Raw genomic sequence first — 54,545 nt, 5'->3', positions numbered from 1 at the left:
GGGGTGAACGAGGAACTTGATGGTTTCATTTGTTAATTTTCGAGATGTTACGGAGGTGAAGTCTACAAACTTTTGACAACGATTGGATTTGGGGCTGAAAGGAGAGTTGTAGATGTTGTGGATGGCCTTGTATGTTGTAGTTAGTATTTTGAATTTTATACGGCGAGGTAGGGGAAGCCAGTGAAAAGATTGGTAGAGAGGGGTGGAGGACACTGAATGGAGGTCAGTGGAGGGATTGGTAGAGAGGGGTGGAGGACACTGAATGGAGGCCAGTGGAGGGATTGGCAGAGAGGGGTTTGATTGGAGGACAGACTTTTACATGGTGATAATAATGTGATAACATCCTCCAACTTTGGAGCCTTAAACATAAAGCTATAATGAGGGAGGAGTCAATAAGCCAATGATGGGGGTCTTCAGAATCAGTCCAGTCTTCATCTTGATTGGTTAGGGGAACCAATCAGCTGATGTCTAGTAATAATCTTTGTATTTCTATTTTAGTAGATGGACGGGAGATGAGGAAAACCTCAGAGGATTGTCTCACTTTGTCTCCAGACTGTAAAGTAGAAGATGAGGACATCACACAGTATAGTCCAGGAGAAAACCCGACTACCTCAAATGTCCATCCGGCACCACACAGTGTAGATGGACCATCGTATTCCTCTTATCCCGAGGAACCTCAGACTGTGCGGGACGGTGCCGGACCATCGTATTCCTCTTATCCCGAGGAACCTCAGACTGTGCGGGACGGTGCCGGACCATCGTATTCCTCTTATCCTGAGGAACCTCAGACTGTGCGGGACGGTGCCGGACCATCGTATTCCTCTTATCCCGAGGAACCTCAGACTGTGCGGGACGGTGCCGGACCATCGTATTCCTCTTATCCCGAGGAACCTCAGACTGTGCGGGACGGTGCCGGACCATCGTATTCCTCTTATCCCGAGGAACCTCAGACTGTGCGGGACGGTGCCGGACCATCGTATTCCTCTTATCCTGAGGAACCTCAGACTGTGCGGGACGGTGCCAGACCATCGTATTCCTCTTATCCCGAGGAACCTCAGACTGTGCGGGACAGTGCCGTCCTTTCAAAACATAAGAGGTTTCCCTGTCTTCAGTGCGGGAAGCATTTCCGTTCTAATTCCCATGTTATTGTGCATCAGAGATTGCACACGGGGGAGAAGCCGTATTCCTGCCCTGAGTGTGGGAAATGTTTTTCAGATAAGTCCAATCTTCATACTCATCAGCAACTGCACACGGGGGAGAAGCCGTATTCCTGTTCAACATGCGGGAAATGTTTTATAAAAAAAGCAGAGCTTGTCATACATCAGTGGTCTCACACGGGGGAAAAGCCTTATCCTTGTTCTGAGTGCGGGAAATGTTTTACAAGCAAATCCATTCTCATCAGACACCAACGGACTCACACAGGGGAGAGGCCACATTCCTGTCCTGAGTGCGGGAAATGTTTTTCAGTCAAGGCCCATATTACCATACATCTGAGGTCTCACACAGGGGAGAAGCCACATTCATGTCCTGAGTGCGAGAAAAGTTTTTCAGTGAAGTCCAGTCTTTACAGACATCAGAGAACTCACACGGGGGAGAAGCCGTATTCCTGCCCTGAATGCACTAAATGTTTTTCATTGAAGGCCCATCTTTACTCGCATCTGAAGTCTCACACGGGGGAGAAGCCGCTTTCCTGTCCTGAGTGCGGGAAATGCTTTTCAAGTAAGTCCAATCTTTACAGACATCAGAGATCTCACACGGGGGAGAAGCCGTATTCCTGTCCTGAGTGAGGGAAATGTTCCTCACTGAAGTCCTGTCTTCCTGTACATCAGGGGGTCCCACACAACCCTGGAGGTGTATTAGTGAGTGCGGGAAATGTCTTGTATATGAATGTTGCTGGACATGTGGGGAAGAAGCACCCCCTGATATACACCTCAGATATACTCCATGGCTGATCTTCATCATGGAAGAAACAGTTGATAAGGAGATCAGAGATCACCAAAGACATGGATGAAGTGTTGTACCGTGTCGGCCATTGATAGCAGGAGAAAAATAAAAATGGAGTCATTACCTCTCATTGGCTGAGTACTTTTTGTGGTGAAAACTTTTGCAAGAGGTCTGTTTTCTCAAGTCGTCTTCCAGGACGAAACGCGTTAACCCCACCACTTAAAAGGCCCTCTACACCAGGGATATGCAATTAGCGGACCTCCAGCTGTTGCAAAACTACAAGTCCCATAAGGCATAGCAAGACTCTGACAGCCACAAGCACACCAAACTGCTGGTTGTAAGCTGAACAGTGGAGCCTTGAGTGGAGTGTGAATAAGTATTGCTTTTTGACTGCTGGGTTGCATTTTTTTAGGTTCTTTTGGGGCTTTTCCTTTGTAGCTTTTTAGTACCCTTTTCTGACACTTTTTAAATATCTATTTTTTTTCCTTTCCTTCCTTCAGCCTACTAATTAAGGGGAGGGTTTAATTGGGCACAGGTGCTTGAGGTCTATATAAGTTTGGGTAGAACTCATTGTGAGCTGCTCATCTTGAGTCTGTGAGAACTCTGTCCAAGTGGTGAGTTAAAAACCAGAGTTTAAAACAGGAGGTTATAACAGGGGTAGTGTGAGTACCTGAGTGTTGTCTGAGTAGTGTGTGTGTGTGTGTGTGTGTGTGTGTGTGTGTGTGTGTGTGTGTGTATCGTTAGTACTTGTGTATTGTGGGTGCACACTGGTCTGTGAGTACCTGTTGTTGAGTATTAGTGTCAGGAAGCTAGTTATGTAATTTGGACTGGGTATAATCTATAATCCTCATTAAATTTATAGGTACGATTCCCGGCGGGTGTGGAGAGGCGACTCGGTGTACTTCTTGCGGCATTTATGCGTTCCTTGATCATCTGATTGAGGGTGAATACTGCTGTGCAAAATGTAAGCGTATTGTTTCCCTGGAAGCCCAGGTTCTGAATCTGGGGAAGCAACTGTGAGCACTGAGAGGACCCTCCATACTAAATGAGAGCCAGGAACGTACACGGCAGGGGCCAGCACAGAGGTGGGTGGAGGCAAAGAGGTGACGGCACTAGCAGAGAGTAGATGGGTGACAGGAAGGGTAGAGGGAGAAGTGCCAGGGAGGCCGATCCAGGGCTGGAGCCTCCCAATAAGTACGCTCCATTGAGTGGCATTGGTGATCCCAGTCAGGGACCAGCACTGCTGGAGCTGAGGGATTCTCCTAGCTGCCAGGGGAAGAACTCCTCCAGTGAGAGTGGGGGGGGGGAGCGAAGGGAAAGGAAAGACAGATTCTGGTGGTAGGGGACTCAGTTCTTAGGAGGACAGAGAGGCCAATCTGTAACAACAACTTGAAGTGCCGAACTGTATGTTGTCTGCCGGGCGCTCGTGTTCGGCACATCACGGATCTGGTGGACAGATTACTGGGAGGGGCTGGGGAAGACCCAGCTGTCATGGTGCACGTTGGCACCAATGACAAAGTCAGAGGCAGATGGAGTGTCCTAAAGAATGATTTTAGGGACTTGGGAGCTAAATTGAGGAGAAGGACCTCCAAGGTTGTATTCTCAGGAATACTACCAGTACATCGAGCCACACCAGAAAGCAAGAGGGAGATTAGGAAAGTAAACAAGTGGCTCAAAAGCTGGTGTAGTAAGGAGGGGTTTGGGTTCCTGGAGGACTGGGACGACTTCTCAGTCGATAACCGGTACTATAGAAGGGACGGACTGCACCTAAATGAGGAGGGTGCAGATCAGCTGGGATTAAGGATGGCCAAAAAGTTAGAGGGGTTTTTAAACTAGGCGATGGGGGGGGAGGGGGTTCAGAGATGGTCAGCGTGGAGCATATTCCAGAGGGTAATATTAGGGGCATTAGTGGTAATCAAAGCACATAAACCCAAGGTAAACATAGTAGCAAGTCCTAGTTGTAATCTTGGAACACCCAAGGGGATAGTATGTGACCGATAGTATGTGATCAAAATATATTAATGCATTCAAATGTTTGTTCACCAATGCCAGAAGTCTGCCAAGCAAAATAGGTGAGTTGGAAGCTGTGGTGCATCAGGAGAGCTATGATGTAATCGGTATTGCTGAAACTTGGCTTCATTCCTCACATGACTGGGCTATTAATATTCCTGGCTATGCACTCTTTCGGAAAGACAGAGTAAAAAGGAAAGGTGGAGGGGTCTGTCTGTATGTGAGAAGTGATCTCAAAGCGAGTGAGAAAGAGGAACTGGTGGGCGGAGAGTGTGATGAGTCTGAGGCATTATGGGTGGAACTGCATACAGATGTGCGTAGTTTAAAGTTAATCATTGGAGTTTGTTATAGACCACCCAATGTTAATGAGGAGGTGGAGACTCAGCTCCTTGCACAGATAGAAAGGGCTGCAAGGGCTGGGACAGTGATAATAATGGGGGATTTTAACTACCCAGAAATGGACTGGAGTAATAGCACTGCTGGGACAGTTAAAGGGCAAAAATGTATAAACCTATTACAGGACAATTTTATGGTACAGTTTATTGAGGCCCCAACTAGGAATGATGCTCTGTTGGACCTGGTAATCTCAAACCATGCAGAGCGTATTACTAATGTTAAGATAAAGGAACACCTGGGTAGCAGTGACCATAACATGATTTCCTTTGATGTTAGCTGTAAGCAAAAATCACATATGTGAAATATAAAAACGCTTAATTTCAAGAGAGCAAATTTTCCGCGGATGAGGGCTGCTCTCCAGGACCTAGACTGGGAGAGAATATTGGCACCAATGGGCACAGAACAGAAATGTGAATTCTTCAAAAAGCTTGTTTGTGATCTCACTGCAAAGTATATTCCCATGGGCAATAAGTTTAAAAGGCTAAAAATAAAACCTATGTGGCTCACGGCCAAAGTTAAAAAAGCTATAAACTATAAAAAAAGAGCTTTGAAAAAATATAAAAATGAAGGAACGCTAGTGTCATTTAAATGTTACAAGGAATATAACAGAATATGTAAAAAGGAAATCAAGGATGCAAAAATTCAAAATGAAAGACAGATTGCAAAAGATAGTAGGACAAACCCCCAAAAATTCTTCAAATATATTAAAAGTAAAAAGGTTACGTCTGAGCATGTAGGCCCTTTACAAAATAATCTGGAGTGGGTGACTGGGGACAAAGAGAAGGCTAACTTATTAAATACTTTCTTCAGCTCTGTGTATACAAAGGAGCATGGGGGAGCTCATGTCCATAATGGGGGTGGTAGTGACACAGCCCCAAATCCACAATGGCTCATAAGTGATATGGTCCAGAAATATTTGGACAAAATAAAGGTAAAGATAAAACACCTGGACCCGATTGCATCCACCCACGGATCCTAAAAGAATTGAGCTCTGTAATTTCAAAGCCATTGTATCTAATATTTAGGGACTCATTAATGACGGGAATAGTACCACTGGATTGGCGCAGGGCCAATGTGGTGCCTATATTTAAAAAAGGAACAAAGTCTTTACCAAGTAACTATAGACCCGTTAGTTTAACTTCTATAGTTGGGAAGATACTGGAGGGATTAATAAAAGACCACATAGACGAGTTCTTGCAGGAAAAAAATATTTTAAGCAACAGACAGCATGGATTCATGAAAGACAGAAGTTGTCAGACAAACCTGATTTCTTTTTATGAGGTGGTAAGTAAAACCTTTAACAGAGGGGTGGTGGTGGATGTGATATAATTGGACAGAGGGGTGGTGGTGGACGTGGTATACTTGGACAGAGGGGTGGCGGTGGACGTGGTATACTTGGACAGAGGGATGGCGGTGGACGTGGTATACTTGGACAGAGGGATGGCGGTGGACGTTGTATACTTGGACAGAGGGGTGGCGGGGGACGTGGTACACCTGGACAGAGGGGTGGCAGTGGACGTGGTACACTTGGACAGAGGGGTGGCAGTGGACGTGGTATACTTGGACTTTACAAAAGCGTTGGATACAGTTCCGCACACACGGCTCATGTGTAAGGTAAAGTCTACAGGTTTGGAAATATCAGTTTGTAAATGGATAGAAAACTGTCTAGAAGACAGAATTTAGAGAGTCGTGGTTAATGATTCTTACTCTGAATGGTCTAAGGTTATCAGTGGTGTACCCCAAGGTTCAGTGCTGGGACCTTTTAATTTTTTAATATCTTTATAAATGATATTGGGTCTGGGATCAAAAGTAACATTTCAGTCTTTGCAGATGACACCGAGCTATGCAGTGGAATAACCTCCTTACAGGAAGTCTCCAATTTACAAACCGACCTCAATGCTCTGTCTGATTGGGCGACTATGTGGAAGATGAGGTTTAATGTTTAGAAATGTAAAGTTCTGCACTTGGGGGCTAAGAATATGCATCATACATACTAGGGGGAGTACAACTGGAGGGATCCATAGTGGAGAAGGATCTGGGGGGATCCATGATGGAGAAGGATCTGGGGGGATCCATGGTGGAGAAGGATCTGGGGGGATCCATGGTGGAGAAGGATCTGGGGGGATCCATGATGGAGAAGGATCTGGGGGGATCCATGGTGGAGAAGGATCTGGGGGGGTCCGTAGTGGAGAAGGATCTGGGGGGATCCATAGTGGAGAAGGATCTGGGGGTTTTGGGAGATCATAAGCTCAATAATAACATGTAAGGCGAAGCTGCGGTTTCCAAAGTCCTTTCCTGTATAAGAGAGGTATGGACTCCAGAGAGAGAGAGATATCATTTTTCCCCGGTTCAAATCATTAGTAAGACCTCATCTGGAATATGCAGTTCAGTTTTGGGCACCAGTTCTCAAAAAGGATATCGGGGAACTGGAGAAAGTGCAGAGAAGAGAAACCAAACTGATAAGAGGCATGGAGGAGCTCAGCTATGAGGAGAGATTAGAGGAACTGAATGTATTCACTCTTGATAAGAGGAGTTTAAGGGGGGATATGATCTCCGTGTATAAATATATAAAGGGTCCATATAGTGAACTTGATGCCGAGTTATTCACTTTACGGTCAACAAAGAGGACAAGGGGGCACTCTTTACGTCTAGAGGAAAAGAGATTTCATCTCCGAAAATGGAAAATTCCTATCAAAATACTTACCGTAATTTTCCTTTCCTGATGGACTCCATGGCATGTGGGTTAAGTCCCACCTCCACTACCCTATAGGACACTAGTCCCATAAATCTTTGCTCTCTGCCCCTGGCCGTGTTCGGTAACCATCCTACTCCAGCCATTTGGGAGGGAACTCCTGCTGCCATGGAGTCCATCAGGAAAGGAAAATTACGGTAAGTATTTTGATAGGAATTTTCCGTTTTCCTGACAGACTCCATGGCAGCAACGTGTGGGAAATAACTTGCCAAACGCACCCGGTGGGCAAAATGCTGAACAAAAGATTTATTTAACACTGTCGGCCGACAGGACTTTCAAACCAAAATCAACAGAGGATAAAGATGCTGGCTCAACACAATAGTGAGACATGAAGGTATGAATTGAAGACCAGGAGGCCGCTCTGCAGATTACATCAGGCGCAACGTGACGCGAAGCTGCCCATGAGGTTGAGAGACTTCTAGTAGAGTGAGCTGTAACCGCCTCAGGAGGAGCCAAGCCCTTCTCTCTATAAGCCCATTGGATTGCCTGGACCACCCAAGCAGCGATGGATCTAACGGAGGCCTTAGCGCCTCTATTTTTCCTGTTATGCCGCGTACACACGAGCGGACTTTTCGAGGGATTAAGTCTGACAGACTTTCGACGTAGTTCTGACGGACTTTTCGAATGAGTGGACTTGGCCACACACAATCACACCAAACTCCGACGGATTTGAACATGATGACATACGACTGGACTCGAATAAGGAAGTTCATAGCCAATAGCTGCCCTAGCGTCGGTTTTAGTCCGTCGGAATAGCATACACACGAGCGAATTTTTCGGTAGGAACTGGGTCCGGCAGAGTTCTGGCGGAAAAATTTGAAGCATGTTCCATTTCTAAAGTCTGTCAGACTTTTGCGAATCAAAAGTCCATTGCAGCCCACACACGATCGAATAGTCTGCCGAAATCATTCCGTCAGACTTTGGATGTTGAAAAGTCCGCTCGTGTGTACGGGGCTTTAAATAGCACGAAGAGGAATTCAGATTGACGAAAAGAAGCTGTAACATCCAGATATTGTTTTAGAGTAACTCCCAAATCGAGTGGATGTGGATCCTGACTTCCAGCAGAATTGAAGGTAGGAAGAGTGATTTCCTGGTTTTCATGGAAAACAGAGGTAACCTTGGGATTTGTCCCCAACATCGGAATTAGGACTACCCTATCTGGAAAGAAGGTGAGAAAAGGTTCCTTTGCGCCTAGAGACTAAATTTCGGAGATTCTCTTCGCCGAAGTTATGGCTACCAGAAAAGAGGTTTTAAAGTGGTTGTATACCCTTTTTTGTAACTTTTACCTACAGGAAAGCCTATAATAAGGCTTACCTGTAGGTAAAAAAAAATATCTCCTAAACCTGTACGGTTTAGGAGATATTCCCCTCGGTATGCGCCGCTGACTGCAGCGGCGCATGCGCACGAGGGGATTCTCGGCCTGAAAATCCGGCAGTGGCCGGCGGCCGGAAAGAAATCTCCCGCGCGCATGCGCGGGAGTGACGATATCGCGGATCCGGCCACTCACAGCGCCGGAGCCGCGATACCCGGAAGAAACGCAGAGGGAGCATGTCAGCTCCCTCGGCGTGGATCGTGCCAGATGTCGGGGCCTCGTTCTAAGGTAAGTATTTCATAATGAGCTAGTATGCGGTGCATACTAGCTCATTATGCCTTTTGCTTTGCAGGTGTTAAAAAAAAAAAATTGCGGGTTTACTACCGCTTTAAGGGTTAATTCTCTGAGAGCGTTTTGTCAAGTTGAGAGAAGAAATCTAGAACAAATGGAAGGTCCCATTTGGGGAATCTAGGCTTCCTTTGTGGCCTAAGCCTGACTGCTCCTTTGAAGAATTGTTGGACCAAGGGATGATTGGTCCATGCGACTCCAGAAAAAGCTGAAATTGCTGAAACCTGGACCCGGAGAGAACTAACCGAAAGGGAGATATCCAATCCTGATTGTAAAAAGCTTAAAACGTCTCGGATTTACAGGAACTGGACCTTGAAGACAAGTGATCTGCAAACTTCGCCCAAATTCTCTCATATACCCGGTTAGTACTACTTCTTCGTGCACTAAGAAGAGTGGGAATGACTTCTTCAGGACAGCCTAAAGCCTTCAACCGTTCCCTTTCAAAAACCAAGCCTTTAGGCGCAGGTGATCCGGGCAAGGATGTAATCTCGACCCTTGAGACAGAAGGTCTGGTCTGAATGGTAAAGGAATTGGATCCCTGACACTGAGGAGCATCAGAAGCGGAAACCAGGGTCTGTTGGGCCAATAAGGGATTATGGCTATCACTTCTGCTGTCTCTGACCTGAGTCTCCTCAGGAACTGATGAATGATAGGAGTTGGAGGAAAGGCATAGGCCCTGTGGAACCACCATTTCTCCATCAAGGCATCCACCCCGTAGGCTTGAGGATCCCTGTACCTTGAATAATACTTCTCCAGTTTTTTTGTTGCAGGGAGAGGCAAACGGGTCGACTTCTGGGGAGAGCCCCATTGTCAGGATCCAGTTGAACACTTCCTCGTGAAGAGACCACTCGTTGTTGTCCAGAAGTATCCGGGAAAGAAAGTCTGCCTGAACGTTCTGAATCCCCGGGACATAGGTTGCTGTCAGATCCTTCAGGTTCCTCTGAGCCCAGGTCATGATCGGTTCCACCTCCTGGAGGAGGGATAGACTTCGGGTACCCCCTTGCCTTCTTATGTACGTTACTGCTGTGGTATTGTCTAGCCTGAGTAAGACCGAGGCTCCTAAAATCAGATGCCGAAAGGCTAGCAGAGCTTGAAAGGCTGCCCTTAACTCCAGGATGTTTGACACCGTCCTTCTGGAGGGGAGAATCCAGGTGCCCTGAGCCACTTCCGCCAGACAGTGGGCGCCCCAGCCTCTGTTGCTGGCATCCGTTGTTATGGTGACCCATGAGATGGGGAGAATGGAATAGCAGTTGCAGAGATTTTCCGGTTGGAGTCACCACAGAAGGGAATTCCTCATGGATAGGGTGATCCGAATCAGCTGGGTTTTGCTGCCTTACCATTGATGAAGGAAACCCTTCTGAAAGGGCATCATCCTCCACTGTGCCCACCTCACCATCGGAATTGTCGCTACCATAGTGCCTATAATTTTCAGGCACTGGAGAGCCATGGCGATGAGAGGCAGAGAGGGCTGGACGGATTCTGTCCCTGACCACTGACAATTTCTCTTCTGGTAATGAGATGGTGCCTCTGACAGTGTTGAATAGGGCCCCTAAGAACACCAGCCGCTGAGATGGGACCAGCTGGCTCTTCTCCAAGTTCAAGATCCACCCGAACTCCTGTAGGGTGGAGATGACCTGCTTTCTGTGTACCAGAAGTTGATCCTTGTCTTGAGCCAACAACAGAAGGTCGTCTAGGTAGTGATGTAGACGAATCCCTTTGGTTCTCAGAAGAGCTACCACTGCCAACAGTACTTTTGAAAATACACAAGGAGAAGTTGATAGCCCGAAGGGAAGGCATGTAAATTGAAAATGGCTTTCGCCCACGGAGAAGCGGAGATACTGCTGGTAATTTTCTGCAACTGGGACATGAAAATAGGTGTCCTTGAGGACTATGGAGACCATCCAGTCCCCTGCTTGAACAGATTGTTGAATTGTGGATAATGACTCCATCTTGAATTTTTCTTTTTTGATAAAACTGTTCAAGTGAGTTAGATCTATGACCGGCCTCCAGGCCCCGCTCTTTTTCTGGACCATAAACAAAGGAGAGTAGATTCCCATGCCTCGCTGAATGACTGGAACATGGATAACGGCGCCTTGAGCCAACAAAGATTCCACGTAGGCTAGAAGAATTAGCCTTTTTTCGTCTGAAGCCGGAAGAGAGGTGGGGACCCATCTGAGCCTGGGAGATTCCTTGAAGGTCCAAACATGACCTGAGGAGACAGTCTTGACGGTCCAGAAGTCTTGGATCGAGGCCGCCCAGACATGGCGAAAGTGGAAAAGACGAGCCCCCACCTGCCTTGTCTGAGCGGGCCCAACCTCAAAAGGATTTAGTCGGTTCCCTCTCTCCCTTTAAATCACTTTTTGTAGATTTTTTAAAAGAGGATTGTCTTGATTTACAGGACCTGGAAAATTCACGGCCCGGTCTGTAACTGCGAGCTTCCCTGGCTCGTTCCTGGTACTGTCTCTTTGGAAAAGACCTTCTCTGGGCTTGCAAACGCCGGTCCTGGGGAAGGAACCCCGACTTCCCACCAGTGGCTCGGGTAATAGCCTCATCTAACTTATTCCCGAAAAGGGAGGACCCTTCAAAGGGGATGCGGCACCATACTTGTTTTGAGGCTGGGTCCTCCAGCCAAGGGTGGAGCCACAGAGCCCGTTTGGCCGTAACAGAAGACAGCATCACCCGAGCCACCAGACATATGATGTCGATAGAGGCCTCCATAAGAAAGGCGGAGGCCAGCCTAAGTTCTTGGATAGGCGAGCTCTTAGCCGTATCTTCAGAGATATTTCTAAGCGTCTCATCCACACTATCCGTTCATATCTCCATTGCTTTGGACATAGCGGCCAGAGCTAGCGCTGGCTTACAGGCCATTCCTGCTGTGAGATACACTCTCTTCAAATCAGCATCAATCTGTCTGTCCAGAACATCCTTAAAAGACACGGTATCCTCTAAGGCAGGGGTGGCCAACCAGACGAAGACCAAGAGCCACATTTTTTACCGAGTTACCGCAAAGAGCCACATCATACGCATGGGCACACATGAACATCACCCCATCCCTTCCTCATACACACATACTTTTGCTCAGCTGGATTTATTGTAAATGTCACACACTGTTTTAACACTACAAAGACCCCAGGTCAGTAATCTTCCTTTGAAAGTACATCCATGTGACAGAAGACAGCAGCTCATCTAATTTCCAAAATACAAATTGTCTTACAAACAGTGAACTGGTCAGGATAACAATAAACAGTTAATGGGTCTTCTAGCCTGAACTAGCAGTAAATTCTTCCAAAAAACATCACAGAAAGCATGCAGCACACACAGAGCTCTGGATAAATAACGGAAAAGAAGCTGAAATGGTTAACAGCCAGCAGTGTGTCACACTATCAACAGACCGAGAATGTGCAGAGCAGATCTTATCAGTGTTCAGGTGAAACCATTATTAAAAAAAAAAATACCTTTTTGTATCTCATCGGCTTCAGATACAGCGTGTTTCTCCTTCCTCTGCCCCCCTTCAGCCTCACTCCAGCGCCTATGTATTCAAATGTGGCGGGCTGGCCCAGGGTACTGATAGCAGCGGGGGACAAATTGATTCAGCTTAAATTTCTCCACAGAGTTTACTTTACCCCAGCCCGATTGGCGAGAATGTATGCTGTTAGGGATCCGCAGTGCCCCCGATGTAGAGTACATCGTGGCACTTTTATTCATATGTTCTGGGAGTGCCCGACTTTGGCGACTTTTTGGGATGGGGTATTTGAACATATGAATGTTCGTATGGAATTATCAGTCGTCAGGTCGCCAGAGCTTGCTCTCTTGGGGGTGCAGGAGGAGGCCCAGAGGCCGCATCACAGTAGGATACTTGTCTATATGCTTTGTTTTTACGCTCGAAAGGAGATTCTGGTGAGATGGACATCCCCGACTCCACCTGGGGTGTCTGCATGGGAGAGTAAAATAAATGCTATGTTGCCCATGTACAAGCTGACATATATGAGCAGGGGCTGTCCTTGGATGTTCGACAAGGTCTGGTCTCCATGGTTTGGGTCCGCCCCTGGATAGGTGATTAGTGGTGACGGTTAGCTTTGTGCACTTATCCCTCTGCACCTCCTGCCCCTTCTGCTGTTTCTCCTCTGTTTTCCTCCTTGTCCTTCCCCCCCCCCCCCTGGTCCATTTTCTCCTCTTTCTCTCCCCCCCTGTTTCTTTTTTTTCCCTGTTTCCGGTGTCCTCCTTGTTCCCCTGTCCTCCTTTGTCCTCCCATATCCTCTTTTCTCCCCGCTGGGTTGTGGCACTGTATTAGGCATTTTCTGGTCCACACTGTTTTATTGGTCTTGTGATTGATAAGTCGATTTATGTACGTTGTTAATTGTATACCTTGTGTATGTGGATTTTGTATTATGATGATGTTCAATAAAGCACTCCTGATTGTTAAAAAAAATGTGGCGGGCTGGGGACACTACACGCTGATTGGCTGTTGATGTGTGGGAGCAGCGGAGGAGTGCAGAGACTCGGGCTGCCTGTCACCGCAATGAAACAGCCCGAAGAGCCGCAGGAAACCGATCAAAGAGCCGCATGTGGCTCGAGAGCCGCGGGTTGGCCACCCCTGCTCTAAGGGAAGTGTGACATGTTTCACCAGCCTCATGACTGCTGCGTCTACCAACGGCGCTGACTCCAAATGCTTCACCTCTTCTTCATTGAAAGGATAGAGTTTCGAAAACCTTTGATAGCATGGAATTTTTCTTCTCCACCTTGCCCCATTCTTCTGTGATAATCTCACCTAGCTCAGAGATAAAAGGAAAATGAATCCGTTCCTTCTTTAATTGCTTAAAGAATTTTCTCTGTTTGGAAGGAGCAGCCACAGAATCTTCCCAGTTCAGTGTCTCTCTAACAGCTCTGACCAGAGGAGGAAGTAGAGCGAAATCAAAGCCCACACAGGGATCACTTTCATCAGAGTCACTGTCAGATATGGCAGCTGAGGGGTGGCTATGCGCAGAGGATTCCCAAGTATCCTGCAGCTGAGTCTCCCTTCCTGGAGAAAGTGGCGGCTCTGCCGGGGGGAACATAGGACTGGCCCTCAATATTTCTGAGGGACTCCCTAACAACTTTTTCCACCAGGGTTTTAAGTTGTTGATCCGCGTCACCCCTTTCATTGGAAGCCTTGGCGTAGCAAGGATCGCACAAAGATTTTCCTGCCGGTACAAGAGCTCTGCACCCCCAACAGGCACTAGCTGAGTGACTGGATTGAGTCCTCGAGGAGTGCGACCGTTCCTCACTACGGTGTCCTGATCTTGAGGAGGAACCATAATGTTTTGATTTGGAAGAGGAGTGCCGGTGATGCCACTTGGAGGAGTCGCTCCCTCTACGAGAGCTGCGATGCTGTTCTGACCTGGAAGGGCTGAAACAGGAACAAGACAAGAAACCACAGAGACAAGACATCAGGACAGAGCTAACAGATAATACCCCTCCCCCACCAGACCTTCAGGTGATCATTAAAAATACCTTTTATGAGAGGGCTGGCCACAAGCAGGCGGTAGAGAATCCATGTCCTCAGCGATATCCATACGCGCTAAAAAGATGACAAGGGATCAGTGCAAGGGACAGGGAAGGGATAGCCACCCTGTCCCAGAATGTCACTTACTAGTAGATGCAACACAGAGGCAGGGGGAAGTCACCGCAACAGCCCGCAAGCATTCCCAAAGATTGCAGACTAATTCCCCGTTTAAATGGCCCGCCCCTGTGATGTCACGCCGTGCCTGTGCGCATGCGCGAAATAGCAGCAATTTGCCGCTATCGCGCATGCGCGAAACAGCGGCAATTTGCCGCTATCGCGCATGCGCGAAACCAGGCCTCGATCTCAACCCGCATTCGCGCATGCGCAGTACGACCGAGAACGCAAACCCGGAAGTAGAATGACGGCTGGAACGCGGAAGAACCAGCCGCCATGCCTGCACATACAAACAAACAGAAAAAACGAAGACAGATAAAAGATACAAAAACTGCTGCCATAATAAACTTATAGAACCTCTCACCACTCCCACCACGATCGATCACTCGGCCCGAAGGTAAGGTAAGATGACACCGGACTTTCCAGGGGGGCAAAAACAGGTCACCTGCTAATAGCTGGCTATCCGACCAATGCGCAGCCTGCCTGCCAGTGGCCAGGACATGGGCTTCTTCACAGCGCCTCTTCCACTGCCCACTCCATACCCTGCTAATAGCTAGGGCTTAGCGGAGTAATGCGACTTTCCAGACCCAGAGTCGCAGACCGGCCGACCTCGATCGTGGGGATGATAAATCTTCAGGTAGAAAGACCACCTCTGGGTCCTTCGGAGGAGGACAAAAAAAGAACACGGCCAGGGGCAGGGAGCAAAGATTTATGGGAGTAGTGTCCTATAGGGTAGTGGAGGCGGGACTTAACCCACACGTTGCTGCCATGGAGTCTGTCAGGAAAGTTATCTATAAAAGGTACATGTTTATTGTTAAAATGTTGCAACTAGTGTCAGTCTATTCATGAAATGTGTTGGGCACATATTAAGCCAATGCCCACTCCATAGTAAATTGGGAACATTAAAAGGGGAATGTGACACGTCACTGGTAAAATTATAAGTATGCGCTGGTACCAAATGTTTTTTTTTTTTTTTAAAGGAATCTGATCAGATACAAATTTTTAGAGTCTGAACTTTAACCACTTTCAGCCCCCCCCCCCCCCCCGGACCATTTTGCTGGCCAAAGACCAGACCACTTTTTTGCGATTCTGCGCTGCGTCGCTTTAACTGACAATTGCGCGGTCGTGGCGACGTGGCTCCCAAACAAAATTTACGTCCTTTTTTTCTCCCCCCCACAAATAGAGCTTTCTTCCGGTGGTATTTGATTGCCTCTGCGGTTTTTATTTTTTAAACAAAAATAGAGCGACAATTTTGAAAAAAAAAAACGTTATTTTTTACTTTTTGTTATAATAAATATCCCCCGAAAGTATACAAAAAAAAAATTTCCCTCAGTTTAGGCCGATGCGTATTCTTCTACATATTTTTGGTTAAAAAAAAAACACAATAAGCGATTATTGATTGGTTTGCGCAAAAGTGATAGCGTTTACAAAATAGGGGATAGTTTTATGGCATTTTTATTAATAATTTTTTTTTTCTAGTAATGGTGGCGATCAGCGTTTTTTTTTTTTTTTTTTATTGTGACTGCGACATTATGGCGGACACATCGGATATTTTTGACACATTTTTGGGACCATTGTCATTTATACAGCAATCAGTGCTATACAAATTCAGTGATTCCTGTGTAAACGAAGTGAAGGGGTTAACCAGTGGAGGGGCAGTGTAGGGGTTAAGTGTTCCTAGGGGCGTGTTACTAACTGTGGGGGGCTGGGCTTTGTTTTAGTGAACACTGATCTCTGCTCCAATCACATGGAGCAGAGATCAGCGTCACTTGTTGCTAGGCAGAACGGGGAGATGCTGTTTACAACGGCATTTCCTCGTTCAGCCGCCCCGTGAGATGATCGCGGGTATCCCCACGGCAATCGAGTCCACGGGGCCCCGCGACCGGACTCACGGGGGGTACCGACCGGCACGAGAGCGCACCACCGCCGGCACGCGAGCGATGGCAGGGCGGCAAATTTTAAAGGGACATACAGGTACGCCCGTTTGCCTGCCCGTGCCATTCTGCCGACGTACATCGGCGTGTGCAGGTCGGGAAGTGGTTAAAGGAATCTGATCAGATACAGATTTTTAGAGTCTGACTTTAAGGACTGTTTTGGGTGTGGGGTGCCTCCAGTGGTGAGGATGGACTTGGCTGCAGTCTGGCTCCAGGTCGCGGCCTCTAGGGTCTCACAGCTCACGCTCACAGTAGACTACAGGAGAAGGAAGCAGCAGGCTGGAACAACAAGGATAGTAAGGGGATAAGGCAGGGGTCATGGCACCTAGCAGACAGGAACAACAGAGGACACGCCAAAGGTTCAGGGTCACATTCAGACAGGGATAGTCGGGGACATGCCAAAGGGTCAAGGTCACAAGCAGACAGGAATCGTTGAGAACACGCCAAGGTCGGTAACAGAGTCAAACATAGAGCACACGGCAAGCAGGAAACAGGAAGCCAAACACACAATGGATACACAATGGTTGATCAGCACCGCTGGCTTGCAGTGCACAGGTTAATATAAGGTTCCCTGATAGGGCCTGGGGTGGAGCCATGCTTAGAGGAGAGGTTATAAAACCACCAGGTGGAAGTGGCTGGCCTCTTAGTCTGAACGCATGAGGAGAGGTAAGCAAACAGAGGAAGATCACTGCATAACCATGACAGTATGTATATAAGTCCAAAGCTGTGATCCTCTACAAAAACGCTACTAGCACACTGCCTGAAGCATTACACTGTCCTTCTTGAGCATCCCCTCTCTCTGCGCTCACGCTACTGCCTTCCTCTAGCTGAGTATCATCATCAGAGCCTACAAAACGCTGGGCATCCTCATGGAGCATGTACCCAACACTGTGCTCAAACAGTTGGGGGGACTCCTCAGAAGGACGTGGTGGGTCTAGGGAAGGAGTCACTGATGATGACATTGAGAGGAAGGAAGAGGACATGTTGGCAACTGCTTTGGTAGTACCCTGAGCCTGGGTGAGAGAGGATGAGGAGGATGAAGAGGGCTTGGTCATCCACTCTACCAAGTCTTCGGCATGTTGCGGCTCAACACGTCCAGCTGCCGAAAATGAGGACAGGCGTGTCCCATGGCCACGTGCTGATGACAATGCACCACGTCCACGACCAGCACTGTTGTCTCTAGACACAGAGCCTGTTTGCCCTCTTTTATCGGCTTGCGCCTGTCTGCCTCTCCTTGTTGGCCTTCCAGACATGGTAATGGCCTGAAGGGAGAGGGGAAAACCAGCAATAGGGTAGCTTTAGGTGCACACTGAGCAGATAACACAGTACACCGACTGTAATTACTGCAACTGCCTGCCTGTGTTACAGAAACAGAATAACACCAGCAATAAGGGGTATCTTCAGGTGTATACTGTGCTGGAGGCACACAACACCCACTTCAACAGCGCTAGGCTCCCAAGCAGTAAAGACACTGTCCCTGCCTAACCTGCTCTTTCCCTGACCGCCGCAACACACTACACAAGGCCGCTGCGCTGGCGACCTTATAAAGTGTGGGGCGTGTCCTTGAACCCCCTGAGCTATAATTGGCCACAGGCATCCTGCCTGTGGCCAATTATGGCTCTCCTCGCTGCCGGCGCTGTGATTGGCCAAGCATGTGGGGTCACAGTGCATGCTTGGCCAATCATGAGCCAGCAATCATGTACAGCCGGTGTTTGAGTCGAACATGCGTTCGACCCGAACACAAAGCTCATCCCTAACCCTGTCACCATAAAAACCATGGTGTCTGGATGATTGAAGTGCTAACACCAGGTGTTTGGAGTATCTTTAACTGCTGATTGGTAAACTTTCTGGAATACACATATTTCTGTTGTGGTGTAGGATCTGGGCCTACTATCCCTCCATCCCTCTCTCCCTTTCTCCCTCCATCCGTCCTTCATCTCAGACGCTAACCACACCCCCTTACAGACACACCCCTTTACGTCACACCCAGTAGTTTGCTGAAACCATGCCCATTTCACCTCTATGCCACGCCTACAAACAAATGCCACGGCCCCTAATTATAAGAGTCCACCTACAGGCAAAAAAGTGTCTCTATAATTTTTTTTTTCCAATGTTGGCAACTGTGCTAATAGACTGTGCACTTAAAGCGGAATTCTTAAAGCGGAAATGGAACTTCCACTGATCAGATTCCTCAACCCTCCGGTTCCACATTTGGCACCCCTCAGGGGGAGGTGGAGCAGACACCTGTTGAATCCAGGTATCTGCTTCCACTTTTGTGCAAAGATTGCTGCACTTTGTGCAGCAAACTACGCTATGTCCGCCGCCCCCCCCCCCCCCCCCCCCCCGCTGCCTTCTGGGTGGCACACAGGTCCCAGAAGACAGCAGGGACCATTCAGAACGCACAGTGCGACTCATGCATGTGCAGTAGGAAACAGAATGTGAAGAGGCACGGCTTTACTTCCTGTTTCCCTTAGTGAAGATGGCGGCCCCTCCACCCAGAGCCGAGGGACGGGTTGGCTTCGGGTGCCGACATTGCGGGCTCCCTGGATAGGTAAGTGTCCTTATATTAAACGTCCCCAGCTACAGTATTTGTAGCTGGTGACTTTTCTTTTTTTCCCAGGCTGAATTCCATAAATGAGGGGAAGCTCGACTGATTTCCATCATCCAATCACGGGCAAGCAATATGCTGTGTTTTTTTTTTTTCTTGAATGTGATTGAGTATTCTTTGCAAAGTCAAGCTTCATCTCATTTGCTAAGCTGCACTTGCAAGCAAGGTACACAGTATACAGTATTTGCCTTTAGTAAATCAACCCCTATGAGGTTTCTCGTTACTGCAGTTCCTCTGAAGGCCACAAGGTGGTGATCTCACTTCTACCCAGACAGGAAGTCTCTATGGAAGACAGGAAGTGATGTCAGGAACAGCCAGGAAGTTTCAGGTGAGAGGTGAGTCGGGAGGAAGTAGAGAGGAGACGTCGCTTGAAGTTTCAGCAGAGGAGGTAATAAGATCTTATTCTCTATTTACACCCAGTAACCCCCCCATCATGTCCGTCCTCTTCCTCCATAGTCACTGTGATGTCTTTTATCTCCAGCAGATGATGATACACACATATATAGTGTGGTGACCTAGATTAACCCCTTCAGGGGCAGAACATTCCCCCACTTGCAGGGCCGGAACATTCTCTTCATTTTGGAGATGTGTCTCCTTTCCCACCAATCAGCTCATCAGTCTATACTAACGGATTATAAGATATTTGGGGATGGGTGTTTTTTTTTTTTTTTTTTTACTGTTAGATTTATAATGCATACTTTTGTATTTTATAAGCTGTATGTAGATATTTTGAGGGATAACAACTATTGCCGATGTCTGTGAAGGTCCCACACAAGGGATGTGTCTGGATGGTGACTGTATCATTGTGTGTGTCAGGTTCCTATAAGGTGTCAGGATGTCACTGTCTATTTCTCCATGGAGGAGTGGGAGTATTTAGAAGGACACAAGGATCTCTACAAGGACGTCATGATGGACAATCAGCCGCCCCTCACATCACCGGGTAAGAGGAGACTTTATTGTAAAGGAGAGAGCAGTACGGAGGCTCCACCTAGATCCCCCATCATCTGATAAACACATAGAAACAATGTATTCAGTCAGTGTGTGTGTTTCCTACAGATGGATCCAGTAATGGGAACCCACCAGAGAGATATCCCCGTCCTCTGTATTCCCGGGATTCCACACAGGAAGGTCACACCATCCCCCACCATCATCAGGTAGGTGAGGAACGATCACTGGTGGTTAACATTTCTACACAAGCTTGTTTGTTACAATGTTTTTCTTTTTTTAATTTAATATTTAGAGTGGAAACCTTGAAGATTATAATATTGTTGTTGTTAAAGAAGAGTATAAAGAGGAGGATGAGGAGTATGGAGTGATGGAGGAGTTTTCAGAAGGACACAAGGATATGATGGAGCCACCAAATACCAGGAACCCACCAGAGAGATGTCCCCGTCCTCTGTATTCCCGGGATTCCACACAGGAAGGTCACACCATCCCCCACCATCATCAGGTAGATGAGGAACAATCACTGATAGTATCATTAGGATCTGTACATTATCTGCATTGTTACCATTGATGTCATTTTTATTATATATTCAGAGTGGAAACCTGAGAGATCCTAAAGTTGAGGTGAAAGAAGAGATAAAAGAGGAGGATGATGAGGATGGGGTGATGGAGGAAGAACACAAAGATCTGTACCAGGACACCATGGAGGAGTCATCCAGATACAGGAACCCACCAGAGAGATGTCCCAGTGAAAACCTTGGGGATGATAATATTGATATTAAAGAAGAGTATAAAGAGGAGGATGAGGAGTATGGAGTGATGGAGAAGTTTTCAGAAGGACACAAGAATATGATGGAGCCACCAAATACCAGGAACCCACCAGAGAGATGTCCCCGTCCTCTGTATTCCCGGGATTCCACACAGGAAGATCACACCATCCCCCACTGTTACAAGGTTGGTGGGATGGAACATCTAGAACATGGACTGGTGGAGATGATGTGTGGATTTTTTTATGTGATGTCATAATATTACAGCTTCTAAGTTGCAGATGATATTCTCTCTCATTCTCTTGGTTTAGGGTGAAGATCTGATAGACATAAAAGTTGAGGTGAAATCAGAAGAAGAAGAGAGGTATGTGAGGGATGATCAGCAGTCTATGGAGGAGGATGGAATAACGGGGACATTTATAGAGGAGGACACTCCTACAGAGATCAGCACAGGTGGGTCATTAACACTAAATCCATTCCTCCACCCATACTGCTCACTGATTGGTCCAGAGTAGGGCGGGGGCTGGGTGATATCAGCCTGTAATCCCCTGGTCACTTTCCTGAGCTGTGTTCCCCGTCCTGTATTCCTGGATTTCTCTCCGATAATCTTCCTTCTCTGTGCTGCCGACACAATTTATGGATCTAGACTGGATTTAGGCAGCAAAATACTGATTTTCACCATAGGGTTTGCTTGACCCAGACACCTGGGGTATGTGATTTGGGTCTTCTGCCCCATGTCCGGGTCTACAAGATCTCTGACAGAACAATCCCCCCGGGGTTACTTGTTGTGTTGTCTGCTGGCTGTGCCGGGTGGAGGGATATGTCTGTATAGTCTCAGACCCAAGTCACTGAGTGCAGTCTCAGGAGATGGGAGGAGCGGTGTGGGACCTCTGCAACTTGTCTCCAGTATAACATATAAGTGTCCGCTGATTGCTGAATACAAATATTATGAGTCCTGACCCTTACACTATATCCTCTATTTTGTACATTACATACTCCTGACAAGAGGCATAACTAGAGCCTTTAAGGCCCTGGTGCAAGAAACCAAGTATCCCCCCCTCCCGTTGATACTGAGGCCCTTTATTACAGACTAGCAGCGGAACCCTTTGCCATGTTTTGCAGCAGGCCCCCTTCCTGCCATTTTGGATAGTGTTGACTTTTCTTCAAGCCAAACACCAACACTTTAGCGTTGCATGGCAATTTTTTTGTAGTATACACTATATATAGATTTTGAGATTACATTTCTAATCATATAGATTTATTCACAAGTTTCCCCCCCTTACATCAGAGTCCGCAGAGTTCCCCTTTACATCTGAACCCACAGAATTTGCACTAACACTGGAAGGGAGATCTTTGCAGACTCTGATGTAAGGGAGTCTCTGCGGACTCTGATGCAAGGGTCGACTCTTTGTGATTAAATCCATATGGTTATAAATGTAATCACAAAATCTATATATAGTGTATGCTACAGTCAAAAAAAAATTGCCATGCGCCACTATAGTTTTGGTGTTTGGTTGAAGAAAAGGCAACACTACCAAAGTTGGCAGGAAGGGGGTTACTTCAGAACATAGGAAAGGGTCCCACTGTGAGTCTGTGATAAAGGGCCCCACAATAGGCGTAAAAGGCCCAAGGATCAATGGGGGGTTAGGGGGGCCCTTTGTGATTTTTGTTGGACCAGGGGCTTAAAGGCTCTAGTTATGCCTCTGGTCAGGCCTGTGTAATGTACAACATAGAGTATATAGTGTAGGGGTCAGGAGTATGTAATGTACAATGTGGAATAAAAAAAGGGGAACTCTGCTGTAAAGGAGTAACTGAACACCCCACACTCCGCTTGAGTCCTTCAGTCATATACCACTTCCTCCAGTCTGAATATAGATATTAGATATTATATATTACAACAAAGAACTAGGCAAGACTCGTTTTGGCTGCAAAGCTGGAACTGTTTATTTGAACAAGAATATAGGCTTTTATACACTTGAGAAGGACACCCCCCCCCCCATATCTGTTGTTGTAATTATTCCTCTGTGCAGCTTCTATTTTTAGGGTAATATGATCAGGAGGAGGGGGGGGTGTCCTTCTCAAGTGTATAAAAGCCTATATTCTTGTTCAAGTAAACAGTTCCAGCCTTTGCAGCTTTCTTAGGGTATGATAATGTGTGTTGTACTTTGCAGGACTCATTTGGCTACAAAGCTGGAACTGTTTATTTGAGCAAGTATACAGGCTTTTATACACTTGAGAAGGACATCCCCACCCCCCTCCTTATCATATTACCCTAACAATACAAACGGCACACAGGAATATAATTACAACAACAGACATATTCTATAAACATGACGTTAATTAACCCCCTGGATGACTCAGAGGTCTGACCTTCCAGGTCAGACTTGTCGTCTCCTAGCTCACAAACTACAATACACATTATCATAAGTATAAACACAGAACACCTTCACACAACAGCGCGAGACCACCAGTAGCAGACTGTCCGTCTCCTACATTGTACAGAGCCCAATGTGATCAGCTCTTTCTATTAACATGTATAGTTCAAAATCAAATAAACCAGGAATAGTCTTTGTCTATTTCCTGGGAGATATTGTGGATACATATTACTGTCCCATTTTCTTGGTCACCCTGTGCATAAGAGGGACATGGGGAGCTGAAACAAAGGTTTCCCTTAACAAACCAGGGCCCATAGTCGGTAGGCTAGCATCCAGTCCCCTCCAAAAGCCTCTGTCCCGGGTGAGTCTATCACAGGGTGCTCTGGGAAACCTGATTTAAGGGGGGTGATGTAACTTCCATCAGAGTTACAGCTACCTTAGTGCACTCTCTCAGAGGCAGGAAAGAGAAGGGAGGGAGACTTCACTCACAGTGGATGGATGGTGAGTAAGCTCACCCCTGGATGGAGGCTCAGGCACTGGCTGTCGGCACCTTTCTTCATCCGGCTGCTGGGCTTCAAACGTCCTCAAACATCCCCTTTTCTGAGGCATGGCAATGCTGGGGACTGGAGTGTGGGCAGGGCAGACACAGGAGGAGAGGGACGGGAGCAGGAAGAGCATATCTAGGTCTCTCTCCATTCTGTGCGCGGGGCGGTGGTTCCGTCAGTGTTGGCTCTGAGCTGTGTGTGAGAGATACTCTCAGCTCAGAGCACTGCTGCCAGCAATCCTGCTGGGTAGCCACAGTCCGTGCTCTTGGGCCCCCACAGGGGCGGAATGCCAGGGCCCAGTCGCAAGTGCAACCTTTACGACCCTGGTAGTTCCGGCATTGGTCCTGACGCCTGCACTATATACTCTGTTGTACATTACATACTGCTGACCCCTGCACTATATATTCTATATTGTACATTACATACTCCTGACCCCTGCACTATATTCTCTGTTGTATGCTTCATAGTCCTGATTTTATACAGTCCTAACTGCTGTACCCTATATAATATAAACTGATCAGCCATAGCTTTATGACCACTGACAGATGTGACATTGCACGGCCCTGCCACGGTGTGACTTTACTTGGAATATTAGGAAAGAAGGAGCGGCCGATGTCTGAAAAAATACAATTTTGGTGGTAGATTAAGAGACGTTTATTGGGAGTAGGGACAAGTACATCAAGCCAACACATTTCGGTAGAGGCTTTCCCTTCTTCAGGGCTGTTACTTCACACTATTCGATGGAAAAGATTCCCATGGCGGTTCTATCTATGTCTCAGCATAGGCAGTCTTTAAGGTATCCCAGATTCATAGCAAATTCAATCAGTTACATCAGCATCAGGTGCTTGATAGCTGCTGATCCAAGACTGATTAATTTTTATGATTGTGAGCCTATCAACGGAGTCTGTGGACAGGCGCACTCTTTTATCCGTTACAAACCCACCAGCAGCACTAAATGTGTGTTCAGAGAGCACGCTGGATGCACAACAAGCCAGTAGCTTGATTGCTTATTGAGCAAGTTCTGGCCAGTGGTCCATCCTCAAGACCCAGTAACCCAGTGGATGCTCTGTTGGAAAGGTCTCCAAGTCTGCTCTTGCCACTTGATATTCCTGCACCAAATAATTGCAGACGATCATGATGTTTGCTTGAACCTTGCTGCTGAGGACTGAAAAATAGTTTAAAGGCATCGGTCAGCCGGCCACCTTCTCCACCGCTCTTCCTCTGACTGAACAAAGCCTCAGCAACATGTTGTCCAGCACCAGGAAATTGTAACCTCCCAGAGTCTGGAAATGCATTACACAAACCTTTCTTCAAGGCCTCCTGAAGACGTTTCATCCTCTGCTCCCTCTGCGAAGGCAGGATGAGTTCTGTAACCTTACCCTTGTAACGTGGATCAAGAAGGATTGCCAGCCAGTAATGATCCCTCTCCTTGATGCCACGAATCCTAGGGTCCTTTCGCAGGCTTTGCAGAATCAGGGAGGCCATGCAGCATAAGTTTGCAGAGGCGTGAGATTCTGAGTCCCCTGGGTAACTAAGGATGACATTGTCAGGAACTACCTCCTCTCAGCCACGTACAACTCCATGGGTTTCTGAGGACTGAAAACCATCCCTTGAAGTCTGCTGCTGAGTGTTATCCTCTACATCCATGCTGACACAATACTCCTCCTCCTCTTCTTCCCGTGGGTTTGACGGAGGAATACTATCTGGATAAAGGGGGACTTGAGAGGTAAGGAAGTCCTCCTTTTCTTGTTCTGCCTCAGTGCCCTGTCCATGATTCCACGAAGCGTGTGCTCCAGCAGGAAGACTAGAGGGAAGGTATCACTAATGCATGCATTATCGCTGCTCACCATCCTTGTGGCCTCCTCAAATGTTGACAGGACAGTGCATGCATCCTTTATCAGCAACCACTTTTGTGGCGAAAAGAAGCCAAGCTCCCCTGACCCTGTCCTGGTGCCATACTCACACAGTTACTCATTGATGGCCCTCTGCTGTGTGTGCAGCTGCTGCAGAATTGTCAACATTAAGTTCCACCTGGGGGGCATCTCACAAATGAGGCGGTTGGTGGGCAGGTTGCATTCCCTTTAAATGTCAGCCAGCCGGGCACTGGCATTGTATGACCGTTGGAAATGACCACAGACTTTTCTGGCCGGCCTCAGGAGATCCTGTAAGCCTGGGTACTTGCTCAAGAACCGCTGCACCACCAAATTCAGGACGTGTGCCAACATGGGACATGGGTCAAGTTTCCCGATTGGAGGGCGAAGAGAAGGTTGGTGCCATTGTTGCATGCAACCATTCCTGGCTGAAGTTGGTGTGGCGTCAACCACCTCTGAGCCTGCCCCTGCAGAGCTGCCAGAATCTCTTCCCCAGTGTGGCTCCTGTCCCCTAAGCAGACCAACTCAAGCACCGCATGGCATCTTTTAGCCTGACTGCTTATGTAGCTCCTTGAACGCTTAAGGAGCACCTCTGTTTCGGAGGACAAATCTGCAGAAGAGGCCATAGAGGAAAAAGAGGAGGGGGTGGAGGAGAGAGCTGTGGCAGAATCGCCACTAGCGTTTTGGAGGCGTGGTGGGGGAACAAACCCCAACAACACTGAACCCTGTCCTGCATCCTTCCCAGCTGGCAGCAGAGTTACCCAGTGCACCGTGAAGGAAAGGTAACGTACCTGCCCATGCCTGCTGGACCATGAGTCAGTGGTAATATGAACCTTACTGCTGACCGCCCTGTCTAACAAGGCCAAAACATTGCCTTCCACATGCCGGTAGAGAGCCGGAATGGCCTTCTGTGAAAAGAAATGGCTTTTTGGAACCTGCCACTGTGGTACAGCACCTTCCACAAATTCATGAAAGGGGCAGAGTCTACCAGCTGAAAAAGCAGCAGTTGTAGTGCTAGCAATTTGGCCAAGCTAGCATTCAGACGCTGAGCATGTGGATGGCTGGGACCGAATTTTCATTTTCATGGTTCAATAACTGGGGTCGAAAATTTGCCCACTAAAATCAATTGGTGTGCTGCTAGCAGATTCACTGCAAGTACTTGGGACACCTATTGCTATACCTTCATTCCTCTCAGTGCAGATTTTTGAGAGGACTGGAGGTATAGTGGGGGTTGGAGATCCCAGATGAGGAGCAAGGAGAAGTCCGCCTTTTTCTTTGATGTGGGTCTTTCAATTGCTGTTGCCAATGGACTGCATGGGAGGTCATCATATGTCTGGTCAAGCATGTGGTGCCCAAGTGGCTGCTGTTTTGGCCACGCTTGATACGCTTCAGACATAGGTTGCAAACAGCAAAGGTGGGATCTGCTGCACACGTGTTGAAAAAGGCCCACACCAAGGAACTTTTAAAAGTCAGCGGGGAGTCAGCAGCACCCTGCACCTGAGGAGCTCTGTGGTGTGATGCAGTAGGATGGCTGCCCTTAAGCTGCCCCCTAGAGGACATCCTGCCTCTTTGGAGTTGTGCCGCCTCCTCCTCACTTTCCTACTCTCTTCTCTCAGGCACCCAAGTAGAGTCAGTGACCTCATCATCCCCTCCCTCCTGGTCACTGGAGCAAACTTGGCAGTATGCTGTAGTTGGAGAAACATGACTGCCAGTTTCCTGTCCTTCTGTGGCACCCCCTCTCTCTAGGCTCACGTTACTCCCTTCCTCAACCTGGGAACCAACATTGGAGCCTTCTAATCGCTGCGCATCCTCCAGCAGCATGTACCCGACACTGTGGTCGAATAGTTCGGGGGACTCCTCCGTGCATGGTGGGGCTACGGAAGGCGTGACTGTGGACAAGGAGACGGTGGAAAAGGCTGCTTTGGCAGCTGCATTGGCAGGCAAACTACTCTGAGCCTGGGTGACAGAGGATGAGGAGGGCTTTGTTATCCACTCCACCAACTCTTCTGCATGTTGTGGCTCAATAACACGGCCAGCTACAGAAAAAATAACACGGCCACCTGCAGAGGATGCACCATGTCCATGACCAGCACTGCTGACTATAGACACAGAGGCTGCTTGCCCTCTTTTAGTGGCCTGTGAGCATCTGCCTCTCCTTGGTGGCCTCCCGGACATGATGTATTTTTGGTTTTGCAACACCGCACTGCACTGTATTGTATATTGTGTACTGTGTACACTACCAGAAGTCTATTAGAAACAGTACACCACCGAATGCACTGTATATATAGGCTACACTGGATGCAGAGTGTATGCGTGTGTGTATATCTATATCTATCTCTCTCTCTCTCTCTCTCTATATATATATATAGATAGATAGATAGATAGATAGATAGATAGATATTGATAGATATAGACGACATATATATATAACAAATACACTGCCACTAACTGAATAACCTGCCTTCTTAATCTAACTCAAGCTACCAACAACACTACACCGTGCCACTATGTGTGGGGCTTGGACATAGTCCCCCTGAGCCATAATTGGCCAAATGCACCCTGCCTTTGGCTAATTATGGCTCTCCCAGCAGAGTGCGCTGTGATTGGCCAAAGCATGCAGGTCAGGTGCATGTTTTGGCTAATCAGCAGCCATCAATGCACTGCAATCTCGCAGTACATTATGGGGCGCTCCGCGGCACTCAAATTTTGCCACGAACGCCCCATAATGGTTGCTGTTTGGCGAACGGGCGAGCACCCGATGTTCGGGCTCATCCCTACCTACAAATGGGCACATGAGAATCAGAACTGGACTATGAAACAATGAAAGAAGGTGGCCTGTTCTGAGGAATTAAAAAATAGTTTTGAGGAACACAACAATAAGCTCGAGATGTTGGTTGACGTGGCCTCCAAAATTCTCCAGATCTCAATCCAATCAAGCGATGGGATTTGCTGAAAAAACAAGTCCGATCCATGGGAGGCCCCCAACTCACACTTTACACGAGTTAAGGGATCTGCTATTGAGAGCTTGGTGCCGGATACCACAGCATACCTTCAGAGGTCTAGAGGAGTCCATGCCTTGACGTATCAGGGCTGTTTTGGTGGCAAAAGGGGGCCTACTCAATATTAGGTGGGTGGTTCTAAAGTTATGGCTGATCCAGGGGCGTAACTACAGGGGACACAGTTGTGACGCAGCCTCATGTTCCAGGGGGCCCGTGCGGCTCCTCTGTACACCTGCATAGGAGGGGTGGTGGGGGCAGCAAAATGGGCGGAAACCAATCCCCTCCATTTTCCACCTGCAGGCGCTGAAAGTCGGCTTTTCCTCCTCTACCCCCCACAGGCATTAATTGGCTGTAAGAGGAAAAGGAGGGGGGCAAGGACCGTCTCCTGAATATGCCCCCCCCGCCACCCCTCTTATCTAGGTCCTTCTGCCCACGGGCCCCTGTGTATTTTCCAGGATGTTTTTTGGATGGAGAGCAGGGAATGGACAGTCAGTGTTCAGTACCAATCACTGGTTTAGGGGAACCAATCAGCTGATGTCTAGTAATAATCTTTGTATTTCTATTTTAGTAGATGGACGGGAGATGAGGAAAACCTCAGAGGATTGTCTCACTTTGTCTCCAGACTGTAAAGTAGAAGATGAGGACATCACACAGTATAGTCCAGGAGAAAACCCGACTACCTCAAATGTCCATCCGGCACCACACAGTGTAGATGGACCATCGTATTCCTCTTATCCTGAGGAACCTCAGACTGTGCGGGACGGTCCCGGACCATCGTATTCCTCTTATCCCGAGGAACCTCAGACTGTGCGGGACGGTGCCGGACCATCGTATTCCTCTTATCCTGAGGAACCTCAGACTGTGCGGGACGGTGCCGGACCATCGTATTCCTCTTATCCCGAGGAACCTCAGACTGTGCGGGACGGTGCCGGATCATCGTATTCCTCTTATCCCGAGGAACCTCAGACTGTGTGGGACGGTGCCGGACCATCGTATTCCTCTTATCCTGAGGAACCTCAGACTGTGTGGGACGGTGCCGGACCATCGTATTCCTCTTATCCTGAGGAACCTCAGACTGTGCGGGACGGTGCCGGACCATCGTATTCCTCTTATCCTGAGGAACCTCAGGCTGTGCGGGACGGTGCCGGACCATCGTATTCCTCTTATCCCGAGGAACCTCAGACTGTGCGGGACGGTGCCGGACCATCGTATTCCTCTTATCCCGAGGAACCTCAGACTGTGCGGGACGGTGCCGGACCATCGTATTCCTCTTATCCTGAGGAACCTCAGACTGTGCGGGATGGTGCCGTCCTTCCAACAGATAAGAGGTTTACCTTTACTGAATGCGGGAAGCCTTTTTGTTTAAAATCCCATCTAATTGAGCATAAAAGATCTCAAACAGATGACAACCCATATTCCTGTCCTGAGTGCGGGAAATGTTTTTCACTGAAGTCCAGTCTTTACACACATCAGAGATCTCACACGGGGGAGAAGCCGTATTCCTGTCCAGAGTGCGGGAAATGTTTTTCACGGACGTCCTATCTTTACACACATCAGCGATCTCACACGGGGGAGAAGCCACATTCCTGTCCTGAGTGCGGGAAATGTTTTTCACACAAGTCTAGCCTTAACTCCCATCAGAGATCTCACAAAGGAGAGAAGCCGTATTCCTGTCCTGAGTGCGGGAAATGTTTTTCACAGAAGTCTGGTCTTAACTACCATCAGAAATCTCACACGGGGGAGAAGCCGTATTCCTGTCCTGAGTGCCGGAAATGTTATTTAAAAGAGGCCCATCTTTACAAACATCTGAGGTCTCACACGGGGGAGAAGCCGTATTCCTGTCCTGAGTGCGGGAAATGTTTTTCACTTAAGTCCAGTCTTTCCGCACATCAGAAATTGCACACAGGGGAGAAGCCGTTTTCCTGTCCCGAGTGTGGAAAATGTTTTATAGATAAATCAAAACTTGACAGACATCGGAGGTCTCACACGGGTGAGAAGCCGCATTCCTGTTCTGAATGCGGGAAATGTTTTTCAGAGCTGTCCCACCTTTCCAGACATCAGAGCTTGCACACGGGAGAGAAGCCACATTCCTGTCCTGAGTGCGGGAAATGTTTTTCACAGAAGTCCAGTCTTTACAAACACCAGAGATCTCACACGGGGGAGAAGCCATATTCCTGTCCTGAGTGCGGGAAATGTTTTTCACTGAAGTTTAATCTTTCCGTGCATCAGAGATCTCACACGGGGGAGAAGCCACTTTCCTGTCCTGAGTGCGGGAAATGTTTTTCAAGTAAGTCCAGTCTTTCCAGGCATCAGAGATCTCACACGGGGGAGAAGCCATATTCCTGTCCTGAGTGAGGGAAATGTTCCTCACTGAAGTCCTGTCTTCCTGTACATCAGGGGTCCCACACAACCCTCGAGGTGTATTAGTGAGTGCGGGAAATGTCTTGTATATGAATGTTGCTGGACATGTGGGGAAGAAGCACCCCCTGATATACACCTCAGATATACTCCATGGCTGATCTTCATCATGGAAGAAACAGTTGATAAGGAGATCAGAGATCACCAAAGACATGGATGAAGTGTTGTACCGTGTCGGCCATTGATAGCAGGAGAAAAATAAAAATGGAGTCCTTACCTCTCATTGGCTGAGTACATTTTGTGGTGAAAACTCTTGCAAGAGGTCTGTTTTCTTAAGTCGTCTTCCAGGACGAAACACGTTAACCCCACCACTTAAAAGGTGGTCTTTTATGCTTTTTAAAATAAAAATGGAGTCATTACCTCTCATTTGCTGAGTAAATTTTTTTCGTGGAAGATTTCACAAACACTTACAGGTCTGTTTCCAAAAAAAAAAATGAATTGGACAAATGTGACACGCATTCCCCCAACGGTTCTGAATTTTGGCAGTGTTATTTTAATTAACACAGTGATTTCCTATTATTGTCAGCTCCATCTAGTGGCCTAAATGTGTTTTTTTTTTTTTGGCACAATTTTTTCTGATTGAGGTATTTCAGGAAAAATATCCCATTCTGACCACTAGATGGAGCTGGTGATCATAGGAAATCACTGTGTTAATTTATAGCCAATGTTTATCACGGCTGGATGAACGCTTGTCACACTCGACCAAGACATTTTCTATGTGTAGCACGGCCCCCTTGAGGACTGCTTGGATTTACCTGCACATCTGCATCGCCGTTGCCCTGTGAACCTTCCAACCTACCTGACACTCTGGGTTCAGACATCTTTCCACAAACACCTTTTAAATGGCACGTTTACAGAAGTCAATAGGTTTGTATTATTTCAGCTTTTACTGGAGAAGGCAATGTAGTATTAATTTACTACTAAGGAGTAAACTATTACTACTATTGTTAAGGAATCTAATGTACATAATGATAATCAGAAAATGTCTATTTGCTTATGTGTATACATGTTCCCATGCTCCTTACTTATTATGTACCATACAGATTGACTCTGTTCTGCGGTAAGATGGCGTCTACACCCTACATCCCCCGCGTTAGAAGAATGCATTCGAGATAAGGAAACCAGCTTCAACCAAACTTCAAGCATCAAGTTTCTTAATTTCTCTTGTATTGTAACCAATAAGATGTACCAATTAGACTGACATAGTAATGACGTATCTTTCTGTATAAAATATTAACACCGCCCACGAATAAATCAGTATTTAGAAGTAGCCTGAGCTGAACGTGTCTCAGAGAGTGTTTACTTCTAATGTGCTGCACATTTATACTTTTTAATTAGAAATAGCAGCAGATAACCAAGAACTATTTGTACTTCTTATCTATTACAATTGGCGCCCAACGTGGGGGCGGCTTTCAGGCCACAATCGAAGGGAGACCGCATTCCAGGACTGAACAGCTGGCCAGATCAGAGAAGGGGGTTAAGCGCGCAGCCCTAACAGTACGGTAAGCATATTTATCCTTACCATTTGTACGACTTCTCTGGTTGGGCCGTTTGATTTTGTCTTGTTGGCTCCTTTTGATTGTTCAAAGAGGCAGGTAACTTATTTCTCGCCTGAAGCCGTTTTAACGAACCTGCTAATGGTTTTCTGCTGACTATTATCTGTTCAGTGTCTGTCATTCTGAAGGGCTGCAAATTTAGCCGACTGAAAGTGCAGCTGCAGGCGTGTGTCCATCCTCACCCCTAGATTGTATCTCTGGTGGTGGGGTGGAATTCTGCAGGCGTTTATAGACGGGGTTACTCGAGGTTGGCTGTGTAGGACCTCTGAGGGTTAATCTCAAACTGTGAATTAGGACAGTTTGAAAGAAGACTTGCGGAAGTGGCAGTCTTGCAACCGTCTATACACGTTCTTATCGGGTGAGATTTTCCTGAGGGTTTATCTCAAACTGTGAATTAGGGCAGTTTGAAAGAAGGCTAGCTGGAATTTGGCAGTCTTGTGACTCAGGTGAGCTTCTCCTGAGAGCTATCTTTGCAGTTCAAAGAGTGTCAGGGGTAATGTCCTGTACTGAGTGTATTTGTGGCTTACTGTTTGCTATACACGAGAGGGGTTGGGGATTGGTGAAGGTGATAGAAGGTGGCTACCTGAAGGATCAGTTGGGCCATAAGCCGCTGCTCCCCACCACCCCTGACCTCCTAGTTTTGAGATTAAATGTACATTATCCGGTGAAAGGGGGGTTTGGGCAGACCCTCGAAGAGATAGAACAGAGAGCCACGCAGGAGGGTTATCAAGCTATCAGTTGTCCTCACTCCCCCCTCAAACCGTCGGCCGAGACTGCTGTAGAAGAGCAGAACAGAGTAAAAGACAGTGGTTACGTGTTGGGAGGCCCAAAGAGGGGAGGGGGAGATGGGTCAGAAGAACACTAAGCCGGAGAAAGGAATGCTAGCTTGTGATATTGTGAAGGGGAGGGAGGGCAATGAAGCAGTTAAAAGGTTGTCCAAGATAGCGAAGGTTTGTGATTTAAAAAAAAACTGTGCTGCTAGACTACAAGCAGAGGAATGGCGTGTGCTGATAAGAGAACAAAAGGGCACTCTGTGTGATAACGGCTTATTGGATGTGGCAGAAGCATGGTACAGGACGGCAAGGGCATTGCACAAAGAAGGTTGGATAGAAGAGGAAATCAAGAAAGATGCAAATTGTGCTATGTATGTGTATCACAGAGTTGATAATGTGGCTGTACCGCCCCATATACAAAAAACTGTAACGAAGGAGGAGAGGGACAACCCTGCTATCCGCCTAACGCCCACTCCCTTCTCACCACCCCAACCCGAGCACGACCCACTGTGACCACTCCCAGTGGCGGCCATCTTGGTACACCCAAGCCCTCACTTCAGGCACAGCCCAGTGCACTTCCTGCCGGCGGCCATCTTGGTACACCCGGGCCCTCACTTCAGGCACAGCCCAGTGCACTTCCTGCCGGCGGCCATCTTGGTACACCCAATAGGCCCAGCCATGGCCTAGACCCAGTTCTTCCCATTTTAAACCAGGATGGTTCCTACCACACACCTGTCTTCCCTAATATGGAAGCACTACCTTCACTAGCCGGATATGTTAATGATGAAGAAGCATCCGAGTGGGAAGACCAACAACAGGCAGCAAGGCCACCTGCTGATTTAACCCCTAATCCGGCTCCAGCCTCACAGTTCCCGGAGGATCTCAAACGTATGCTGACAACCATAAGGAACAGTGCCCCTTCCCTGCCCCAACACCAGTCTCGGTTACCAGAAGGGGCACCGGTGATGTATGTCGCTTTTACCCCATCACAAGCAGCAACCTTAGTGACAAGTCTGCCTGACCCAGAGAAACAGCCAATGCCCTTCTACCGCAGGATAGTGCAGATACAGGAAACTTACTCAGCTGCCTGGAGAGACTTGATCAGCCTATGCCAAATTAAAGCAGGACATGTCTTTTGGCCGGTCATGCAGACAGCCTTCAATGATGCCTGCCTGGCAAGTGCCACTTCTTATACCTCAGGCTTGGAGTTCTGTGCACAACTCCGCAACTGGGCAAAGGAGAAATTGGCAGATCAGACCACCACAATCAAAGATATTGCCCAAGATAAAGGGGAGTCTGTGGAGAAGTATCATGCTAGACTCATACAGGCCTTTGATGATCTGGGCTTCTCCCTCTATGAAAAGACACACACACACATGTTATCATCTGCTTTTGTCTCAGGACTCAGAGAGGATATCAGAAAAAGCCTGATGGTGGCCCGCCCTGAATATCGAGCAATAAAAAATGTCAGATTTATTGTTGGTGGCCAGAGGGATAGAAAACCAAAAGGGGAAAAAACCAACGCCCCTCATGGTAACACAAGATGAAGATCCCGCCTACACTCGTCCTCCACCACTGCCCAATACCAGGGAGAAGATCATCTGTTACAACTGTGGAAAGCGGGGTCACATCAGAAGAGTATGCAGAGCCCCAAGATATCCGGGACAAGACGGGGATCCCCACGAAGGGCAACGTGGAAATGAACCTCCACCACCACGCCCTAACTCACGCTAGGAAATGGGCAAACCCGTGTCACCCCTTATGACAGTGTCCTCAAATGAGACTGGAGGACCCCTAGCAAAGGTCACGTTACCTATACAAGGAAAACCTACCACTTTTCTCATTGACACGGGTGCAGCCAGGAGTGTGTTGAGAGCTGAGGACCTGCCTGATAATTCTTTCCTTTCCACTATTGATGTTTCCTGCGTGGGAGTGGATGGGGTGCCCCGCTCCAGTCCACTCACTGAGCCTCTCCAAGTGGGGACATTTCCCGATTTGCTTACCAGATTTGTGGTGTCCTCTACATGTCCCTTGAATCTACTAGGAGCTGATGTGCTGTCCAGACTACAGGCTTCAATCATTTTCACACCTGAAGGGGGGGTGAAGTTACATACTCCCCTATCCTTGGAGGACTCATCTGCCTTGTGTTCTCTGCCTCTCCTGATGACACTTCATGGAGCAATAACTCCAAGTTCAATACCACAGGAAGTACTTGACAGAATTCCTGCGTGTCTATGGTCCACAGGCCCGGAAGACATTGGTCACTTAAAAGTGCCACCAGTTTCAGTCAAGCTCAAAGAGGGCGCATCATTGCCCCGGAAACCACAATACCCACTTAAGTTGGCGCAATCAGAAGCTATCTCGAAACATGTAGCTGCCTTGGTCCAGAATGGGGCCTTGATCCCCTGTACCTCACCATGTAATACACCTCTTTTTCCTGTCAAGAAGAAAACGCCTAAGGGAGAACCTGACAGATACAGGATGGTGCAGGATCTGCGAGCAATTAACAAAGTCACAGTGTTGGACACCCCAATTGTGCCAAATCCACATACTATGTTATCAGCTGTACCTCCAATGGCTGAGTACTTCACTGTGGTGGACCTGGCAAATGCATTTTACAGTGTACCCCTGCATCCTTCCTGCAGGTACCTCTTTGCCTTCTCCCACGAAAAGAAACAGTATACCTGGGCAGTTATGCCACAAGGGGCGCAAAATTCTCCAAGCCAGTTTGCCAAAGCCATAGCCTCCATACTTGATACATGGCAAAAAGAACACCCTGCAGTGACTCTCCTCATATATGTGGACGATCTTCTCCTCTGCGCAGATGACCAATATGCTGCAGAAGACAATTCAGAAAGTCTACTATGCTACCTTGCGGAACAAGGCTGTAAAGCCTCCAAAGACAAACTGCAGTGGTGTTGCAAGACAGTCACCTTTTTGGGCCACTGCATTTCCAAGGGCGCAAGACATCTCACATCGGACCGAGTAACTGCAATCCAGGATATTCCCCAACCAAAAGCAACTAAACAACTGCATGCCTTTCTTGGACTCATATCTTACTGTAGGGCATGGATCCCGGATGCATCGATCCTTATGCAACCACTCTATAATGCCCTTAAGTCTGTGCCATTTACCCTGTCAAGCGAGGCCCTGGACAATTTTATTCTGCTGAAGCATGCAATATCCACGGCTCCTGCTTTAGGCCTTCCAGATTATGGGAAGCCCTTCAAACTGTTTGTGTCAGAAAAGAAGGGGTCCTAGCTCAAGAACATGGAGGACGACCTAGACCCATTGGGTACTATTCTTGCCACTTGGATCCCGTGGCTAGGGGTGGCCCATCCTGTTTAAGAGCTGTCTTTGCCGCCCAAGCACTGCTGGACAAAACTTCAGATCTTGTTTTAGCACATCCCTTGCTTCTTCTGGCACCGCATGACATTGCTGCCATCCTGAATCAGGTGCAACCCCGACACTTGTCCACAGCCAGACACCTGAGATTGCACATCTCCCTCCTCCTTCCTGACAATGTGACCCTTCAAAGGTGTCTCACTCTTAACCCGGCCACCCTTCTGCCATTTTTTGAGGGGGGGCGTGAAGAAGATGAAAAAGGAGACCCCTGTACTACTCCACATGACTGCCTTGAAATGATGCGCATGGAAACCACACATTTCCCTACAGTGAGTGAAACTCCACTGGAGAACCCTGACTACACACTTTTTGTGGATGGCTCCAGATATGCAGATGAAGGAGGCAAGTACCACACGCGTTATGCTGTGACCTCTGAATTTGAAATCCTACAAGCAGGAGCATTACCACCAACTGTATCTGCTCAGGAAGCAGAGATCCAAGCCCTCACTACAGCATGTAAGATAGCGGAAGGTAAAAGAGTCAACATCTATACAGACTCGAGGTACGCCCTTGGAGTGGTTCATGACTTCGGTATCATCTGGAGGGCCAGAGGATTTCTGACAGCGGCCGGAACACCGGTGAAACACGGTCCAGCCATCAAGGAGTTAATGGATGCACTACTCCTGCCCGACCAAGTGGCTGTCTTGAAGGTTAAAGCGCACGGCAAACTGAATTCTCAAGAAGCCAGAGGGAATCACTTGGCAGATATAACTGCTAAACAAGCAGCGAAAAGCCAACAAAAAACGGCCGAAGTGGCCAAAGAGGAGAATGAATCGCCAGCCCAAATGCTTTTGGCAGTGCATGTGCCATCTGATAAACAATACCTAACCTCTATGCAAGGGGCTGCTCACACAGAAGAAAAGTTGGGATGGATTGACAAAGGAGCGGCCCACGATGGAGATCTGTATTTGATGAGAGGGAAAACTTGTTTGCCAAGATATATGTATCCAGCAGTTGTCCAATGGGCGCATGGACCTGCGCATCTCTCTAAGAATTTAATGAATTCACTGATTAGTAAATATTACTGGGCCCCAGGGATAACCATCTTAACCAGAAATGACTGTGCTTCCTGTGCAGTATGTGCAAAATGCAATCCGGGGAGAACGGAAAGGACACCACAGAAGCATTTGGCAAAACCCCTCTATCCATTCCAGAGGATACAGATTGATCATATACAGATGCCAAGAAGTGGCCGATATGAATACGCTTTAGTAGTGGTGGACATGTTCTCTTGCTGGCCAGAAGCCTATGCTGTTACAAACATGACAGCCAAGACCACGGCTAAGAAACTGCTGAATGAGATAGTATGTAGATTTGGGGTCCCAGAGGTGATAGAGAGCGATCAGGGCCCAGCTTTCACAGCAACCCTTACAAAAGAGATATGGGCAGCACTGGGGGTTCAGTTGGCTCTACATACCCCTTACCACCCTCAAAGAAGTGGGAAGGTAGAAAGGATGAATGGTACACTAAAAAACAGGATGTTAAAGATGGCCCAAGAGACTAACATGAGTTGGCCAGACAGTTTGCCTATTGCCCTGTTCAGTGTCAGACACACACCCCGGGGGAAACATGCCCTATCCCCTTATGAAATTTTGTTTGGATCAGCCCCTAGACTTGGTTGTTATTTTCCACAACAGTTACAGTTGCAATCTGATGTGTTAACTAGCTATGTCACACGTTTGTCCAGGGAATTAACCAATATCCATTCTCGAGTATTTTCCTCCATTCCAGATCCAGAGGCAGACTCGGAGACGCACAGTCTTCAGCCAGGAGACTGGGTGTTAGTGAAGAAATTCACAAGGAAAAACTGACTTGATCCAAGATATGATGGACCATTTCAGGTGCTGCTGACCACAGCTACATCAGTCAAGCTAGAAGGGAAAAGCACCTGGATACACGCCTCTCACTGCAAGAAAGCCCCATCTCCTGAAGATAAGACTCTGCCTGCACCACAATGACCGTGTTGTATATCCCTTTCCTAATAAGTTTGATTAAAGCTCAGCAGATAGTTATAACCAAAACAGGTACTCAACAGGCAGCCATCACAAAAATGAATGGCATCACCACATTTTGGTACAATTCATCCAACACACAAGTGGTTGCGTTTACCTTTGATTTCTGTAGTATAATACCCAGATATTGCAACAGGTATGGAACAGGTTGGGCAAAGCGGGCTTGCATGGCGATCAGCTCAGATCAGATATACATATGTATAACGGATGATTTTTGGGGGCAAAACTGTGATTATTGGGAATCAGTGGGCTGGAGTACTGGAGCAGGCTGGGGGTATCAACCACAGAGCGCCTTAAAAAAGAAAGATCACATGGGCAAACCCCTCATTAAACGTATGTCTATCTGGAAGTCAGGGTGTAGTGATGACGGAGAGAGACTCGTTTTAAACATTGAGAATCCCACCCCTGGTGATGCAGGACTTTACTGGTTGGGCAGGTACCCATCAAAAGGTGTTCCTATAGCAAAGTTTTACCTAAAAGACATGTATAACATATCAAAATCAATAACGAATCCCCTTAAACCTTCCACCATTGCTATAAAAGACATGATAGCGATGGCAAACCCAACCTTTGAAGAGACAATGGCAGCTGAAACTGGGTTCTCTGACACTAATCTGTGGCTTGAGTGGATGAGATTCAGTGCAAACCAACATAACAGAAGCAATTGCTATGTTTGTGGTAGTGCTAGGCCACATTTGGGGACAGTCCCTCTCCAGATCCCACAAGACACTGAGGAATGTTTCCTTAGCCTGTTCACCAATACCTCCACCAATCACTCTGCGTGTGAAATGTGGAAAAAGGAGTATCCTATAGTTACCAAAACCCCGAAGCCTGGAGAGGGCATCACCATATATCCCGGGAATTACACCTGTTACTCTAATTACCAGGGTAAGGGAAGGTTCTTGGGTAATTTCACCGAAGGATACTGCTCTACCTACAGTGAGGTCCCGGGGAAGTTAACACAGAACCAAATCCAGTCACTTGGTGATGTGTATTGGATTTGTGGGGACCTAAAAATCAGGACCAGATTGGAGGGAACCTGGACAGGTGAATGTGCCCTTGCAAAGGTCATTATGCCCCTCCATATCTTAGCAGAAGATACTCCTGATACACATACTGACCCAGCACACAGTCAGAGGAGGAAGCGAGCAGCTCTCTCCGGAAGCTTTGACCCTCATGTGTACATAGATGCTATAGGAGTTCCAAGGGGGGTCCCTGATGAATTCAAAGCCAGGGATCAGGTAAAAGTTGGTTTTGAGTCTTTGATCCCCATAATAACGGTGAACAAGAATGTAGATTGGATCAATTACATATACTACAACCAACAAAGATTCGTGAATTACACTAAAGATGCCCTCCAGGGAATTGCTGACCAGTTAGCCCCCACTTCCTATTACACTATTAAGGAGGGGCGATACATCAGCCGAGCTCTGGATATCAGCCCAGACTCGGTAGAGGAATCCCCCAAAAGACAGCTTAAGAACAGTTCAACGGTATGAAGATACAATATACATATATGTACAATGGGATTCCACCTGAAGCATGACCTGTAGGACAATATAAGGTTTAATGCAGGTAGTCACACTCTAAAGGGGAACCCCGGGCCGGCCTAGTCCACCTTTAAATCCTAATGACACCTTGTGTGATGTGTGCGGCGGTGGCTGGAGCTGATAAGCTGCGCAAAGGAGGAGTAGAGTAGGAGGCTGGGGGAAGCTGGCGGCAGCCAATGAGCGTACAGTTTCTGGTGGTGCATATGCAGTGCCGAGTTGCCATGTACCAACCAGGAGGAGAAGAGAGAGTGTGGCTGCTATGATGAGAATTCCCTCAAGCAAGATGCCCAGGGCTTGGCGGTCCTTCCCTCCCCACATTGCACACACCACTGTACACAGGAGAACACAGAGGAGTCCAGGGAGCCGCGCACGTGCGCGTGAGAGAACATTGACCCTGCTGGGGCTGCTGCTGGCCGTGGTTCTGCTACTGATGATGGTGGTGAGGATGAAGAACCATGTGATGTCTTGGCTGTTGGAGGTGAGATCTCACCCCGGTATGGGTGCTGGGCAGGTAAGAGGAAGCCCATGTCATAGTGTTATTATAGAGGAAGGCGGGCTATGAGCGTTATTGGAGGGTGAGCTCCAACCAGGGAAGTCTCATGTCCTTCTATAGCGCCATGTGCGAACAGTGGACTGCCATGACCGTGGATGGGGTAAGTGCAGATCTGGCGGGGGGAGGTGTATTTGTGTAGCTGCCCCCCCCCCTTAAAAAAATGGATCACCAGTCTCCACTGATCCATGACCCATCTTCGGTGTTCTGGCTGAGGGAAGAAGGTTCTCATCCAAGATCTTACAGCACATGGCCCGTCCATTGGCCCCGTCAATGCGGCAAAGTTGGCCTGTACCTTTAGCAGAGAAACCGCCCCAAAGCATCAGGTTCCCCCCTCTGTGTGTGACTGTAGGGCTGGTGTTCTCAGGGTCATAATCAGCATTTTTCTTCCTCCAAACAGAGCAAGTCAAGTTAATGACAAAGAGCTCAATTTTGGTCTCATCCGACCACAGAACATTCTACCAATCTTTCTCTGAATCTCTGAATCATTTAGATGTTCATTGGCATGCCTGTACATGTGCCAAGGAAGAAAAATGCTGACTAAGACCCTAAGAGCACCATCCCTACAGTCAAGCACGGACATGGAAATATGATGCTTTGGGGCTGTTTTTTTGTTAAAGGTACAGACTGACTTTCCTGCATTGAGGGACCAATGGACGGGGCCGTGTATTGTAAACTCTTGGATGAGAACCTTCTTCTCTCAACCAGAACACTGAAGATCATCAGGGTCATGGAGGGGTCTTCCAGCGTAACAATGACCCAAAAACATACCGCCAAGGCAACAAAAAGAGTGTCTCAAGAAGAATCATAACAAGGTCATGGAGTGGCCTAGCCAGTCTCCAGACCTTAATCCTATAGAAAATTTATGGAGGGAGCTGAAACTTCGAGTTGCCAAGAAACCTTAAGGATTTAGAGAAGATCTGTAAAAAAAAGTGTGGACCGAAAATCCCTCCGGAGATGTGTGAAAACCTGATCACCACCTACAAGAAACGTCTGACCTCTCTGATCGCCAACAAGGGTTTCTCCACCAACTACTAAGTCATGTTTTGCTTGGGGATCAAATATTTATTTTACTCACTGACCTGCAACTCAATTTATAACATTTGTATTGTGTGATTTTTCTGGATTTTTGGTTGATCTTCTGTCTCTATCATATAAAATACACCTATGATAACAATTATAGACCCTTCATTTCTATGTAAGTGGGCAAACTTACAACATTTTCAGGGGATCAAATAATTATTTTCCCCACTGTGCCAGACCCTTACATAAGCTTGCAGCCTGGCAGGCCAGAAAAGGGGGGGGGGAGGAGTGAGTGCCCACCTCCTGGATCATACCAGGCCACATGCCCTCAACATGGGTGGGAGCTTGGGGTAGTGGGGGCATGGGGACAAGGGCCTCTTCCCTACAACCCTCTTCCTCACAACAACGAAGGCTGACCGCTGAATGCCTACTCTGCTGGGTGACAGTTCTTAAATAGGTAATGGGAGGAGCCATCTGGTGACGTCACCTTGGGGGACAAGGGCCTCTTCCCTACAACCCTCTTCCTCACAACAACGAAGGCTGACCGCTGAATGCCTACTCGGCTGGGTGACAGTTCTTAAATAGGTAATGGGAGGAGCCATCTGGTGACGTCACCTTGGGGGACAAGGGCCTCTTCCCTACAACCCTCTTCCTCACAACAACGAAGGCTGACCGCTGAATGCCTACTAGGCTGGGTAACAGTTCTTAAATAGGTAATGGGAGGAGCCATGTGGTGACGTCACCTTGGGGGACAAGGGCCTCTTCCCTACAACCCTCTTCCTCACAACAACGAAGGCTGACCGCTGAATACCTACTCTGCTGGGTGACAGTTCTTAAATAGGTAATGGGAGGAGCCATGTGGTGACGTCACCTTGGGGGACAAGGGCCTCTTCCCTACAACCCTCTTCCTCACAACAACGAAGGCTGACCGCTGAATGCCTGCTCTGCTGGGTGACAGTTATTAAATAGGTAATGGGAGGAGCCATCTGGTGACGTCACCTTGGGGGACAAGGGCCTCTTCCCTACAACCCTGGCCCGGTGGTTGTGGGGGTGCTGGGGTGACATTCGAATCGGGAAGATACAGGGGGGCTTTTTTATTGTTTTTAAATAATGGACTTGTCAAAAGCTGTTGTGTTTTGAATACTTATTCACACGGGAGGCTCCCAGATTCTGATAAGTAACCCCCACAACCAGCAGGTCAGGGTTGCGGAGAAGAGGCCATTGTCTCCATCAACATATTATTGCACAAATCGGCTGTTCTTCACACAGAATTCAAATCATTTTTCGACCCTTGCGAATTCAAATCATTCCAAAAATTTGGAAATAGCTAGAAAATGAATATATGAAACGAAACTAATAACTCAACGAAACTCATTACTACTTTATACTGGGATTCGGAATACATCTGAATAGCCAAAACGTTTGTATTCGGACCGAAAACTAATTACACATGTCTAGTGGTTACCAAGGGTGATGGAGGTTTAACAAACAACCTGTACAGTGGTTGGTGGGACATCCTCTTGTAGCGAGGGGAGTTGTTGTCGGCATTATCTCCCCTGGGGGGTCCGTCTCCCATAGCAACGGGAGCAGATCAGCGTTCAGAGGTTCCCAGCCTGGGCACTAGGTACGGAAGAGGAAGAGATAACAGAGAACGCGTGGAGTCAGCGCTAGGTGCTCGGTGGAACTACATTCCGTTGCTGGGAGTGAGGTAGTGGAGATACGCCGGACAGGTGGAGTGGGCATAGAGGCTCAGCGTGTCCCTCTTAAATGCGGCTGTGATAGGGAAGGTGGGCATTGATATGGGAATGAGAGAGCAAACTGGAGGACAGTTTATTGTTCAAGTTTACACGGTGTACGGCCATCTCTAGAGTTGGCGGTCTGCCTTAAGGTTGAGTTATCCCTGAAAGCGACCTCGTCCTGGGGCATTGATGGACAAACTTACCCCATGTGTCAAGTGAGTGAGCCTGTTCAAGGTGCCTAGTGTAACCCAGAAGAACCCGCCACAGGGCAGGCCTCTCATGTGACCCACACTTGGAGCCCAATGAAAAGGAGAACATGGAGAGAGTGTCACCCACATGCCCTACATAAAGTACATACACACAGCAGAAGGCCAGGTTCACACTGTGGGGTTAAATTACTAAACGCTAATTGACTGTGTACTTTGCAAATGCAGTTGCTCCAGAGCTTAGTAAATGAGGGAAAACTCTGCTGATTTCCATCATCCAATCATGTGTAAGCAAAAATTCTGTTTTTTTTTTGTTTTTTGTTTTTTTCCTTAAATGTGATTGGGTATTCTTTGCAAAGTCAAGCTTCACTTTATTTGCTAAGCTGCACTTGCAAGGTGCTCAGTATATATATATATATATATATATATATATATATGCCTTTAGTAAAGCGTTTCTCAGGGCAGCAGTTCCTCTAAAAGCCACAAGATGGCGATCTCACTTCTACCCAGGCAGGAAGACTCTATAACAGACAGGAAGTGATGTCATGTAAAGACAGGAAGTGATGTCAGGTATAAATAGGAAGTTCCGGGTGAGAATTGAGTCGGGAGGAAGTAGAGAGGAGACATCGTTGGAATTAGCAGCAGAGGAGGTAAGCTGAACTCAGATCTGTCCTAATTACCGATCACGATAAATACTTATAAAAAATGTAATGTGAAATAGAGCGGGTAAATTACTAGCTTCTCAACTACGCCAACAAGAATAAGATCTTATTTTCTATTTACACCCAGTAACCCCCCGTCATGTCCGTCCTCTTCCTCCATAGTCACTGTGACGTCTTTTATCTCCAGCAGATGATCATACACACATATATAGTGTGGGAACCTAGATTACCCCCTCCAGGGGCAGAACATTCCCCCACTTACGGGTCCGGAACATTCTCTTCATATAGGAGATGTGTCACCTTTCCCACCAATCCTCTCATCAGTCTATACTAACCGATCATACAATATTACCGGATTTTTTTTTTTATAATTATAATTTTTAGCTTTGTATTATATAAACTTTATATAGATATATTGAGGGATAATAATTATTCTTGACGTCTGTGATGGTCCCACACAAGGGATGTGTCTGGATGGTGACTGTATCATTGTGTGTGTCAGGTTCCTATAAGGTGTCAGGATGTCACTGTCTATTTCTCCATGGAGGAGTGGGAGTATTTAGAAGGACACAAGGATCTCTACAAGGACGTCATGATGGCCAATCAGCCGCCCCTCACATCACCGGGTAAGAGGAGACTTTATTGTAAAGGAGAGAGCAGTACGGAGGCTCCACCCATCCCCCATCATCTGATAAACACATAGAAACAATGTATTCAGTCAGTGTGTGTGTTTCCTACAGATGGATCCAGTAATGGGAACCCACCAGAGAGATGTCCCCGTCCTCTGTATTCCCGGGATTCCACACAGGAAGGTCACACCATCCCCCACCATCAGCAGGTAGATGAGGAACAATCACTGATAGTATCATTAGGATCTGTACATTATCTGCATTGTTACCATTGATGTCATTTTTATTATATATTCAGAGTGGAAACCTGAGAGAGTCTAAAGTTGAGGTTAAAGAAGAGATAAAAGAGGAGGATGATGAGGATGGGGTGATGGAGGAAGAGCACAAAGATCTGTACCAGGACACCATGGAGGAGTCATCCAGATACAGGAACCCACCAGAGAGATGTCCCCGTGGAAACCTCGGGGATGATAATATTGATATTAAAGAAGAGTATAAAGAGGAGGATGAGGAGTATGGAGTGATGGAGGAGTTTTCAGAAGGACACAAGGATATGATGGAGCCACCAAATACCAGGAACCCACCAGAGAGATGTCCCCGTCCTCTGTATTCCCGGGATTCCACACAGGAAGGTCACATCATCCCCCACTGTTACAAGGTTGGTGGAACGGAGAATCTAGAACATGGACTAATGGGATGATGTGTGGATTTCTTATATGATGTCATAATAATAAAGTTTATTTTTCAGATTATATTTTCTCTCTCATTTTCTTGGTTTAGAGTGGAGATCCAATGGATATAGAATTTGAGGTGAAATCAGAAGAAGAAGAGAGGTATGTGAGGGATGATCAGCAGTCTATGGAGGAGGATGGAATAACGGGGACATTTATAGAGGAGGACACTCCTACAGAGATCAGCACAGGTGGGTCATTAACACTAAATCCATTCCTCCACCCATACTGCTCACTGATTGGTCCAGAGTAGGGCGGGGGCTGGGGGGGTATCAGCCTGTAATAAGGGTTGTCTCCTCCAGCGTTTTCCTAGTGGGAATCACTATAAGCTTCCCGCTGCTGTAGATCATCCATACTCCTGTACGCCAGTCACCCTATGAGCCCTGCACCTCAGTTCTGTAAGTGTCTGGGCTGCATGCACGGATAAGGGTCTGGTATGGGTTTAGGGGGGCCCCATGTCCTTTTTTTTTTTTTTTGCCGTGGGGTTCCCCTTAATATCCATACCAGACCTAAAGGGCAAATTTTTTTCCTATTGCCAGGAATTTAAATGTAATTTCATTCATTTTTATTCCTTTATAAATGTCAGTTTTGCTGCAGCAGGTTCTATACATGGTACAGATGCGCCACTCTACAGGCAGACGAAAGGGACCACCCAGGCATGATATTTTAAAGGAATTTTTCATTTTTATTGTTTAACTTTAAGCATCATTAAAATGATTGGTCCTGAAAAAACAATATTTAAAATATATATATATTTTTCACCCCATACATGTCCCCCAGGGCAGTGCCCGGACCTCCATACACTTTTTATGGTCAATAATGTGCATATAAATCTTCATAATGGGAAATTTTGATTTTTCTAATTCGGGTCCCATAGACTTTAGTAGAGTTGTAGTGCGAACCGAACTGAGGGGTTTTCAGCCCATCTGTAATGAGTGATAGAGGGGGAGGGGACACTCGTCCTATAATCCCCTCATCACTGTCACTCCTATAGAAGACAGTTCTCGTTGTTTCCTCCCTCTCTGACTAAGGTCCATGAATAAAGAAATGATCTGGTAGGAGATCAGAGGACCCATTTACTAGTTACCTTGAGGGGGGAATTGTAAGATCCTCAGAGACAAAGCTGCCTGATGTGGGCGGAGTCCTGGTTTAGGGGAACCAATCAGCTGATGTCTAGTAATAATCTTTGTATTTCTATTTTAGTAGATGGACGGGAGATGAGGAAAACCTCAGAGGATTGTCTCACTTTGTCTCCAGACTGTAAAGTAGAAGATGAGGACATCACACAGTATAGTCCAGGAGAAAACCCGACTACCTCAAATGTCCATCCGGCACCACACAGTGTAGATGGACCAACGTATTCCTCTTATCCCGAGGAACCTCAGACTGTGCGGGACGGTGCCGGACCATCGTATTCCTCTTATCCCGAGGAACCTCAGACTGTGCGGGACGGTGCCGGACCATCGTATTCCTCTTATCCCGAGGAACCTCAGACTGTGCGGGACGGTGCCGGACCATCGTATTCCTCTTATCCCGAGGAACCTCAGACTGTGCGGGACGGTGCCGGACCATCGTATTCCTCTTATCCCGAGGAACCTCAGACTGTGCGGTACAGTGCCGGACCATCGTATTCCTCTTATCCCGAGGAACCTCAGACTGTGCGGGACTGTGCCGGACCATCGTATTCCTCTTATCCTGAGGAACCTCAGACTGTGCGGGACGGTGCCGGACCATCGTATTCCTCTTATCCCGAGGAACCTCAGACTGTGCGGGACGGTGCCGGACCATCGTATTCCTCTTATCCCGAGGAACCTCACACTGTGCGGGACGGTGCCGGACCATCGTATTCCTCTTATCCCGAGGAACCTCAGACTGTGCGGGACGGTGCCGGACCATCGTATTCCTCTTATCCCGAGGAACCTCAGACTGTGCGGGACGGTGCCGGACCATCGTATTCCTCTTATCCCGAGGAACCTCAGACTGTGCGGGATGGTGCCGTCCTTACAACAGAAGATGTGTTTCCTTGTCCTGAGTGTGGGAAGTGTTTCAATTGGAAAGGCAATCTTAAGGTACATATGAGAACTCACACTGGTGAGAAACCGTTTTCCTGCTCTGAGTGCGGGAAACGTTTTACACAGAAGTCCCATCTTTTATCACACCAGACATCTCACACGGGAGAGAAGCTTTTTTTCTGTCCTACGTGTGGGAAATGTTTTGCACGGAAATCAATTTTTATCACACACTGGAGATCTCATAAGCAAAATAGTCCAGGAGAAAACCCGACTCCCTCAAATGTCCATCCGGCACCACACAGTGTAGATGGACCATCGTATTCCTCTTATCCCGAGGAACCTCAGACTGTGCGGGACGGTGCCGGACCATCGTATTCCTCTTATCCCGAGGAACCTCAGACTGTGCGGGACGGTGCCGGACCATCGTATTCCTCTTATCCCGAGGAACCTCAGACTGTGCGGGACGGTGCCGGACCATCGTATTCCTCTTATCCCGAGGAACCTCAGACTGTGCGGGACGGTGCCGGACCATCGTATTCCTCTTATCCTGAGGAACCTCAGACTGTGCGGGACAGTGCCGGACCATCGTATTCCTCTTATCCCGAGAAACCTCAGACTGTGCGGGACGGTGCCGGACCATCGTATTCCTCTTATCCTGAGGAACCTCAGACTGTGCGGGACGGTGCCGGACCATCGTATTCCTCTTATCCCGAGGAACCTCAGACTGTGCGGGACGGTGCCGGACCATCGTATTCCTCTTATCCCGAGGAACCTCAGACTGTGCGGGACGGTGCCGGACCATCGTATTCCTCTTATCCTGAGGAACCTCAGACTGTGCGGGACGGTGCCGGACCATCGTATTCCTCTTATCCCGAGGAACCTCAGACTGTGCGGGACGGGGCCGGACCATCGTATTCCTCTTATCCTGAGGAACCTCAGACTGTGCGGGACGGTGCCGCCCTTACAAAAGATAAGAGGTTTGCCTGTCCAGAATGCGGGAAGTGTTTTTTAGATAAGTCCAATCTTCACACTCATCAGCGACTGCACACGGGGGAGAAGCTGTATTCCTGTCCTATGTGCGGTAAATGTTTTATACAAAAAGCAGAGCTTGTCACACATGAGAGGTCTCACACGGGGGAGAAGCCGTATTCTTGTTCTGAGTGCGGGAAATGTTTTACAAGTAAATACACCCTCAGTGCACACAAAATGTCTCACACAGGGGAGAAGACACATTCCTGTCCTGTGTGCGGGAAACGTTTTTCAATGAACTCTGATCTTTACAAACATCTGAAGTCTCACACAGGGGAAAATCTGTATTCCTGTCCTGAGTGTGGGAAATGTTTTCTATCGGCATCCCCTCTTTACATACATCAGAGAATGCACACGGGGGAGAAGCCGTATTCCTGTCCTGAGTGCGGGAAATGTTTTTCAGTGAAGTCCAATCTTTGCAAACATCAGAGATCGCACACGGGGGAGAAGCCGTATTCCTGTCCTGAGTGTGGAAAAAATTTTGCATTGAAGAGCCAACTACACACACATCTGAGGTCTCACACGGGGGAGAAGCCATATTCTTGTCCTGAGTGCGGGAAATGTTATTCAGTGAAGTCCCATCTTTATAGACATCAGAGCTCTCACATGAGGCAAAAGCCACTTTCCTCTCCTGAGAATGGGAATTGTCCGTCACAGAAGTCCTCTGTTTACAGTCATCTGAGATTGGACACGGAGGAGAATGAACTTTCCTGGTCTGAGTGAGGGAAATGTTCCTCACTGAAATCCTTTCTGTACATCAGGGGGTCCCACACAACCCTCGAGGTGTATTAGTGAGTGCGGGAAATGTCTTGTATATGAATGTTGCTGGACATGTGGGGAAGAAGCACACCCTGATATACACCTCAGATATACTCCATGGCTGATCTTCATCATGGAAGAAACAGTTGATAAGGAGATCAGAGATCACCAAAGACATGGATGAAGTGTTGTACCGTGTTGGCCATTGATAGCGGGAGAAAAATAAAAATGGAGTCCTTACCTCTCATTGGCTGAGTACATTTTGTGGTGGAAGCTTTCGCCATGTTTTATTTAATTCTGTGTTTTTTTTTATATTCATCAGCTCCATCTATTGGCCATAATGTACTATTTTGGTATTTTTCCGATTGCAGTATTTCAGAAAAAATGATGGCCACTAGATGTCTTGAAGAGGTTTGAGATACCATTAACACTTAATCAGCGACATCAGCATAAGGGGCTTAATATCTGCTGCTAATCTAGGACTGATTCATTTTGATAAATGTTAGCCGGTCAATGGAGTCTGTGGACAGAAACAAGAAACGCTCCTTTATCTGTCACAAAACCTCTAGCAGCACTGAATTCCGTTCGGAAAAAATTGAGTCATTACCTCTCATTGGCTGAGTACATTTTGTGGTGTAAACTCTTGTGAGAGGTCTGTTTTCTGGAGTCGTCTTCCAGGATGAAAAAACGTTAACCCCACCACTTAAAAGGCGGCCCTCTAGGCCCTTTAAAAATAAAAATGGAGTCATTACCTCTCATTGGCTGAGTACATTTTGTGGTGGAAGATTTCACAAACACTTAAAGGTCTGTTTGTTAAAAATAATCATTAGACACACCTTATGTGACACACATTCCCCCACCCCCTCCCCCAATGGTCCTGAGTTTTGGCTGCATTTTAATGAATTTTAATTTTAGTGAATTTTAATAAATAAGTAAATGACACAACAGCGGCACTCACAAATATGTACACACCACAGAAACGAAATATATAAACAATCACATATGTGATAAGATGCTTCTTTGCTGTTCAACCTGTTTAATGGACGCCAGTGATGCATCTACAGCGCCTTTCAAAAGTATTCACACCCCTTGAAATTCCCCACAGGTGAGTGTGAGTCTGGAATCTGGGTCAGGGTTAACTGCAGGTCAGGGCTGGATGACTCACAGAGGCAGGTCTCTGGTGCCTCCCCCCCCCACCTTGATCTGGAAGTTTGGAAAAACTTCTGGAAGCTAGAGGGCGGAGGGTTGATCCCTGCAGCTATGAGTTTGATGGTACTTTCCAGAGAGAATCATTTTATTGGGTCGCGGCACAGCTCGGAGGTACAAATTTGAAAATCGTAAGCAACAAAGAAAGGTGCTACTACCCCAAGTTTAATTAAACTCCTCCTGAGCTGTCGGGTGCAGGATGTGCAGTCGCTCGGCTGCCAATGTGATTAAATAGATAAAGAACAAGCCGCCTCTCCATACATGCTCTTCAAATCAGTCCAAATTTATTGTATCTCCATAAAAGATAAAAGCACAGCAGAGGTCGACGCGTTTCAGCATGTAGTCGACGCGTTTCAGCATGTATGGCGTTGCAGATTGTCCTTTATCTAACAAATTTGCAAATCACCTCTCTGTGATCTGTTTAATTAGATTGGCCCTCAAGGGCCTAGGTGGTCGGGTATAAAATTAACAGCAAATAACCTTTTGTTGTGAAGAATACAGCTGGAATGGTCAGACCCTGGTCTGGTGGTCAATATCTCAGCCCTAATACTGCATGTGTGTGTGTGTATATATATATATATATATCCTACATCAACTTTGCCTACAATAGGAGTGTAGTGGTCAGGGATGGGCGGAACCCCCCCCCCCGTTTGGTTCACAGCAGAACTCCCAAACAGAGAAAAATATCGCCCCTGAGCCGCAAACTCTATTAACGTCTAATGGGACCCCGAACATGAAAAATCTAAAGTCCCCATTTTGAAGGCCTATGTAAGTGATTGGCCATAAACAGGGGTATGCGGATCCGGGTACTGCCCTGGGGGACATCTATCAATGCAATTTAAAATAAATAAATAAAAAAAGATTGTTTTTAAAGGAGCATTTATTTTAATGATGTTTCAATTAAGACAGAAAAAATATATAGTGAATGGGGGGGCCCCTTTAGTCTGCCTGTAAACTGGTGGATCTGTACCATGTATAGAACCTGCTGCAGCAAAACTGATATTTGTAAAGAAAAAATAAATGATATTTAATCTGATTATCATGGCTACAAGCCATTTCCGGCAATACAAAAAAAGGAAAAAAAAACACAGTGGGGTGCCCCCCCCCCCCCCCCCCCAATGCATACCAGGCCCTTTAGGTCTGGTATTGATTTTAAGGGGAACCCTACGCCAAAATTAAAAAAAAATAGTTGTCGCCCCCCCAAAATCCATATCAAACCCTTATCCGAGCACGCAGCCAGGAAAGTGGGGGACCAGCAAGCACCCCCCCTCCTGAAATATATCAGGCCACATGTCCTCAACAGGGGGGTATATTGGGGAAGGGGGGAGCTCTGCCCCCCACCCAAAAACACCTTGTCCCCATGGTTGATGGGGACAAAGGCCTCTTCTCGACATCCCTGGGGGGTGGTTGTGGGGGTATGTGGGCGGGGAGTTTATCACAATCTAGAATCCCCCAGATCCCCTTCCATAGTGTGAATGAGTGTGGTGCACCCCTGCCCATTCAGCAAAAAAGTGTCAAAATAAAAACAGGAGGCAGTTTTTTGAAACTTTCCCACTGAGCGCACAGAAAATTTGGGCAATGTTTGCCCATCCCTATCAGGAACATGTCCTATACAGCCCTGTGTACAGAGTGCAGTGGTCAGAAGTATATCATATACAGCCCTGTGTGCAGTGGTCAGGAGTATATCATATACAGCCCTGTGTACAGTGTGCAGTGGTTGGGAGTATATCATATACAGCCCTGTGTATGGAGTGCAGTGGTCAGGAGTATATTATATACAGCCCTGTGTATATAGTGCAGCGGTCAGGCATATATCATATACATCCCTGCATATAGAGTGCAGTTGTCAGGAGTATATCATATACAGCCCTGTGTATAGAGTGCAATTGTCAGGAGTATATCCTATACAGGCCTGTGTAAAGAGTGCAGCGGTCAGGAGTATATCATATACAGTCCAATGTATAGAGTGCAGTGGTCAGGAGTATATCATATACAGCCCAGGGTACAGAGGGCAGTGGTCAGGAACATGTTATATATGGCCCTGTGCATAGAGTGCAGTGGTCAAGTAAAGTAGAGTATTAGGACCATGCCAGCCATATCCTCCCGAGTACACATGTGAGACTTTTTCACAGCCTAACCACATAGAGGAGCCCAAAATCCAAGGAGCACCTATCACATGTCTGGAGGTCCTGGAGCATGACAGGGGAAACCCCCCAAAAAAATGACCCCCTTTTTGGAAAGAAAATACTCCAAGGCGTTTTATGAAAGCCATAGTGTGTCTTTTGAAAATTACATTTTTTTTGTCGCAAGTTTTTGGGAAATGCAGAAAAGAAAATGTATCTTTTTACAAAAAGTTGTCAATTAATGAGATCCTAAGGTTGGGTTATCCCTGAATGCGGCCTCCCCCTTGTCCAGGGGCAATGATGAGCAAACTTACCCCGTATGTAAGGTGAGTGGACCTGTTCAAGGTGCCCAGCATAACCCAGAAGAACCCACCACAGGGCAGGCCTCTCATGTGACCCACACTTGGCACCCAACATGGGGAGGAACATGGAGAGAGTGTCACCCGTGTGCCTTACATACAGTACATACACACAGCACAAGACCGGGTTCACACTGTGGGGTTAAATTACTAAAGGCTAATAGACCTTTGCAAATGCCGTTGCTCCAGAGCTTAGTAAATTAGGGAAAGCTCTGCTGATTTCCATCATCCAATCATGTGTAAGCAAAATTGCTGTTTTTTTTTCCCCCTTGAATGTGATTGGGAATTTTTGGCAAAGTCAAGCTTCACCTGATTTGCTAAGCTGCACTTGCAAGGTGGAAGGTCTATGTGCCTTTAGTAGGGATGAGCTTCGTGTTCGAGTCGAACGTACGTTCGACTCGAACATTGGCTGTTCGTGCGTTCGGCGAATTCCGAACGTTTTGGCCGTTCGCGTCAAAATTCGAGTGACGCGCGCGCGGACCACAATGCACTGCGTTGGCGCCGTGCATTGCTGTCCAATGATTGGCCAAACATGCACTGTGACCCCGCATGCTTGGCCAATCGCAGCGCCGGCAGCGAGGAGAGCCATGATTGGCCACAGGCAGGATGCCTGTGGCCAATCATAGCTCAGGCTGTGTAGTGCACGCCCCACACTATATAAGGCCGCCTTTAAGGCCGCCTCCTGTAGTGTGTTACTTTGCATCTGAAGCAGTGGGTGTTCTGTGTACCTTCAACACAGTTACACACCGATCGTTTTTGGCTGATTTCCTATCTTGCTGCTGTGTAGTGGTTGTGGTCTGTGCCCTGACTGCAGTATACACCACTATATTCACCTCACCTATATAGCTAGTGATCTAGCTTTAACCACTTAACAACTGCCCATTGCCGATTAACGGCTTCAGGGCGGTTGTTTAACTCTGAGAGGCCGTTAATTAACGGCCTCCCAGAATTCTGCTCTCGCGTGCCCCGAGGTGTGCGCACTCGAGAGCATCCGTGACCGCCGGGTCCATAGGACCCGGCGCATCACGGTAAACGGCCGCTCATAGCGGCCGTTTACCACGTGATTGCTCCGTCAAATGACGGAGTGATCACTTGGAAACAAACCGGCGTCATGTTATGACGCCTGTTCCTCCCTCCCCTTTCTGTACCGATCGGTACAGCGGAGGGGAAAGAGATCGGTGTCAGCAGCGATGTGGGCTGCATCTGCAGTGCCCACATCGCTGCTCACCGAATTTAACCCCTCAATTCCCTGCCAATACTCTGCAATACCAGTGCATACTCTGCAGTACCCTGCCATTACTCTGCAGTACCCCGCCATTACTCTGCAGTGCAGTACCCCGC

The 54,545-nt window shown here is 47.5% G+C and overlaps 2 protein-coding genes across 3 annotated transcripts; both read left to right on the top strand.

The window, feature by feature from the left end:
• The first annotated feature begins 253 nt into the window (after nt 1-253).
• Nucleotides 254-50,183, top strand: LOC143955434 (uncharacterized). The gene is given in 5 exon segments (XM_077465482.1): nt 254-1,784; nt 28,883-30,817; nt 36,665-37,541; nt 37,692-37,918; nt 46,826-50,183. Coding segments are annotated over 5 exon segments (7,014 nt in total). The 5' UTR covers nt 254-464; the 3' UTR covers nt 49,481-50,183.
• On the top strand, nt 19,124-22,069 carry LOC143955869 (uncharacterized). Of its 2 annotated transcripts, XM_077465987.1 has the most exons (5): nt 19,124-19,348; nt 19,777-19,900; nt 20,017-20,114; nt 20,500-20,859; nt 20,984-22,069. In XM_077465987.1, the coding sequence occupies exons 1-5, from the start codon at nt 19,262-19,264 to the stop codon at nt 21,185-21,187; spliced, it is 873 nt and encodes a 290-aa protein (XP_077322113.1). In that variant the 5' UTR covers nt 19,124-19,261; the 3' UTR covers nt 21,188-22,069. The 2 variants fall into 2 exon arrangements, with proteins under 2 accessions (XP_077322113.1, XP_077322114.1); XM_077465988.1 differs by lacking the exons at nt 19,777-19,900; nt 20,017-20,114 and adding an exon at nt 20,201-20,410 and having other exon boundaries at nt 19,247-19,348; nt 20,984-22,065.
• Nucleotides 50,184-54,545: the final 4,362 nt, after the last annotated feature.

The sequence above is a fragment of the Lithobates pipiens genome, unplaced genomic scaffold (genome assembly GCF_037356315.1).
Source record: "Lithobates pipiens isolate NorthernLeopardFrog02 unplaced genomic scaffold, aLitPip1_a1.2 Scaffold_35, whole genome shotgun sequence".
NCBI classification, from domain to species: domain Eukaryota; kingdom Metazoa; phylum Chordata; class Amphibia; order Anura; family Ranidae; genus Lithobates; species Lithobates pipiens.
The sequence above is the reverse complement of the archived record's forward strand: the minus strand, read 5'-3'. Positions and strand labels throughout refer to the sequence as shown.

Excerpts from the sequence above, each read along its gene's own strand:
- LOC143955869 (XM_077465987.1), top strand. The coding sequence starts at position 19,262 with ATGTCAGGAACAGCCAGGAAGTTTCAGGTGAGAGGTGAGTCGGGAGGA. Across the intron at positions 20,115-20,499 it reads CCATCCCCCACCATCATCAG|AGTGGAAACCTGAGAGATCC; the intron begins GTAGGTGAGGAA and ends TTATATATTCAG. Across the intron at positions 20,860-20,983 it reads CCATCCCCCACTGTTACAAG|GGTGAAGATCTGATAGACAT; the intron begins GTTGGTGGGATG and ends CTCTTGGTTTAG.